Raw genomic sequence first — 72089 nt, forward strand, 5'->3', positions numbered from 1 at the left:
TTCATTATTCTCAAGAGGCTTTGTTGTACTAACTTTGGCATTGGAGATGTTGTGACAGGCATCACACCGGTGTCCACCTTGAGGGAGCCATCTTCCTACACTTGCAAAACACAGACAAGGACATAGCTCCATCTGTAGGCACTCACGAATACTAATGATTTTCACTTCATCAAAATCAATTAAGCAAATGAATTGCACTTAATGCTACTTGTTAATATCCTTCCAATTCTGATAGTTTTGAGCATGACAAAAATTATTTATAATTATAAATTCATGATGGAAAAAGTCTTCAATGTTAATAGTTCACTATCAAAATGCATATAATTACAAGTTTACATTTTCAAAAAGAGACAGATCTTAAAACAAACAAAACAAGTAAGCCAGCAAAGTAGCAAGTTATCGGTGTTCAATAGTGCACATGTTCCTATTGCATTTAAAATAATAGTAAAGATAGATTACTTAGAAAGATAAACTAAACAAAAAATAAATAAAATAAACATAACATATTAAGTAAAGAAGAATAAGTAAATATTTTAAAAGAATTACACCTCAATCTCAATTTGTTCAACGTTGGTAGCAGATTTAGCAATACAAATATTCATACTTGCAAATTGTAGCTTAAGTTGGCCAATTTCGTTAGCATCTTTATCTATAATACAATATTTTAATATAACTTAATGTACCATGAAAGCAAATCAATAAAATTAAAATTGTATAATTATGACTATAAAAAAATTAAATTACCTTCAAATCTATATAGCCAACTTTTAATACACGATGTAGCTTCCACATTCTCAGGTAAAAGACGTGATTGATACGAAGTAATAATTTTTTTTCCAGTACTAAAACTTGATTCAGAAACAACAGTTATTATTGGAATGCTCATGAGATTCCATACGCAAGAGAAAGACTGAAAGAGTAGAGAAACTGCAAAAGGAAGCTTTGTGGGTTTCACTAGTTTGGTTTGACTCAACTTTCAACTTTGCCGTTCATGGTTGTGGTCCTTTGGAGTTTGGAGAATGCACTACAACTCAGCTGAATCCTAAATGATATATATATATATATATATATATTTTAATGGTTGTCTTTACTGATGAGTGATGACTCTTGATAGCCTTGGCCCTTATGTAACGTGTTGTAGGTAATTCATAATTGGCATTGGCAAGCACAAAAGCTAGGCTAGCTAGCTCTTATTGGTACTTTTGATGATATTTTTTTTCCCTTGGTGGTACTTTTGATTAATTAAATTGTCATTCTTTATAATATATTAATTATTAATTTTGGTACTTTATACTTTATGCACTTAGTATCAAAATGTAATTAAAATATTTTTTTAGTGAATTTTTATAACAGGTCAAGTCACTGGTTATCCGGATCAGGTCGGATTGACTCGAAAAAAATCGAATCATGTCATAGGCCAACCTATTTTTGTTTCGGATAAAAAAAAAATGGATTCGGGTCGGATCAGGTCAGAAAATTCTGACCCGTATTTGACCGAAGAATTTTCTCTGGCTTATTGCAACAAACCTTCGTTATAATTCTGATCAACAGCGACGAAGTGACCTCACAGGTTCAGGTTGGGCAAATAGCCGAATAGGCACTCACAGGTTTGGGTAGGAGATGGGAGAAATGCCTCTGTGTAGCTCTTTTCAATTTATGTATAATCAGATGTCACGTCAAAAAAAAATCGGCCACCTCATTGCCCCCATTAGCCAAGCACACACAAAAAATGAACAGAGCACAATAGAACGACCAAAAGTGCTCATTTTTTAAACAATAGGGACTAGAAGTGTTCAAAGTGTAAACTGCAGGAAGTAACGGTGTCAGTGCCCGCTGAACAGTGGAGCAAGAAATGCAGCCGCCTAAGGCTCCAAGTAAAAAAAAGGCCCCCAAATTTTAACTAATAAGGTTATTTATAATCAATAAATAAAATAATATATTTTTACCAGATGAAAAACAAATAAAAAATAGAGAAAGATGTAACGTCCACAATATTTTTTATAACACTTTTACAATTATGCTAAGTAGTAGGTTGTTACAACCTATTATTGATGGCAAAAAAATAATTATAGTGATATTTTCAAAGAGAAAAAAAAAAAAATCTAGGATTTGTTGTAAAAAAATATTGTGAATGTTGTACTTCTAAAAAAAATTAGAGTTTAATTAGCAAACTTTTACTAGTTCTCATCTAAGTTCACCATTAACACCATTTTTTTACTTACTATTATTAATCTACCATATCAACAAGTATGAAAAATTTTGTCAAATTTTTTCTGTTTATAAAATTTCTAAAAAGAGAAAAATTTCTATGTAATTTTTGTTAATTAGTAGTAATTTTGCTTATAAAACAAGATAATCAATTTTCGCCTAAAGCCCCCAAATATAATAAGCTGCCCCTGAACGGTGTATTTGGCCTATACAGAACATAGAAAAATGATAGGCCTTCAATCTCTCCGGCATTTTCCTCCCATCCAAGTGATCGTAAAAACGCAGTCTCTTCCTCATCTAGATAAAGAGCCACATCAGGGCTTGAATGTTGCTCTCTATTGCTTAAACATTTCTGAAACACATCAAAGGCACTGCCATTGCGGGTCATCTCACCCCTACTTTCATTCAACGAGTCTGTAACTGGCTCATCTGATGAAATGGCATCCTCTGTATTCTGAAGAGTTATAGACGCGGTAGCGGCAGTTTCTGTGACCAATTTATCAGCATTCTCTGAAACGGGACAAGGAAGCTTGGCAAGGATCGGAAACAGCAGAAGGGAAGTTTGTAGGAGAGTTCTTCCTTGAAAGACTTTTGAAGAAATCATTCCGACTCTGGACTAGAGTTGATGGTTTCTTCTCCATAGTAGTCCGAAAAGCAGTTGGCCTGCGATCAGCAGTGGCAGCACTTAAATTGTTGCTTAACTTCCTCAAGGATGTAGACCCAGTACCTGATGGAGCGACACCAAGTGGACTATTAGCTAGTCTATACTTCCATTAGTAGAACTCAAGCCATCCTTAGCGGCTGAAGAGAAACCATTCAACTCTCGCGACGGACTAAGGACATGGAGATTGTCCACAGATAACTTTGTAACATCAGATTTTGCTAAGACTCGGAGTTAGGGGCGACTCTGCTGCTCCTGTGTGCGGCAACTCCAGCTTTGACTCTACTGTTTAACCGCTGTGAATTTTTGTTTAAAACTTTGTGAAGGGACATGTTGTTTGTTGGGGTAAAATAAGTTAATTGTACTTAATTCTTTTTAGTTTTATCATTGGTAATTTTTGTTGTTAGACTAATATTTTTAGCTTATATGTTTTGTTTTAGATTTAATTTATTAATTTTTTATGGCTTTTAAAATGTAGAAAATGCTAAAATTACAAAATCTTTACAAATTGCAAATGTGATAAATTGCTATTGGTAAGTAAAAAATGATACAAGTATGTAAACCAATAAGAATTCATTACTTTACTAGTTTATAAAAATATTATAAAAAAGTTTATGGTTTTAACACTATTTCTGAAAGAAGCGATGATATTATTAAAGAGGTAAAGTGTAATTTTGTTAAAAAAATGCTAAAATTTGTAATTATTAATATACTAATTTATTTTAAAAAAAATTTGGGGGCGGATGTAGGTCCGTCCATGTTTTGCAGGCCCTCCACGTGGACTGTTAAATTTTTTTTTTTTTTGAAAGGCACGTGAACTGTTATTACCAAAGTGTGAAGATGAGAATGAATGCTGCTGTTGCCCAATTTTGGGTTTTGATTTCTCCGAAGGACTAGGCAACAGAATCAAATATAAATAACAACATTAAATTAATGTATCACATAAATACATGGGATCTCTCACACTTTGAAGCAGTGATTTTTAGGCTTTAGAATATTTAACCCCACAGCAGGTACATTAACCAACTTACGAGCGGTTAACTTTTCATATTGTTTAGATACTGTTTTATATGTGTATAGATAGCAAAGTAACTATTCATTACACATTAACTTTTCATATTGTTTAGAATTTTGGTAATGTGTCATGAATAGTTACTTTGCTATCTATCCGCATATAAAACAGTATCAATATGACCACCCTGTAAGCAAGCCAAGCCTCGTCCAAATAGTATATTAATAAAGTGGTCCAAGAAAACAATACAAGGATTTTCTCATTACCACCAGCATATATTTTCACTTTTCAGCTATGCTATCCTTGCAATGTTTTCACTTCAAATGAGAAACTCCATAGGTAAAAGTTCTCAGACGTTAGCGCTAGGGTTTCTACCTAGCTTGCGTCTGTAGTAGTTCTGTTTCCTTTCTCTGCGAGAAAGACGAGTGAGTTCCCTATAGCAACAAGGTTACCACTAGGGCTTGGGTCCTGCCTTTGGGGGGTGGCGAAACAGTGAGAGTACAGGATGGATGAAATCGCATGAAGGTGCGATAACCTATCCCTGTCTGTAAGGGAGGAGAAAACAGTCGTGTTATCAAAAAAGAGCCAGGTTGTGGAGTTCATATTAGCTGCAAAGTTCTGTACTAAAACGCCGGAAATAACACTGTTATTCAAATTTGAGTTAAAAGTTGATGCGGATAAGGTCATCCTCGGTGAACCATGGTCATATGATAGGCACTTGGTAATCTTCCAACGTTTTGGTGGAAGCAAAGCCTTGAAGGAAATAGAGTTTAAGTCCTGCTCTTTCTAGATACAAATACATGATGTCCCTTTCAAGTTCCTGACACTGGAGATAGCGGTTGAGATTGGGGAGTCAATTGGGACGGTTAGCAAGCAGCGGGAAACCTCTGAAATAGTGGGGGGGGGGGGTGTTCTTGAGGGTGAGGGTAAATGTAGACATTTCAAGGCCTCTCTGCCGGGGAAGGAGAGTAACTTTCGATGAAGGGTTAGATAGGTGGGTATCGTTCCAATATGAACGACTCCCTAACATATGTTTTTGGATAGAATGCTATTGCACGATGAAAAAGAATGTGAAGTTTGGTTAAAGAGTAAGGGCACGCTGATTGGGGAACACAAACAATTTGGGCATTAGATCAGGGCATCTCCATTTGGACCAGGTCGAAGACAAGTGATTGAGATTAAGGGCTTTGATTCTTCGATGACACCACACTCCACTCTTAAGAGTGGTCAAACTAAGGGTGCTACTCAGGGGGACGAAGATACGACCCACCCTCCACGGCTAGGCTATGATGAAGAGATGGGTGGAGAAGGGGGTGAGGACCAACCGACGACGAAATGGGCACAACAAACAGAGCAGACGCAGGAAAGGGGCACGTTGAACCAAGGCGTGACTTATGGACCACCAAAGGAAGGAAAAAACCCTACAAACTTCGAAGCAAGCATCGTGGATATTGACAGAGAGTTAGCGAACACAAAACAAATCCCAAACCCCATAGTAGAGGGTATTATCCAAGAGATTATGGGTAATAGCTCGAAACCCAACAACCACAGGCCTCTAGATGACCTCACTAAGGGCTCAGAAGGTCAAACCGAGGAGCATAAATCACAGAAAGGTGGCGCGTAGGCCTGGAAGAATGGGAAGAAGTGTTTTACGATGGGTTGGGTGGATAGTAGGGAGAAAAAGGAAGGCACAAAAGCTGGGAAAGGAAAGACTACAAAGGTGGCTGTTACCCAAGACAAAAGTGACGAGGAGCTTTCCTTAAATAAATAGAGGAAAACGGGTCAATGGACCCAAGTAACAAATAGGTCCAATAAAGATATGAATGCGGACAACCTAGAGGAGGTGGAAGGCCCAAAATGAAAGAACAGGATGTGCAGTCAGGGAGAAGTGACTGCAGACAAAGCAAAAAAGATGAAGGTAGATAAGGAAACAAATAAATTAAGTGTACTTTTTGCGACACATTTGGGATTGGCGGAGTTGCCTCGTCGGGTCCAATGAGTCTCTTGAGTTGGAATTGTCGAGGGCTTGGGAACCCTCATACAGTAAATGCCTTAAAAAAGGTAATCAGGATAGAAGATTCCATAATTGTCTTTCTGATGGAAACTAAATCCAATGAAGACTGGATGAAAATGGTACGTGATCAATGTGGTTTTAAACAAAGCTTTGTGGTTCCTAATATTGGTCTTAGTGGTGGGTTGGCGTTGTTTGGAAGGACAGAATCAAAATGGAGATAAACAAATCAACCCTGTCTCATATTGATGCAATAGTGAAAGGGGAAGGCAAATTTGGTCAGTGGCACCTAACTGGGTTTTACGGTAACCTAGACACAGCTCAACGGGGCGAATCTTGGGAGTTGTTATTGGGCCTTAGTGGGCTTAACTCCTTACCGTGGCTCATTATAGGAGATTTTAATGAGATTGTATATGCTAGTGAGAAGGAAGGGGGTGTTGTGAAGCCCATTAGACAGATGGCTCGGTTCAAAGAGGCCATTGATTTTTGTTGCCTAAGAGAGGTGGGTTTTTTGGGACCAAAATACACGTGTCTGTACTAGAAACATGATGGATCCCAAATTAGAGAAAGACTTGATAGGGTGCTAGCTACACAAGACTGGCTCACTTTGTTATCAGTGAAGCTATTCCACAAATTCTCCTCTGTCTCTGACCACAGCCCTCTATTTCTATCATTCCTTCACAAGCCGAAGAAGAAAAAGCAAAAGAAGCCCTTTAGATTCGAGTCCATGTGGCTGAAGGATGCTCGGTGTGATCAAGTGGTCTCTGACGCGTGGAATGAAAGGCTAATTTCAGGCGCTGACTTCCTAATAGTGCGATGTTTGGAGGAGTGCAAGGCGAAATTGGAAGATTGGAACCTTAATGTTTTCGGGCATGTGGGGAAAAAAATAGCTCAGTTGCAGAAGGAGCTCGAGTGGTTAGAGAGATAACCATAATCCCCAATCACAAACAAAAATCTCAGGTAGACAAGGGTAGAGCTTAACTGTTGGTTGGATAAATAAAGCGCAATGTGGATATAGCGGGCTAGATCGAATTGGTTCTAGGCTGGAGACCACAACAGTGGGTTTTTCCACACCAAAGCTTCCTCATGGTTTCAAAAAAATTGGATTGAAGGGGTTTGTGACACAAATGAGGTTTGGCAAGAAGAAGGTGAGAACATAGAAAGGGTGTTTGTGGATTATTATGCGGAGCTATTCACATCATCAAACCTATAGAATTTTTTTGAAGTAATGGAGGTAGTTCAACCAAAAGAATCCGAGGCTATAAATGCAAGGCTGATCAGGGAGTTTCAAGTGGAGGAGGTACACATGGCGCTCAAGCAAATGTACCCGTTGAAAGCTCCAGGCCTCAACGGTATGCCACCCCTTTTCTTTCAACATTTCTGGCTGGTGGTGGGTAGGACAATCACTAAAACTGCTTAAGAATTCTTAAACTTAGGGATCATTCCTCCGAAATTTAATGATACTCATATTGTATTGATTCCTAAGACTAAGAATCCTAGGAAAGTGACTGAATACAGGCCAATTAGCTTATGCAATGTGGTTTATAAACTGGCATCTAAAACCTTGGCAAATAGGTTCAAAAAGATTCCGCCTTCCATTATTAGTGAATCCCAGAGTGCTTTTGTTAATGGAAGGCTTATTACAGACAATGTGTTTATGGCTTTCGAGACAATGCACCACATTAACCAGAAAAAAGGAGGGGTCAAAGGTGAGATGGTGTTGAAACTCGACATGAGCAAAGCCTATGACAGGTGGAATGGAGGTGTCTGGATAAGATCATGGAGAAACTAGGCTTTAACCCTAGATGGCAAAGTCTAATGTCATAATGTATATCCACGGTCACCTACTCTATCAGAATTAATGGCAAGCGGTATGGTGAAATTGCCCCGACTCGTGGCATCCGTCAAGATGACCCCCTCTCTTCCTATCTCTTCCTATTGTGTGTTGAAGGTTTATCGGCAATGATTAAAAAAGCTGTGGAGATAGGTAAAATGGAAGGCATTTCCATTTGCCGGGGGGGGGTCCTAGTGTCTCCTACCTTTTTTTCGCAAACGATAACATCATTTTTGGCAAGGTGACCGCTAAGGAATGTGATGCCCTACAATGGATTCTGAATTGGCAAGGTGACCGCTAAGGAATGTGATGCCCTACAATGGATTCTGAATGTGTATGAGAATTCATCAAGTGATAAAACAGAACGAAAAGTACTTGGGGCTCCCCTATTTAATAGGGCGAAACAAAAAGAAGTCATTCAAAGAAATAAAAGAGAAGCTGGAGGGGAAGTTGATGGGATGGAAAGAAAAGCTACTTTCAAAAGCTGGGAAGGAAGCTTTGATTAAAGCAATAGCACAAGCTATTCCCGCATATGCCATGAGTTGTTTCAAGATCCCTGATTCCCTTTGTGACGAGATGACCAGTCTAATAAAAAACTTTTGGTGGGGGCAATGCAAAGAGGAGCGTAAGACTGCTTGGATCAGTTGGGAAAAATTTTGTGTGCCTAAGGCCAGTGGAGGTATGGGATTCAAGCAACTTAAATAATTCAACTTGGCATTGCTGGCCAAGCAAGGATGAAGGCTACAAATAGGCCGAGAATCTCCAATGTACAGGGTATTCAAAGCGAGATACTTCCCAAATTGTGACTTTGTTCATGTGGGCATGGGGTCCACTCCTTCCTTTGCTTGGAGAAGCTTGATGGCTACGTAGAAAGTGGTGAAGAAGGGGGTTAGGTGGCAGGTGGGTAATGGCCAAGACATACGGATTTGGAAAGACAAATGGTTGCCTTGTCAGTCTACTTATAAGGTAGTATCTCCACCCACAAACTTATCTTCAAATGTTACGGTGGATACACTAATTAATTCCGAGGAGGTGACTTGGAATACGGAGCTCATCCAACAATTATTTCTGCCCCATGAAGTGGACATAATTCAAGGAATTGCTTTAAGCACCAAATTGTCAGAAGATAGGTTGGTATGGGCCCTTACAGAAAATGGGATGTTCATAGTGAGGAGCGCATATAAGATTGCTATAGAGATGCATGTGGGGGTTGCCTTAGGAACTGTGTCAGATGATATCAATTTAAGGAAATTCTGGAAGTACATTTGGCAAGTGAACGTTCCACACAAAGTCTATCATTTCACTTGGAGATCATGTAGGAACATTTTGCCCACCAAGGACAACCTGATGAGAAGAAAGATCGTGTCAGATAGTTGTTGTGAGGAATGTCATGAGGATGTGGAGTCATCGAGACACTTGTTTTGGGAATGCCTAAAGGCAAGAGAGATATGGGCATTATCAAACTTATTCCCTGCAACGAAGGACCTCCAGTTTCACTCATTCATGGACTTACTGTGGCATTCAGTGATGGTGGCAAAATGGGATCGGGAGACTGTTGAGAAAATAATTATGATCTCTTGGAAGCTTTGGATGCACAGGAACGAGGTTAGGAATGGTGGAGCGAGGAAAAATGGAAGGGCACTCATCGTAGGATCGCTGGACTACTTGGGGGAATACCAATCATGTGTGGCTATCACGACGAGGCAAGAAGAGAAGAGGCAGGCCATATGGGCTCCACCCCCCCCCCCCCCCAACAAACTTGTATAAAATCAATGTAGATGGGGCGGTCTTTGCTGCGTAGAGAGTAGCTGGTGCGGGGGTTCTCATACGCGATGCAAGTGGTAGCGTGATTGGGGCTTATAGCAAGAAGTTCCTGGCACCTCTTGGAGCAATTGAGGCTGAAGCTAAAACTACTGAGCTGGCTATGCAAATGGCTAAGGACCTTCTTATCCAGGAATTCATTTTGGAATCAAACTCCCTGACCTTGGTAAATGCCCTGAAGGAGAGCTCGCCACCCCTATTGTTGTTGCTGCAGTGGTTTACAACTCTCTTGCTGCATCACATGAATTACACCATGTCAAATTTAACCATGTAGGGAGGCAGGGCAATAGGCCTGCACACTTACTAGCTAAACATGCCTTTGGCATTGAAGATTTTTCTGTACGGATCAAAGAGACTTCTTGCTTTATTGAGCAAGTTCTTCTCCATGATGTATCACTTGCTTTCAATTCGTTATAAAATCTTTCTGCAATTTCCTATCAAAAAAAAAAAAGAAAAAAGAAAAAAGAAAGAAACTCCATAGGTGCTAGATAGCAATCATTGAAAAGGGCCTGTGCCAGCTTAACTCTTCCATACTTTTCTCTGACTTCAAAAGGCTACTAAAATGCTAATATCCTTAAGTAGGTGGTGGAATATACTCCACTTGACAAGGCAGCGTGAAGAATATAATCTCTCAATGAAAATGCCCACCTTGATGTCATGTCCCTCACCATGGGGTCCATGGTGAGAATTATACTAAATATTTCAATTTTTCCAAATTTTTATAGCCTATTAATGCTATCTTATAAGAGCATTAGCAATAGTGGTGCTAAATAGATATATAGCTATTTTTAGGACTACTAAAACTCAAAATATACCATGCAATAATGGAGCCAAAACAACATTTTTTGGCTCCATAGTTATAGTGCACATCTATTTTTGGCTATACACTATAGTTGAAAGATAAATTTTATTTATTTATTTTGCGTTCACACTACTTTTCTTATTTTTTATTCTTTCTTCTCCATTTCATTTTGCATTCACACCATTTTTTCTCTTTGTGCAGTAATTTCTATGCATATCATTTTATGTTCACACTACTTTTCCTCTCGTCGTGTCTCAAAAGTAATATTGCTTTTGACCCTCCTTCATTATTCTTACACTTTCTTCTAAAATAATATGATGGAAAAATCATTTCTTGTTGGTGGTTAGAGGGCATGGTTTTACCCAGCAAACCAAGGTCATTCTCACCTGGGGTTTCCAAACCATGTCCACTATAAAAGGAATACCAAAGCATAGCAGAAGGAGGAGAGAAAGAAAGAATAAAACAAGAGAGTCAAGAAGGAGGACTTCGTCCCATATCCTTGATATCCTTCAAAATATCATTTAGTCTCCAAAGAAACATATATAAAAACATGCATACATCAGATATCACTCTCTCCCACAAAATCCTTCTCACTTGACTGCCTTGGAAGGGAATGTTCAAGTAATGCTACTTGGACTTGAGTTCCAAATCACACAAGTCTTGTGCAAAAGCACTAAGTCTGTGAGAATTGGGGCCAAGGACCTCATAGCTAACTCATTTATATGAAGTTCATTTACATATATGTATATGCTTTAGAATGTATATCCTAACACAAAGAACTAACAATTATTTGAGGATATGTGTATTTTATAGTAGTTCTTATGCGGACCTATAGAGGTAAAGGGAAAAGGAAAAAGGAAAAAAATTATTGCATATTAAGCATGGAGAAAAATCCTATGGTTGAAGGAACCAGCATTTTAGGTTCCTAAATTAAAGGCCCCATGGTTCTAGGATCCACGAACCCATGTCCTGGGCCACTGGTAGAGGAACCACTGCAACATCATTTCCATGTCCTGAGAATCGCTGGTGGAGGAACTACTGCAACATCTTTCCCAAGGAATCATCATGGAGAAACCAAGTGAAGAAACTCTTTTTAAATATTCACACAATAAAAGATAAGCCTTAAATATTCTATTTTAATCTCTTTCTCATTATGAACATTATGAATAATTCTTTTACTCATCTCTTTGTCATCGTGAGCATCATGAATAATTATTCTACTTATTTCGTAAGAGCAAAAGGTCATTTTACGACATTAAAACACTTACAATGATATTTTATTATTTAAGTGAAAATCACATTTTTGTTTTGTGGAGCTCTATGTAACTTGCACACAAACCGGTTCATATAAAGACCCCAATAAACCACGGAGAACTAGACCCAGTCCAACCAAAAATCAATCATCCATCTTTGGAGGCCGAAGATCCTTCGTCATCATTGGGCCTAGGTACCATCCAAGACAAGAACCTACACCAGTACTAGTGACTCAGAGCTCTTTTTTATGATCTTAGGGTATTTGGATGAAAAATGATGGCTGGCAGGCAACATTATGCTCATGTACTTGGTTTGTGCATTGACTTGGGAAAGAAAATGAGATTTCATACTCCTTAATTAAGACTTGGTTAATAAGGCTTGACCCATGGTTATTAGCTTAAGCAATTCAACGAATTTTTATAATCACTCTATAACTTGGAGCAATAAAGTTCCTCATGAATGTGCTAACTGCTAAGTTTATGTCAATTTCTATTTGTACTTTGGCTTAGATTTTTCTGTGGTAAACTTACAAGTTTGTAGCTAGTGGCAAGCAACCTTTTTTTCATTTTTGTTGAGAATCCTAGTGACAAGCAACTTACCTTCATTTCATTTGATGTCTACTGATAATTGGTTGAATAGCTTTGGAATTGTATATAATTGCCAAGGACCAAAGAAGACACTTACAAGTTACAAATATTTATTAAGGCACAACCATTTGTTCAATTAATTTCACATTACATTAACTTGTGTGATTGTAAGTAGTGGACATTTTCTGCTTACTGCTAATTATATGAACCCGCCACTTTTCATTAATTACTCACAAATCAGCATGTTGAGCAACTTAACTTGTTCGAACACTTACAACCGCACACTTTTGGTGTAATAGTCACTTTATAAGTATAAGTGCATGTGAGGTATGAGAGGAAATGACTAGCATTCAAATCTTTAGAGGGAAGTTTCACATACATATACACTTATGTTATACTATAATAGAATTTCTATCTTGTAAAAAAAAAAAAAAAACCTTAGTTTGAACACTTTGGACGGTTTTCATTTTGAAAGATTATGTTCTTGGAGGATCAAAGTGCCTCTCCATCAACCAAAAAAAAAAAAAGTTGTGCCTCTTTCTAAATCATTTGAGCGGCTAGTCATAGAAGTGTGATTATGTCTTCCACAATATCCGTCCACGTGTCTCGGTATATACGCATTTTACTGGAATAGTCAACAATAGTCAACCCATATCTATTATACAACTTTTTGCAACATATTTATAAACTCACAGCACCTAAAATAGAGCAGTAGCAGTGTCTTGAATTTCAAAGTGATATGAGAACAGCACAACTGGAGGCATGAGGAGTCTTTGAGTTTCAAGCTGTTGATAATGGGTTTGCAAATTGCAATGGCATTCAAAAAGTAACTTCGTGGATTTTTTTATTTTATTTTATTTATTTATTTATTTTGGCTCTTCCCACATAATCACCTCGCCTCCCCGTAGCACAACAGCTTTAGGGCAATTTGGTATGGTATTTTAAATAATATATTTTCAGTTTTTAAATAGCATTAAACATATTTTTATATATTTTTCATCCACATATATTTTTAAAAAATAAACAATGTTACTAGAACAACATTACCAAACATGCCCTAATCTTTATGAGATCATTACTCATAGAAGACACATTGATTGAACAAACTGAGCAATTATCAACTGGCCGACGTGTGATGCTATGTATGAAAATTCTTAGGTATTTTTAGACTATGGAGAAATGATATTTTCTCTTCTCATTTATAATAGATTACACAATAAATTTAATGAATATATTTTACTATAAATGCGAGAAAAATAAACACTACTCACCATAGTTTGAGAGTACCTAAAAATTACTATTAGGTATGCAACAAATTTTTGTAACGTTTTCACAGCCATAAAAGTGTGTCAATTGCTGGCAAGTCGAAATAAAATAAAATAATATTAAACAAAAATTTTAATATTAATATTAAACAAAAAAAAATAAATAAATAAACAACTGAGAACAAAAATATTCTGATATTTTGTTATGTTACTTTCTCTTCAGATTACTATACCCAACGGCCAGCCCCTGACAATAAATTAATAAACCATAAGTTTTTTTCCTTTATTTTTTTTTTGTTTGTTTTTTTGGACTGAATGTAATCATATTTGTCAGACTGTCACAATTGGATTATTCGTGGGTACATTATTTGAACCTGTCTGGACTTGATTGTCTAATCTAACAATCCCACACGTTATCTATTCTGTCTCCCATGAATCTGCCAGGTGGCATTGCCTCAGTCTTTGCCTCTTCCCTTCTCGTCCTTTCCCCATTTTCCAACTCGAATAAATACACAAATAATTATATTTCTATTAAAGTTTTATATAGTTATAACTATTAACTATATTTACCAAAAAAAAAAAAAAAAAACTATTAACTATGCTTTTGCTAACTTAACAAATAATTCTTCTCAAAAAGAAAATAAAAATTAGTCCTCAAGTATTTTTGTATAGTTGATTCGGTTCAATTTTATCCTTTCCTCATCACACTAATATAATTTGTTGCAAGAGGTCCGATCAATATAATTTAAGGCCTAAAGCGATAAATTTAAATGGAACATTTTATATTTAAATATTAATTAAATAAATTTTTTAACACTAACCAAATCAAATTCAATTTGATGAATTACTATTAACTAACAAAGGTTAATTTCATATCCATAATAAATTTTCATTTAACAAACATAAATGAAAATTTATTATTATTTAAAAAAATATGTGTGCTTTATCTTAGATACAAGTTTATGCATGATTAAATAAAATTATAATTTAGTTTTATATTTTATATTTTAGTGTTAAGAGATTGAAAGAGATTGTTTGGTGTGCGACAAATGTTGACAATTTACCGTGTAGGATATTGACTTACAAAAATTTAAATCTTAACTTATTAAGGAAGATAATGATCTAGCACATTTCAACAAATCTTTTTTTGCCAAACAATTTAGGGTTTCAATTAGGTTAGGTTTCTCTTAGTGTTCATTTAGGAACAGTTTATTTAGTTGAAATTGAAAACTTTTTACTTAAAGTATTATAGATAAAAGTAAAAGTTAGCTGAATAGTACAGTGAAACCCATGAATAGTACCAAAAAATATAGTGAGACCCATGAATAATAGCAAAAATAAGTTAAAATTGCAAATAGGCTGAAATTTTTAGTTTGTCCTAAACGCACACTTAGTCTAGTATTTTGCAGCCCTTATTAGATATGAAAAACATAAAATGCTAAAGCTACTACAAAATATTTATAAATTAATGTGGTAATAATATATGTTTGTGTATATATATTTAAAGTCAAAACTAAGAGAAACTCCAATTAGATTTTAAATTGGAGTCAAATTTTGTGCCAAGTGAGTTATTTGGTGCAAAAATCAAGTAGTTCAAATTCAATTAGATTTTAAATTGAATTTTAATTTGCTCCAATTTTGGCACATATTCCATCTAATTTTTTAATTTTTGTGGTAAATGAATTTTTGGCCTTTTTAGAATAGAGGTGAGGCCTCTTTTACGAAGGAGTAGAGAAATTTTTTAGTGGGGACCTTAAGCCTAGGCATTAGGGGCTATTTGGTAGTTGATTTCAAGTATTGTTATTCAAAATGATGTGAAAACTGTGGTCTAGAAAGTATTGTAAAAATACATGTTTAAAGTACTCATAATGTAAAAAATTGTTTGGTACCATATTTCAAACAACATGTTTCATTGTGAGTTGTGTGTTTGGTATGTATTTTTTTATTAAAAAAAAAAATGACAAAGTTGTATCATTTTATAATTTTTTTTATTTGAATACACTAAGTAAAGAGAGACTGATGTGGGAGAGAGAGGAGAAAATACATACTGTTTCTGTTGCATGTATCCTCCCCCTTACATGGGGGTGGACTCCACACGGAAACAACATATACAACCTCGTCAGAGAGAGGGATATGTGGTGTTGTTACATCTGTATGGGCTCAACGGATTTGCAATTATTTACGAACATGCCATTGGAGTACATTATTTAAAAGCTAAAAACAATTATGAGGAGCCCTCTCAAATTATATTTTAAACACCAATATTTAAGCAACTTTTTTTCTAACACACTTAAAAAAACCATTCTACCAAACATGATTTTTTTTGGAACAACAATTTTCGGTGTTTAAATATTGAAAACTGTTGTTTAAACTTACAAACCAAAGATCCCTTGGGTCAGCCTTGATTTGTTGACATGCCAAAAGGATTGCTTGTGAGTGTGTGTTTGGGTGTTGATGAAAAATGAAAATTATTTCACTATTTAGCTTATTTTTGTTACTATTTATAGGTCTCACTGTACTTTTTGTCACTGTTCATGACTTCACTGTACTATTTCAACTAACTTTTACCTTTATCTACAGTACTTTTAGTAATAATTTTTCAGTTTCAGCAAAATAAGTAGTATCCTAACACACACTCAATTAAAAAAATGTTAAAATTACTATAAATTTTACTTCAAAAGATGTGATAATAAATGTAATTGGTACCATTTAAACAAGACAATTAATGAGTCTTCAAATTTATATTTTTTTTTTGGTTATTGGTGAACATTAGTTTATAAAACTTATGCAATAAATTGTTTACCACCCTTAATATCACTAAAAAAAAAAAAAAAAAGCCACCTCTGGCATTTATGATTCTATTTTTCTTTTGTTTCTTTTAATTTATCACTTTTTTTTTTCTCTCACCAATGAACCTCCTCTCTCTCTCTCTCTCTCAATGTCGATAACATTAACATCTCCTGTTCTTCTTCTTCTTCTTCCTTCGCAACATTTAACTTTGAATCCTCCACTCAACCATTACACAACCTTTAATTCAGAGAGGTTAGGGGGCTTGGCTGCAGGGCCATATGTCTTCTCAGACGAGTGGTGTTTTTTTTTTTCTTGCCAGATGTCTAAAAAAAGATTCTTCCTTCTAGTGTGATGAAGACATTTCTTTGTACTCGTGCCACGTATGTGTTTTAATACTCGTGCCAAGTATCAATCAACTTTAGTCCAAAAGGCCAAAAGCAAAAAGGTTGTCAAAGAGCTGGAGAGAGAGAGAGAGAGATAGAGCTTACCACAAGTCGTATGAATTCGTCCGCGTAATAGTAGAGCCTTCAGCGCTCGCAAACAAAGACCAATCTTAGTCAAGTCATGCCGACGCTTTTAAAATCTCTATCCCTTTCTCTCCTCTCTCTATCTCCTTCGTCGTAGCAAGTAGCAACTCGCAACTTGCAAGCAAGTTAGCAAATATAGGCAAACCGATTGAAATGGACGCAAAGCAAAAGCGAAACTCGAGGCCGAAGCTCGATCGCCGGAACGCCTTAAAGAACGTCGAATACAACGCTTCGCCCACCACCTCTTCTTCTTTACATCCTTCTTCCTCGTTCCACGTCGCCGCCTCCGCCGACGACGACGACAACGACGACTTGTTGCCTGTAGGCGGCCCTCGAAGTCGCTCGCTCGACCTTCCTCCGTCTTTTCACAACCAAAAGAGCTTCAGAATCAAAGGCACAGACGGCGAATTCGACCTCATTTGTCGCTCTTTGGGCCTTTCCGGGATCGACGACTTCTCCATCCCCACCGCCGATTGGGAAGCCCACCGCTCCAACTCCGACCTCGCCACTCGCCTCCGCAACAATCTCGCTTCTTCTACTTCTGCTCCTGCTCCTTCGCGGCTCAAACCGGCTCAACCGGAAAAGCTCGATGAAGTTAGGGTTAGGGTGGGTTCTGTCACTGCGGGACCTAGTCAAGGAATCAAAGGTACTCGGCCGCCGGTTCTCGCTCCGCCGCCTGTGGCGGGGCGGTCGGTGGCGTATGATTACACCTCTACTTGGGATCTTTTGAAGTCCTTTGCTCCACTTGAAGACGAAGTCGTAGCTCCTAACCCTACGCGTTTGGGAGGATACGCTGAAACGACAAGCTCTTCTTCTCCTTCTTCTGCGGCTTCTTCGGAAGAAGAGGATAAGAAGCAGAACGAAGTTCCTTTGGAATCAACATCGAATCGTAATGAGAATGAGACTGAGAACGAGAACGAGAACGAGGTCGAGAATGATATCGGGATTGTTCGCGCAACGAATGTGATTCCGGTGTATAGTTTTTCGCCGAGAGGGAAATTGAGACGGAGTATTAGTTCGTGGCAAAAGGGTGAGCTTCTTGGAAGTGGCTCTTTCGGAACCGTCTATGAGGGCTACACTGAGTAAGCTATCTTTATATCAATTTTTATATTTTGATGAAAAAATTCACTGCATAAAATTAATTTGAGGTAATGAAAGTTGTTTATATATTTAACCTAACATATGTTGATCAACGTTTAAGGTTTTTTTTTTTTTTTTTTGGATGGGTAATAAGACTTTTATTGAATGAAATGAACACTCTGAACATGAGAGTATGTATATGTTTATTTAAGCAATTTTAAATAGTGTTGTTTAAAGTACTGTTATAGCTTCAAATTTTAAGCATACTATCAGTATCAAGTACTGTCTTGTAGATACGGAAAATATTGGAGGGGACCAAATTTGAATGCTAAAAAGTGTGGAGGCTAGTGGGTATAATATAGTCACTAGTATAAGATACATCATGGTGATCATAGGGTACAGTGACATTGAACTGAGGATAATTGGAGTTGTGATGACTTATGTCTTTATTTGAAAGACCCTAACATGGGACCAACTTTGAATTTGCTAAGTGGAATCAAAGTAAGAAAATGACTGAGATAATGCTATCCAAGAAATAGTTTTAACTGAAATTTAGAAAAAACTTGTTACAGAGTTTATTTATTTATTTATTATATTTTTATTTTTTGCCTATCAAAAAGAAAAGAAAAGTAATCAGTGCTGGAGTTTTGATGTTGTAAGATATGGGATATTAGGTGCTTCCAAGTAGCTACGTCCCATATGGTCAATGAGCTCTAGAAATAGCACCTCCTTCCCTTGTAAGAGCGAGGTTGAGGTTGTGGGTTCAAGCACCCACTAGGGGTGTATGTAACTTACTATGTCTCTTATTATGATTAGTTACTTGAGATTATTTCGCCAACTTCCTGAAAAGAAAATTAGGACCTGTCATCTAAAGAAATCTCCTTGAATAGATAATCCAAAATTGTTGGTGCTCGCCATTTTTTCTTGTTTTTCATTGATTGTTTTGCAAATGAATTTTCTTCTCCTCTGTTTCTAATGTTATTTTTTATTAGATACAACTTGTTACTAACAGAAAAGAATAAACTGCTTACAACTTTTTGAGGTTGCATGGACAACATCAGAAATTTTTAAAAAGATGGGTTATGGAGGGGTTGAAAATAGGTCCAGCTGGAGTATTTCTAATCAACCATTATTCTTCATTTTTATTTTTTGGCAAAAAAACCATTTTGGTCCTCAAGTTTTCATACCTTTCATTTTGACCCATATATTTTTAAACTTGCTGTCAGTTTGGTCCCTGCCATCATCTCACTTACAGAAAACATTATTTTTAAACTAGCAGTGTAGTCCATTAGCCATGTAGGGTTTTCCATTAGTGGGATGATGGCATGGTCCAAAATGATAAGAAGTTTAAAAATATAAGGACCAAAAAATGAAAGCTATGAAAACTTGAGGACCAAATTGAGAATAGGGCCAGGATATCGGGACCAAAAAGGTGTTTTTGCCTTTATTTTTTCTCCTGCTCTCTCTCTCTCTGTCTGTTTGTCTTTAATGTCTTTATTTTTTTCTGCAGGGATGGCTACTTTTTTGCTGTAAAGGAGGTTTCATTGCTGGATCAAGGAAGCCAGGGCAAGCAGAACATTTCCTACCTTGAGCAGGTGAAAAAGAGTCACACTTGTTTATTATTCCTTATTTTGATTTCCACATCAAACAGTCAAACTTAACTCAATTCCATACTTTAATTTGCCAAAGCTATTTGGATAATGAGATTCCTTTTCCTGATACCCTAATTATTTTGTGTAGGAGATTTCACTTTTAAAGCAATTTGAACATGATAATATAGTTCAGTATCTTGGCACAGAAAAGGTATGGATCTTACTTAAGATTTGAGTTTTCTTGTTTGTTCCTAGAAAGTACAATTGTTGAATTAGAATTTTAATTGTGTAGTTATAATACACTTCTTCACTACTGCATTTCTTCTATGCTTACCACAAAAACTTTGCCAACAAAATAGGTCACCAATCACCCTCTTCGGCATCACCCATTGCACTCCAAGCATAGTAGAAATAAAAGCCCATAATCCACGAGCAACTGTACTATGAACTAGAAAATGGTCCACTGTCTCACTATTATACCTGCATGGGCAACAACAAACTTCCAAAATGATAGCACATTTGGTCAAATTATCCAGTGTTAGATTTTTTCCTAAAGCTGCTGTCCCCCCAAAAAAATGCAACTCTTACAAGGAAAACTCATATCGTTAGAACCTCAAAGGACTTGATAGCAGGATTTGACATCAAACTAATAATTACCTTTGGTCTCCACCTCGGATGATTGATTCCAATTCCCAGTCCTTTAAAATTATGTACAAACATGATATTCTATTGTGAAGGCCCTTCTCCAACCAGTTTCACCAAAGAAGAGTAAACAGAAGCATCTCTGTCCCCTGAAGTTGAGTACAAATATGGATATAGCTCCTTCAATGCATAATTGCTACACTGAATTTCATGCCATAATTTTACCCTTGCACTGCCCCCAACCACATAACTGATACGAATCTGTTCCATCCCCATCCTGCTCTTATGCTCTTCCACACACCACCCATGAATAGTTCTATCTTTGCAACACAATATATTGGTCAAAACATTTATATATTCCACTTCTCCCACTGGAATAATTTCACTGTTGCCCAAAATTATTTTTATATCTTCCACTTTGCTGTGTCTAAATCCTTTGGAGTGTTTGAAAATCCTTAAGTGCTACCATTAGTTAATACAGAAAAATGTACAGTAGTAATTCAAAATTGAATCCAACCTCCCCATCTATCACCAGACCCCATTCAATTCAATAAGTTGAGGAAACACTCTTTGTTGACTTGATCACATGCCTTCTTGACACCCAATTTACTTATCAGGAGTTGGAGTCTTTTTCTGCTTTAATGGATTTAATCTATTCCACCTTTGTGAAAGGTGAGGGCCTTGATAAACTTTGTTGGAGGCTATACAAGAGTTGGGGTTTTGAGGTGTGTGGGTACTACCTTTCCCTTTCCTTGTCTATTGGTACGTCATTTCCTTGGAAGTTGGTGTGGTGATCAAAGGTTCCTCCTAGAGTAGCTTTCTTTTCGTGGATTGCTGCCTTAGGGAAGATTTGTCCTTTGATAATTTATATATCAGAGAGGTATTATTGTTGTAGAACGGTGTTATATTTGTAAATGAAGTGGAGAGTCTATGGATCATCTTCTTCTTCATTGTCCCATAGTGTCTGAGTTATGGACAATGTGTGGAGTTTGTTTGGTCTTCATTGGGTTGCGCCACATAGGGTTCTTGATTTGTTAGCATCTTGGCAAGGTACCTTTGGTAGATGCCGAAATATATCTTTTTGAAGGGATGTGCTGCATTGCATTATGTGTTCTCTTTGGCAGGAATGGATGTGAGATGCTTTGAGGGATGTGAATGGTCTATTCTTGAGATTAAATCTCTCTTTTTCCATACCTTGCTGCATTGGAGTGTTGCTTTTAATCTTTTTCTCTGTTCTAATTTTCTAGATATACTTAACATTGTAATTTGAAATATCATTTGCACTGCTCCCCGAGTACACCCTTGGTGTCCACAGGTGCTTCCTTTTTTGATCAATAAAAGTTTTGTTACTTATCATCAAAAAAAAAAAAAAAAAAAAAAATCAATTTACAAATCACACCTTGCTGGCAGCTTTGAGCATTTATATCAAAGAACTCATTGGCAACTAGTACTAAATCCAAGATTGCTCTCTTGGACTGACTACATCCCAACAAAGCCACTAATTCCCCCATGTTAGGCACATCCCCAACTGGTACCAACTCTGACTTACTTAAATTAATCTTCAACCTAGACACTGCTCCAAAATAAGATAGGATATGACTCAATTTGACTATTTAGCTAGGAACAACATCACAAAACATTAAAGTGTCATCTGCAAAAAGCAAATGATACACTGTTAGAGGTGTGTTAGTCGTGGTGCCAATGGAAAAGCCAGACATTTGCCCGGCAGGGGTAACTCCATCTAACAGATGACTCAATGCCTTCATAATAATAGGAAAAAGCAATGGGGAAAGAGGGTCTCCTTGGCGCAGCCCCCTAGAATTCCCAAAGAAATCTCTAGGGCTACCATTGATCAAGATGGAAAACCTCACCATGGATATACTGAACATAATCCACTTTATCCGTTTCTCTGAAAACCCACAACGCTACTGCATATATATAAGGAAATCCCAACAAACATGATCAAAAGCTTTAGTACTAGTTGCCAATGAAAGGTGAGAACTTGAAATCCTTTGTTGGAAGCCAGTCAAGAGCCAGGGTTTTGAAGTGCATGGGTGCTACCTTTCCCTTTCCTCAACTATCGGCATGTCTTTTCCTTGGAAGTTGGTGAGGTGATTGAAGGTCCCTCCTAGATAGCTTTCTTCTCATGGACTGCTGCCTTAGGGAAGATTTTGTCCTCCGACAATTTACAGAAAAGAAGAATTATCATTGTAGATTGGGGAGTCAGTGGACCATCTCCTTCTTCACTGTCCCATAGTCTATGAGCAATGGACAATGGTGTGGAGTTTGTTTGGTCTTTGTTGGGTTATGCCATAAAGGGTTCTTGATCTGCTTATAGCATGGCAAGGTACCTTTGGAAAACTCCGTAATATAGCTTTTTAGAGGGCAGTGCCACATTGCATCTTGTGGTGTCTTTGGAGGGGAACAGAAAGCAAGATGTTTTGAGGGATGTGAATTGTCTATGCCTGAGATCAAATCTCTCTTTTTTCATACTTTGTTGGTTTGGAGTGTAGCTTTTAAATCTAACATACTAGATATGCGTGAGCACTGTTATTTGAAAGATTGATTGTACTGCTCCCTAAGTACACCATTAGTGTTCATAGGTGTTTCCTTTTTCCTCAATAAAATACTGTTACTAATAAAAAAAATCCTAGATCTCTCTCTCTCACCAATAAAGGCATTTTGAGATTCAGATGTTATATTATCCAAATACCATTTTTGACCAGTTGGCAAACACTTTGCCAAAAGCCTTTAAATGCTTTTTACCAAGTTTAGTGGTGTGGACTCGAGATATAGCCATATAGGCCTCCAATTAGACATAATTATGGGCAGAGAAGCAAAAAAGAAGATGGCCCAACTTGTGGCCTTATTGATGGAGCCTGCTAATAATTGGGCTTGAAGACCTACCAAGCCCATTCATTTAATAAATAGGTTATTAGGGTTTCTTTATGCATTTTGTTATTTTCTATTTAAGCACAATTTTCAATTTTGTCTGACAGCTTGGAGATTGAGAATAAAGTTTTTCTTTGGTTTTATTCTTGGTGCTAACTCCAAGCAACCCAAGGTGCTGACTTCTAGGTTTTATCCCTTCTTTTTCCTATAGTTTAATTTTCCGTTCATATTGTTTGGTTGTCCTGCGTCACTTAGAGGCTGAAAGTCTTAACACTTTTAGCATTATCATTCTTAGGGATTAATGCAATAAAGGATGTGTTAGGATACCATTTAAACCTGCAACTATCATGAAACCCCTTGAAGAAAGCGTTGGTGTCACCCTCTACGACCTTCCAGCAATGTTGAAAGAAAGTCATTTTGAGGCCATTTGGACAAGTGATTTATCTTCCTCCTCCTTTAGAGCACCTAACACTTCCTCTCAAAATCTCTCTTAAGATTGGCCTTTATCCGATTCCTTAAGAGGGGCAATTGCATCTCTTCCACATTAGGTCTCCACTTTTGATTCTTTATATATGGTTTAGTAGATCCTTACAATTTGGTCTCCAATCTTTGCTTCTTCATTATAAACCTCCTGTCACAAAACTCTTAATTATTCTATATAATTATTTTGCTTATGTGAATTCACTACGCAATGAAAAATTTATTATTACTAATTTTGGACTACAAGTTCAAGTGAGGGGATCTTTGGGACTTCTTCTTCTTTGTTTTGATTTGTTTTTTAATTTTGGTTTTTTCTATTTAATATTTCGATATATAAGATTTGGCTCATATTGTTTGCATTATTCAGGTTTTTTCTATGGGGTTTTGGGGCTGCATTTTTTCCTCGATTTATTACTATTCATGTTAAATAAAAGTAAATTGCCACTTTTCATTGACCGTTTACACAACTTTATCTTGTTATTGCTTTATTGATCAATGGTCATTATTAAAATTCCTTTGGATAATGAGTAAATGTACTGATAAAAAATAAGAGAGTAAATATATTTTATATGGGTTGTCTTTGTTTCTTTACTTCTTTCGTTTCTCGCTGTAATACAAATAGAAAATTTTATTTAAGTGTATTAAGCTTTTAATTTCTTGCTTATAAAATGATAATTCCAGGATGAAAGTAGAATTTATATCTTCCTTGAGCTCGTAACAAAAGGGTCACTTGCCAGTCTTTATCAAAAGTATCGCTTGAGGGATTCTCAAGTCTCTGCTTACACAAGACAGATTTTGAATGGATTGAAGTATCTTCATGATAAGAAAGTGATCCACAGGTGATACAAAAGATCTTACTACTTAATTTATGTATAAGTATATATGTGTATATGTATACATACGTACATTACACAAATGCTCCTCTTTGTCCAGCATTGTTTATAGAGATTTTGAGTTTTTGGAAAAAGCAACCATATTGTCATCATTAATGTTGATGTTTGAATTAGAACATGGAAGAATCACATGAAAACTTGTTTTCCTCAGTTTGAATAGTACATGGATTGCTTAGCAAAAAAAGAATAGTACACGGATTTGCTTTGTGCTAAAACTTGTCTTTTTTCTATTCCAATTTTCAAGGGACATCAAATGTTCTAATATATTGGTGGATGCAAGTGGATCTGTAAAACTTGCAGATTTTGGGTTAGCAAAGGTAGCTCTGTTCAGCAGAATTACTTTTTTGTTCTCTCTCTCTCTCTCTCTCTCTCTTTCATTTCATAGAACTACTAATTCTAAAACGCTTAATGCAATGCTATGCTTGTTTCTTTTTTCTCAGGTAACCAAATTGAATGATATTAAGTCTTGCAAAGGGACTCCATTCTGGATGGCACCTGAGGTTTGCCTCCTTTCTATTGAAATCTAAATTTCTGTTATGCATATTTATGCAATAGAGGCCTTCTTATCTGTAAACCAAACTGCTCTTGTGAGGATGACTCACTCAATACCTGTTGTGTTGATCCAGTTTGATCAATGGTAATAGATTTAAGGATTTTTTGGGGAAGTGATTAAGCTGTTTATTTACATAAATCTGAGCATTAAATATTAAAAAAAAACCTTAAATACTAGAATTTATTAAATTTTTATTTAGAATGCTTGCAATAGTCTTTTAAAGGTACTAGAGTTGCTTCAAAGAGGACTTTAAATGGAATTCAACTAATTGGGCTTCGCTATTGGGTAATTCATTTCTTGGGTGGAATAGATAAGTTAAAACCATTATTACTGTTGGGGTAAAGTACACTTTTGGTCCTCCCAACTTCCATTAGTGTTTGTATTTCATTGTTGTCTTTCCAATTGCAAGAATATTGCCTTAGACCATCCTTTTAGGTCAGCAGCATGTGGGGGTGATTGTGTCATGCTCATTAGCTTAAAATCAAGTGGATTTGTATGGAGGGACAACACTGAAAGTTTGAGGGCAACATTGTTGCAATTGGAATGACAAGGACAAAATAGAAACATGAATAAAAGTTTGAGGATCAAATGTGTATTTCATTGTTGAATTTGTTTTAAATTGATGATTTGAGGTTGGTACACACTTGACTGTGTCAGGTTCTAGCATTTCACTGCTGATGCCATCAATGTTTTCATGCTTCCATTGCAATACTTTCACATTTATGCTTGTTTAAAATGAACACACAGTATGCTTGTTTGTATCTTTACTATCATATAAACTGTTCATTTGAGATGGTGTGGCCTGTTCTAATGCAGTGACTTGTTAGCATACATAAAATACCCAAATTAATTTTAACTAGCATTTTGTTTTTTCCCATTAATTATGCCTTCTTTATCCATCTCTCAAGTTTGGTCTTTTCTCCTTACTCAATTGGTTGGTGTTAGTGTCATACAACTCAGTCACTTGGCATACATCAAATACTGAAGTTCTTTTTAACTTCTTATTTGGTTTTTATTATTTCTTTATCCATCTCTCAAGTTTGGTCTCTCTTTCTTACCCATCCAGCCATGCAGATAGCCTTTTTTAATTTTCTTTTTATTTATTTGCAAGTGCGTCTCCCACTTTTGGTAACTCTCTCTCTCATCTAGCCATGTGGAGTGCTATTGTATCTATACCTGTTAATGAGTCCTAAATCTTTTATTAGGTAGGTTACAATTATATGCTTTGGCCTAGCATGCTCCAAGCACTCTTGTTTATATTTGATTTTCTGCATTAACTAATTAGCCTTTAAATTGTAGGTTGTTAATTTAAAGAACCGTTTCTACGGGCTTGCAGCTGATATATGGAGCCTTGGATGTACTGTGCTGGAGATGTTAACGCGTCAACATCCATACTCTCACTTGGAAGGCGTATGTATAACCTTTTATACATGTTGAACACTATTTTATTCTTCCCATGTTTTCCTTGTTTCGTCTGCTCATAAATTAGGCCTCTCTTTCGTTGACTTCCTTATCTATCTATTTACGGAAGCCAGTAAGTGGTCAAATTGAGTCCAAACCTGCTAACCTTGACCAATAGGAGTCAAGTTAAAATCTCATCATGAACCTCCTGTTTACCAAGAAGTTCAAATGAAAAAATTCTGCACTTGTTTTTCTTTTTCTTTCATTAAAAAAAAAGTAGAGAAAATAACAGGACTGTCAAGATGTTAATCCTATTTATCTTCTGGTAATCATTGACACATGGGCTTATTTGAATGGATTATTACCCAAAAACAGCATGTTGCATAAAACATCGTCCCAAAACTATTGATTTTTGTGATAAAGTGGCAGTTATTTGTGTGGCATTGTTATTTCATGCAATATTAATGAAACATCATTTCAAAATTTGGTAGTGGAAGAAGAATACTGTGCCATACACCTTTTCCCATTGATTAATGAAGTTAACATTTTAGTGAAAATTTTAGCCATGCTTTGGGATTGTATGTGACTTTAAGGCTATGCTTATTTTGGTGTAATATAATTTTTGGAAAATGTTTTCTGTGTTTTCCAACATTTGGTGTGACCGAAAATTGCTAGTAAATGGAAAATGTGTTTATAGTTGATGGTAAATTTATCCAAAATGACAGAAGTGTAAACTATTTTCTAGGCTTGCCTGTGCCCACTTTACCATTGCACCACAACCACAACCACAACCATGACCACGACCACCTCTGACATAGGATGGATTGGGGAATCTATTTACATTTGCTTATAGTAGGCTCAGAGTTAGGAGAATTTATGGATTTAGAGTTGAGGGTTCAAGAATGACTCGGGTTTTGGTAAGGAAGGAAAAAGATTTATATATTAAAAAAGGGAAAGGAAAATATTTGATATAGTGTTGTAAAAAAAATATTAAAAATAGATCCCACGGTACTATTTACACATTTAAAAATTATTTTGCTACAGTGTTTTCAGTTTTCAGTTTCAGCAACAATAAGTTCAATCCAAACGGACCCTGTGTGTGCCCAGAAATTTAAACCGTGTGAACAATGATGTGAATAGTAAGAAGGTCTGAAAGAGAAGAGAAAGGGAGAAAGAACACATTAAGACCAACATACCTCAGTACTTAGAACACTCAAATTTTTTATTCATAAACTCCAATTCTTTGAGCACATGAGCACAAATTTATAAGGATTCTTCCTTGTACTAGTACCATTTGGAATCCTAATTTGACTAGTAAACTAAAAACTAACAAGGAATAAATAATTAGACTCTAAGGAAATAAATCTATGATATTAATTAGACTCAGAGGAAATAAATCTATAATACTTTTCCTAGATAATTCTATAATTAAACTCAATTACCAACTATCCTCAACTTATAGGAATTGCGGAAATTTTGGTTTGCCCTGATTACAAAACTAATCATAACTTGGAAAATAAAACCCAAATTAAAATCTATTTTAACCCCAAAATACTTATAACTAGACCTACAAAACCATACAACTTTTACTTCAATTTGGCTTTACATTTTGACCCAATAAAATGAATTTTGAATGTACAAAATTTCCGAAGTAATAACAAATTAATCTCTCATGGTAATTTGTTATTAACAAAAAACTACGACACTACCTCTGGCACCACCATGTTCCTCTCATTCATAACCTCCACTCATGCTACCACAACCATCTTTGTCCCACTCAAGGAAAATCATCTTATGAGACAGTCTCATGAGATACCCTCTCCCATCCAAACTCCACCACAGCTACTACTGTCCATTGACTTTTTGTGGGTTTTAATTGCGTTTAACGTAGAGATTTCTGTGCAACTTAATATTAGAAAATTATATTAGGGTCTGAATCAAACAATAGAAAACAAAGTAATTTTCCCTAAAATTCTTTTCTAACTGAAAGAATTATGGTCAATAAATGTTTTATGTCGAAACAAAATGGAGCCTAAGTACTATAGTTATCACGTATGGTGATACTCCTATGCCAAAATGCAACATCTTGTTTAGATCCTTAATCTTTTTATAGTGGGCAATAGAATACCTAGCATTAGAGACTTCTGATTTTTTTAGCATTTGAGGTTGTGCACCAATATTTAGACTGGAATAGTTCCCATGACAAAGAAACTTATAAATGTATAGATAATTGAAAAGGGGGATTTTTTTTTTTTTTAATGGAGTTGCAAAAAAAAAAAAAAACAAGGGCTCTCTCTTGGAATCATAAAAATACTCACTCACAATAGAATCGTTCATTTGTGTTTTGGTTGAAGGAATGAAAGAGTGGAAGGATAGAAAATGAATATATCATTTTCTTTGTTTGGTAGAGGTAAAAGAGAAGGATAGAAATGATATTTTGGTGTGAATTAATATTCTACCCTATTATATGATAAGCTAGTTTTTAAAATTATTTTAATGGTAATGAGGGCGATTTTGACATTTTGCCTTCCTCAAGTTTTCTCTCCCTTTTGGAGAAAAAAGATTTGTGGGCCCGGAGAGAAAAACTCCCCCAAATCTAAATTTTCTTTTGCCCTCTTTCTTCCTTACCAAACAGAGAAGAAAATGGTAATCTCTCCTCTTTTTTTTTTTTTTTTAATAAGTAAAAGTTTATTGATATCAAAAAAGGGGAACACCCTAGTACACAGGAAGTGTACAAGGGGTCAAACAATCAAGAACAAAAATTACAAGCATCTAAGAAATCAAGAAAAGATAAAAATGATTGGTTCCGCAAAGCAGCCAACCAATCCATTAAAGTTCTAAAGAAAAATAGCTTCATGTCTAATATGGATCTCTCCTTATGTTCAAAGCATCGACTATTTCTCTTCCTCCAAAGGCACCATAAAAAGCAATGAGGAACCATCAACCATATGTACCCATTTCGATGACGGCCAAATCTGCCTTGCCAACATGCTAGAAGCCCCACTACAGATTGCGGCATAACCCAGCTCACTCCAAACAAACCAAACACCATAGCCCACATATCCATTGCAACCGGACAATGAAGAAAAAGATGATCAACCGATTCACCATTACACTTGCAGATGTAGCACCAATCCAATATCCAAACCTTCCTTTTTTGTAAATTGTCAATTGTTATGCATTTCCCTAAAGCAGCAGTCCAAACAAAGAAAGCTACTTGAGAAGGAATCTTCTGTTTCCAAATGCTTTTCCAAGGAAAGCAATAGTCATTAGAGCCCACTAAGAGATTGTAATAATCCTTAACCATGAAGCCCTTCTTTCTATCATATTCAACACATCTCTCCTCTTTTTCTTCTCCAATTTTCCATCCTCGTTAAGACACCCCCAACCAGAGGGTTAATTCCATTTGTAGTCCTTAAAATCCTGGTTGAATTTAAAGTTATGTTAATTTTACTAAAAACAACTGCATATTTCAATTGTATCTAAAAATGGATCTTGAAAGTGTTGGTAATAAAATTTTTGTTACATGACAGATGCAAGCATTGTTTATGATTGGCAAGGGTAAACCTCCTCTAGTTCCTGATTCCTTGTCAAGAGATGCCCGAGATTTCATCCTCCAATGCCTACAAGTTAACCCAAATGATCGGCCTACAGCAACTCAGCTATTGGATCATCCATTTGTGACTAGACCTCAAAATTCCTTTGGACCTGCTTCTCCTCACAACAGCATACAGTTATAAAAGCTTATGAACAATCTTTGATGTTTGTATGTATGTTTTGGTAAGCAAGTACCACTGATCCCGCCACTCACTGCAGTTCTTATGTACATAAAGAAATACATGTCACATGGATTTTGTGATTACGGAAATTTCAGAAAAAGTTGTTGAAGATGTTTGTAGAATATTCACTGAGGCTTGGTTCTACACTCTTTAGCTTCTTATATCTCCAATCACTCAAACTAAAGGGATTGGTTTTTAAGGTGTGGTGAATTGTGACCTGAAGCGTATTTTCAAATAGATCAAGGTAGTTTACCAACTCACCTCATTTGCAGTGTTGTGAAAGATTGGAAGAGCTACCTGATGCTGCCATGTGGCTGAGTATTATGGTGACCCATGAACTGGAGACACTAAGGTCAGGGAGGAGATTAACCCTTTTAATATTGATTTTGGACTTAGAATTCTTGTGAATTGCTTTATCTGCATCCTCCAGCACGAACATGTCATAACCAGTTCGTTCATGAACCGGTTGGTTCTCATGCTACTGCCAGTAATTTGCTTTTCAAGAAAGCTTCGATAATGATGTGATTATTCAGTTGCCTTATGGTCTTCGGTAGGATCATTCCCTGGAGTTTTGATGTTTTGTCCTAGTTTTGCACCAAACTAAATGTGGCAAGGCATGTTGATAGTAGCCTGCTAATTACTGAATATTTGTGAGGCACATAGCTGCTGGTTCTATTCACGCCAGGCATGTGGTTGTTACTGTATTTGCCTCTGGACAAAATCTTCATATCAAGGAGCAACTTGGTGAACATCAATTTAGTCAGGTATTTGATAATTTTGAGTGTATGATTGTTTGGTGTGTAATATGCTAGCATCATACAATCACCAATGTCTCTAAAATATTATCATGTTATTTGTATGTTAACTTTTTTACCTTTTTTGTTTATTTTGTTGTGTTTTTTTTTTTTTTTTTGGTTTGTTTGTGAAACACTGAGGGGATTAGGGGATTTTGTCTGTATGATTAGTTGTAAATTTAGTCTGATGTATGTAATTGTTTGGAAAAGAGAATTTTTTCCCAATGAAATGTATATATTCTGGTTTTTTGTTGTGCGTTTGTGGCAAGTTATGAGCTATGGCTAAGTTATACAAATATACATCAGGTAAAAACTCTTGTTCTTCAGAATATTGAGCTAGCCAACAAATTGGTTTGGGATTTTTAGGAGTCTTGAGTATACAAGACTAAAATTCCAGCATGAGATTTGCTACACTTACCTTTCTGTGCAACAACCATAAAATTGTTATGATAGATGATTTGCAGGAGGAGGAATTATTGATCAATTGGCATTGATTTTACAAATTATTGATGCTGTTTCCACCTGTTGCTTTAAATGTTAGGGAAAGCATTCAAGTATTGTTGCTATTTCACTCGTGTCTGTGTATTATCTCCAATATGTTTGTTCAGCATGTGAACACATTCTTAGTCTTGTTAGATGGGCAATACAAACTGTAAAAGCAGCATGTCAAAGCTACCCATTATACTGTTGTAGCAAAAGTAGTGAATCCCGAAGGTAAAATTATACTGTTGTAGCAAAAGTAATGAATACTGTAATAAACAGGATTTATTATTTATTTATTTATTTAATTTGTTCTCCTTACGATAAGTTATGTTACCGATGAGTTAAAAACTTACATCAGGATAACTTTTACTTCATATTTCTCAATAAATAAGTGCTGGTTTCAATCTTCAAATAACGTTTAATTGATGTTACAACTTTATTGGAAAGCAGTTTTATCCTTCAGAAAAAATCTCAAATTATCTCATAGGTTTTACAAACAATTTACAATCATCCCAAAGGTAGGAAGTGTACCTTGTGAACTTGCTTAAGAAGAAGGTTGGGCTTGGACACCAAACAAAATGCGCCGTAGTGTTCCTTGTTTCTCTGCTTAAGAAGTGTTCCTTGTTTCTTTGCTTAAGGAGATTTAGTCCAATTGGAGTTTTCCAAAATCAGTGTCTACAGTTATAAACTTTTTATTTAAACAGTTGGAAGTCTGGAATACAAAACCTTAGTTCCAAAAGTTTGAGGTCAATTATGGATCTTTAACAAACTAGTCAGGCTCCAATAACATGTCCATTTTTTTAACTACTACCAATGGTTTTTTTTTTTTTTTTTTTTTGAGGAATACTACTACCAATGTTAATTGAAGTCTTCTACCTTTATTTTTCCTTTCAACTTGAATCAATTCACTCTTCCTCTACGGTGCATTAGGCCGTTCTCTTTTGCACATGATCAAATTATCACAATCAACTCTCCATATTTTCAGCAATAAAGATTGCTCCAATGTTTAAGTGACTTTCTTGTGTTCCACTTATCCGTATCTTCAAAATGATATACTACTCCACTATCTCACAAGTCTAATAGCTTAGAGATTAGTAAATGCATTTCTAGTTGTAATTTCTGTTGTATTAGTAGAATTTGCAATGCTGCGCTTCCGCAAGCTGGCTGTTAGACTTAGGAATTCCTTCTCTTGTAATAAGCTGGCTGCTACCTCTCATGCTTGTAGGGCTGATTGTTTTGCTGCTGGTATTTTGTTGGTTTAATGAAATGAATTGATGTAGTTTATAAAGAAAAAAAGAAAAAGAAAAGACTAGTCTAATATATTCCCATTCTGTCAAGAGCATTACATTGAGGCTGCTGATCCTCACCATTCTTACTCCATGAAACCACCAATCGGTTATAATGGTTCAGGACAACTTCCAAGTGTAACATTGGAGCCTTCATAAATGTCCTTATTTCTAAATATACAACTGACCATATCGTGTGACGTAAGAGGATTGCGTTTCAGGATCCAAAAAAAAGCTAATTCTTAATCAAGTCCTTGACAGATCGAGTGTGCAATAAATTTGTTCTTAAAGCTTAGCTTGAACCAAACCAAATCACTGTTGAAAGAGGACATGTCAAGAATAGGTGATGCGATGTTTCTTCCTCGTCTAGGCATAAGATACATCTAGCATCATCATGTATGTTTAACTTGGTTAACTTAGTTTTCACAGGCAGATCATCCTTTTTAAGGTCTTTCATAACAAGATAATCATCTTCATTCATACTTTAATTTTCACAGCTTCATCCAGCATCAATTGTTCAAATTATAAGAATCACTTAGAATAGGATCAGAATCTTAACTACGAAATAGCATCCAGAATGCTTTTTTCACATTATACTCCCGTGTCTTGGAGGAAGGCCAAACTAATTTAATTGAGCTCCAAAGAAAGAGATGGGTAAAGACAAAATTTCATTAGCATCTCTAGGACTGTAAAGTTTCCTATCAGAGTCTTATTCCACCCACATTGTAATTATTTCCCATCAGTTAAGTCACTTAGAACACATGCAAAATCATGAATTTAACTCCATATATTCTCAATGGGCTGAAACCAGCAGGGATGGTCTATAGGAATTGAGTTACCACTTCCCAAACACCACTAGCCTGGATAAGAATAGATTTCCTTCCTGCCTTAGTACTCTTCCAAACCCAGAAAGCATTACTCCTCACTGAAGCCAATTGGGGTGACACATTTCTAAGATATTTTGTCTTAGAGCTTCAAATCCCCATGTTTCTTTGGATTACATAGGTTGTCCCAACTAGTCAAATGGAGTTTCTTAAGATTAACATCCTAATCCCATCAGAACCTATATGCCAGGGAGTTAATTTTGTTACAAATGTTCTTTGGAATAAGGAAACAGGATAGGGGACAGATATAGCTAGCCTATGAAACTGATTTAATTAGTGTAAGTCTAACCACTGGGTTAATGGTTTTGCTTTCCATCCTTGTAACTTTCTTCTTCTTCTTCTTCTTCTTCTTTTTTCCCCACTCAAGTGAAGACTCTAGAGAAAAGATTTGATTTCTTTTGCATCAAATCCATCCCCAACCCAAGATAAGTTTCAGGGTTTTCCACCAGTTTTAACTCCTAGCATACCGGAAAGCCTACTTCTTAGCTCTAGAGATGCATTAGGACTACAGATAGCTCAAACTTATCTACATTGATAAATTGCTAGAAAGTGAACAAATACCAATCCAAATTCTCTTTTAACTTCTAGAATACTTGAGGTGTTGTATGAGAAAATAACAATTTGTCATCTACAAACTTGAGATGACTAAGAGACAGCCAGATAGGGTACCCTGAGCAAATTTAATTCTCTTAATTAGTTCTTGAGGGCTTTGAGAAGAGCAGTAGAATGCACATTAGCTTTAACAGGAGCCCCGCTTGTAAGTACATTGTGCGAAACAGCTCTGATGCATTGGGAGATCAAATGAATCCAGTGTGGACTAAAACCTATTGTAGTCAGCACAACAATAATAAAATCCCAGCAAAGCCTATCATAGATCTGCTCATGTCCAATTTCAAGGCACACATTACCTATCCCACCCCCCCCCCCCCCCCCCCCCCCCCTTTTTTTTTCCTTGATAAAAGAAAAAAACCTCACTGCCATATAGCACTTTGAAGTGATGTGATTATCAACTTGAGACTAGGCTTAAGTCGATTCACCAGGACTTTTATAGCAACTTAATAGGTTACATAACAAAAACTAATGGGGTCTAAAGTCTAAATTCCATATGAGAAAACCTAGGACTACAAACTTTTTTTTTACCACAAATTTGCTGTAACTATGATGTGGCAGAATGTAAATGGTAGAGAAAAAATGATGGCTTCATGTGAAAATGATAGGCAACTGTTCACAGTTTGCCATGTTAAAATTGTAGCAAAAAAAGTTGTGATCTTAGAATTACTCAAAATTAGTAGGCCACTCAAGGTGCTTTTTAATTATAAAAATAATGAAAGTAGAGTTGAGTTCATTCAATGGAAAATCAATGCGAGGATTTGAAAGTGTAGCATTGCTTAAGAATTTTCCCATGATGCTTTAGAACTTAGATAAAATAACACTGGAAAGCCATTTGGACCTTTAAAAGGTTGTCTTTTGAAAGAGGGCATGGTGCACTTCTTCTGCTATGAACTTAGCATTTAAGATGTTTTGCTTGTTGATGTCAAGTAAGTGCATATTGATTGCTTAAAGTTGACTCAAGATCTCATTAACAAAAAAGGTATTTGGTACTCCATAGATTCCACTGAAGTGATTCACTTTCACTTGTTCAATCTTGTCCCCAGACACTCCAATGCATTGCCCATATGCTAGCTTGAGTCCTGATATTCTGTTATTTGGGTAAATACTAGTACAAACCGCTTTTTGCACACAACCATACGCACACTTTTTGCACTAAAATCATGATGATTGTGTGCTACAACTGGTGTAAAATAAACATTGTCTATGTTATTTATTCTTCTTTTCTTCACCAGCATATGGAAGTATTTGTTTTATAGGGTTTTGACTTAAATTAACACAATCCTATTTACCATGCATATAGCACAATTCAGATCACTAAGAGCATTCCCATTAAGTCTTGTATATGCTAAAAGATGCTTTTTTTTTTAGCATTTTTAACCCAAAAGCTTGCTCCATCAAGGGTTTTAAATGCTATAATTTTTGGCATTGATGAACAGTGCAATCTCATATTTGAGACCGCACTGTTCACCAATTGTAAAATTTATATTATTTTTTTATTTAGGTGGGGCCCATTTTCTTTTCTTCTTTGTCTTTCTCATTTTCGTTTCTTTCCTGTCTTACCATTTCTTTGCTCTCTCTCTCCCTCTGCTCGACGTCTCTACCTCCCTCTCCGACGAAACCCAGGCCGGAGCATCAAGCCAACTCGATGTGTGTGTGTGTGTGTGTTTTTATTTATTTATTTTTTATAATTCACTTAACGCTCTCTCTCTTCTCTATCTTTCTCTTTCCTCTCTCACTTCTTTCTTCTCTCTTCTCACTTTGTGCTTCGTCGATGTGGTTCGCCGATGAGTGGGCTTCGCCGATGATTGTGCTCCGGCGATTGTGGGATGCCGATGGTTGTGGTTTGGTGATTGTGGTCATGGATCGTGGGTCCAATGGCTATGGTCTGGTGACAGCGATGGAGGTTTTTTTTTTTTTTTTTTTTGGTTCTGCGTGGTTTTTCTTGGGTTCGATTAGGCTCCGATCGTGCGAGGCAAACACAAAACGACATGTTATCAAATCTTTGATTTGATTTTGGGTCTTGATTTGGTTTTGGGATTTTGAGTCTTGATTTGGTTGGGGTGGGTCTTGATTTGATTTACAGGTGCGAAGGAGGACGTCAAGCCGTGCCGTGGAAGAAGATGATGACGGGGAGGGAAGTGGTGTCTGTGTCTTGTGGGTTTTGGTTCGGCGTGATGGGTCTGCTGGTGGAGGTGATGGTGGAGGTTTTTTTTTTTTTTTTTTGTTTTTTTTTGTTTTCTTGCTGTGGTTGGTGGTGGTGAGTGGATGTGGTGGTTGTGGGTGGATGTGAATGTGGATGTGGAGGTTTCTTTCTGCTGTGATTTTTTTTTCTTTTTTTGTTAGTGGTGGTTGTGGTATGGGTGTTGGGTTTTTGGTGGGTGGTTGGTAGTGTGGTGCCGGTGGTGCTGTGAGAAAGAGAGAGACAGAGGAGAGAGAGACAAAGGAGAGAGAGGAAAAATAAAAAATTATTGAAAAATAATAAAGAAACATTATTTAAATGAAATGGTAAAAAAAAAATAGAAGTTTTGATATAGGTTGTATTGTAAAGTGGTGTGTTATATGTTATAAAATTGAGTTTTGAGAAGGTAAATGCTAATTTTTTTAGAATAGTTGATGAGAATGCTCTAACTCTCTATTTGTCATCTATATTAAGGCTACATGGTTCTTTTAATTCAGCCTAGAGTCATGCATGCCAACTTTTTTAAATTGTGACTTGAAGTTACAATTTACAAGGAAATTGTGAGTTGTGTATGCTATATATAAACTTAAGCGTGTAATAGATAGCATTCTTAATAAAATGACACACCATGATACAAAATTACTTATTATTTCATTTCAACTCCAATTTTTTCCCCAATCTAATATGGTTGTTATTTTTTTTGGTCAATAAATGATAAATATATCAAATCGTAGCAGATCAATATGTTTGATAAGGGGAAAAATGAAATGAAGTTAAGTTCGCTAATGGCTAGTCTTGAATGGTTGCCTAGAATCCTAGATAGTCTATTACCAAGAGGTAATAATAATTCAAAGAAAGAAAGAAAGAAAGCCTACTCGTGTAGGCATTTTAACACATGTGGAAGCTTGCATCATATGTGACTCATTGCTTCCCTAAGCAGAAACCCATTTAGAAAAGATAAAAAAAAGAAGAAATGACTCCCTAGTTTTGTGACACAAGGAAAGTACCAAATACCCATCCAAAGTAGAAAAAGCTAAAAAGGCAAAGTAGGAATAAAAATTATAATGCTCATCATCAATATTGGAGAGCTGCAGCAGCAACAGCAGCAATCTTACATTACACTTACAGTGCTCACTGGGCTCCACGGCAACCCTTCCTCTCATCTCTATCCTTTCCTCTTAATAATCCCTGCACGTGGAAAACCTCAACTATGGAGAAAAGTGGGAAGAGAAAATTACTACTCATTTTTCCATGGAACAGAGGTCAACCTACTGACACATGACATCATTTTCCACACTTTTTGTGATCAACATTAATAAGAGTTTCATCCACGAGTTTTTTAGTATTTTTTTTGGAGTAAATATATATTGAAAATGTTAATGGATGTTTAAGGCCAATGGTTTAGTAGCTATTTTAAAAAACTTTTACGGGAAAAGAAGAAAGTAATTAATTATTTTGATGGCTTTTTATATTTTTATAAAAATGATGTTAAAATTTTTTTAAAATAATTTATTAACTATTATGCTAAGTTCTTACCAACCAATTTTTCGAGAGTACAAGAGTTATCAAACTCTATTAAAAAAAAAAAATAATCGACAGAGTTTGATACAGACTTGAGACTTACAGTTGCCGTTTAGCTCAATCACCACCAAATTACAGAGTGCGATAGATAGTAATGGATGCATGGTCATTATTAGCTCATTTGCCCCACAACTATTATTTTTTATATTGACATTATGCATGGTCACTCTCGCTACGAAGGAATTGGTTGAGACGTTTCATTGATCTTACATTACATTGCACCAAATAAGCGAATAATAATTTTTATCGGTTATTATTTCCTAAGAGGTCAGATCAAGTGGGATGGGTTGCCTACGTTACTACTTTGTAACTTAACATCTGAACATAGATAATAGATTTGTGGATGAATGTTAGAATACTAGTCTTTGTAATTCTAATTTCATAAGATAGTAACTAGAAAAATAAACCATGCAAAATTTTCTTTTTTCACAAAAAAGAAATAGAAACCATGCAATTTCAATTTTCTTTAGATTGTTCTCTTTAACACCAAAGTTCTTTAACATTTTTCTTGAAATTGATGTACTATTTTATGGTTAAATTAAATTTCAAGATAATTCTTAGTTTTTCTGGTTTTAAATTAAATTAAGTGGTGACTTAATGCAATTCCTTTAATATAGGAGAAAAAAATATCCGTAATAGTGTCTTCATTAATTATAAAACTCATTATCAAGGGATACTAACTTAGTTTTCACCACCAAAAACTCAAAAAATGTGAAGCCTACCGAAACTCAACTTATTTGGACTAATTTTTGAGTTAAGTTTTCATAACTCAAAACTCAAAAATTTGAGTTTGAGTCATGGAAACTCAAAAATACAATTTGGATGTTTTTGAGTTTTGAGTTATAGGTTTCAATGACCCCATCACTTTATGTAAAAATTTAAGTATAAAGAAGAGATATGCACTAAGATATGAAACCAAACAAGTTATTTCTAGAGTGAAAAAATAGAGTTAAAGAAATGAGTTATGAAAATTGAATTTGAGTTATGAGATTTTGAGTTATAGGTGATGCTCAATCCAAACAGGCTGTATATATTTTGATCCCCACAAGTCGTAGTTCTCACATCACCTGACGACAGTAAGAGGATTACAACAAAGACAATAATGGTGACAAACATTGGACAATGAACAAGGTAACATGTGTGTGCTTAATTTGGAGAAAAAAGAAAAGAAAATATGTAATATTAGTGTTAGTGAGGTCAGAAGAGATGATGTAATGACACGTGGGAAGGGTGTAAAAATGGGTGTGGTATGTGTTGTGGTTGTAGACTTATTGATTGGAGAAAGACACATTTAGGCATGTCTAGGGTTTTGTCAAGCCACTATTAACGACATGATATAAATCATGTAGTTAGGCCTAGGAATGTTTGAAATTCCATGATTTTTGATTCATGAAACCTTTGATCTAATTGTGTAAACCCTATAGCGTGGCTAACAATGGTGGTTAGAATTTAGAAAATAGTGGTGAAGATTACTTGGCTACAAAGATGTGGTTCTAATATCTTGTTAGAATATAAAAAGGATAGATAAAATATAGTTATATTCTCGAGGTTTGGTCTAATGTCAGTAAAGTCCAAGATATTTTAAAACTAACTAATTCAGTCTCTAATTATCATGAAAAAGGAGAAAATGAGTAATGGTTTAGGGATCAAGTTGATTTTAGTGACCAAATTGGCCAATTTTGAAATGTTTTGAACTTGATTGACATTTGCCCAAATATCAAGAATATTAATTGTATTTTACCCAATATAAAAATTTTAGGAAGAAAGAACAGACAATGGGATGATAAAGAAATAACTCAACGAATTGATGTGATTTGACTTTAGTACTCTACGTAGACTTATACGATGTGTGTGAAAATGTTACATAATTATAATAGAGTATAATATAAATTTTATAGGTTAAATCGTGAAATAGTGCGTGTGTTATTTTAAAAAAGTATTTTTGCATTGGGGAAATTACATTCCTCTCCCTTGAGGTTTGGGAGAATGACATTCCACCCCAAGCATGAAGGGATAAAACACTCCCTCTTTTGAGATTTGAAAAAATTAACACTCACCCCCTTCTATTTATATTAGTAACGAAATATTTAAAATTTTTATGAGAATCTCTTTACAAAAGTTTAACCATAGTTAGTAAAAATGCAACTGATGAATTTAGAATAAAAATTTATCAAGCACCAAAACACTTGCAACAACAAATATCTCCATAACCCGTTAAAAAAAAAAAGAAAAAGAAAAAAAAAGGATCAAAGGTCATATTTAATATTTTAAAATATACTTTAATTAAAAATTTAAAAGCAATGGATTTTAATTATTAAAAATTTTGGAATCATTCCCTTAAGCAAAGAGCAAGTTAGTACACAATATTTTTAATATTAGTTTAATAAAATTTGGTCAAACAGATGTCAAAGGGGGAAAATGTTTTTTCCCTTTAAGTTTGGGGTGGAGTGTTATCTCCATAAATCTCAAGGGGGAGAACATACATTCAAGCAAAGACAATGTCTTGAGGGACCAAAAGGATTCATGACACCAAGTGGGTAGAGATTGTCTATGGCCTCGTCATTTACAAATTGTGCAAGCGCTTCTATAACGATGACAATGTTTTGCTGAGAACCTCACGACAAATATCCATGGCTTAAAACTTGATAATTTCGTGGGGGCTTCTTTATGGGAATGATTGGATTCTGCATTGGCATAGGTTAGGCTAGTAGGCTCTTAATCTATGGAGGAAGAGAAAATTGTAGATATATATAGGGAAAATAATTAGTGGGTGTTTTATTTCTAATAGGCAACAATTGAATGTTTTGAAAAACCTCTTGATCAAGAATAGGAAGAATAACCAACAATCAAGACAGAAATTAAAAGATTTGCTCAATTAATGCTAAATTTGTTTTAATGGAAAGGTAAAAATAAGAAAATGTTTTGGTGGAGTAAATGAGAAACATTAATTGAGAGAGAAGAGACAGAGTTGGAAAGTTTCAAGCAAATATAAAGTTTTATTTTATTTTATTTTTTTTAAATTGAAATGGGAAGTTTTATTTTATTTTTGTTATTTTTATACAAGATAGAATTTCTACTCTAGCATAATCTAAGTGTATATGTGTGTGAAGCTCCCTCCTGGAAACTTGAACCCCAACTCTTACCCCCCACACCCAACAAACATTTATACTTATGGAGTGACCACCACACAAAGGGTGCGCGGTGGTGAAATGGGAAGTTGAAAGAACTCAAAGAAGAGCAAAATGTTAATTACAAAAGGAAGGGTATGGGATAAAAAAAAAAAAGGAAAAAAATGAAAAGAAAAGTGTGACCGATGATGTGGCTTAACTAGAGTATAGTAATAATAAATATTATGCTCCAACTTTTAGATATAAATATAGATAGATAATCACACCACAAAATTCTAAACAGTTACATCCTTACAAATTAACTTTATATGTGTATTGTACCCATTAAAGGGTACACAATATGCCTAATATGACTATAACTTAAAATCATCATGGTATATTACAAATTACAATACCGTGGTGGTGGATAGTATTATACAAAATCATGATTCTAGGAACCTACAGTCTTCATATAGTATTCTAACCATGAGTAATTGGTTGTTCCATACTCTCTTAAAAGTTGTTATGGCTTTTGAGTGGAATTTGTAGTGTGTCTTTGTGTTAAAACTTATTTCTCTCTTCCTTGTGTGTGTGTTTGTTTCATTAAAAAAAAAAAAAAAAAAGAGTAATGGGTTGAACTTTAAATTTAAATTTAGTTAATTAATTTTGTACTAAATTTTGAAGGCAATCTTCAGTGAGATCAATTATTTTGGTTTTTCACAATTAAAAATTGAGTTAAGTAGTTTAGTTAAGCTTGAGTCAATAATAATCGTTTTAAGTCGAAAGTTATTTGAATAATCCTTTATCAAACCAATTACTAGAAAAAGAAAGGCTTAGGATTGGAATTTAATCCATTATATATATATATATATATATATATCTTGTAGTCAAACAAATAGAAGACTAAAATACAGTGGTAATGGCTGTGATTCATCAGAACATAATGCCACCTTTTGTTTTTGGTCTTTTTGAGTGACATGTGGACATAGTGCCACTAGAAGTGATAGTGGTAATTTCTACACCATCTTACAGGTTAGCAATAATGGAGTTCTATATACATATTTGGATTGGACAAAGCTTTGTAATGGATCACAATTTGATTGGATCTTAAATTGGCAGGCTAATCTCATCAAGATCATCCAATGATAAGAAAACTTCGTCCAAGCATGACAGCTCTGTCCCGTCGTCATCATCATCTCGTTCGTACACTCGGCATATTACCCAAGTACTATAATCCTGCAAAAATTTTGAAAAATAATAGAATTAGTATTTGTTTTTAATAATTTGAGCGAATGAGATTTGAATTTTGAAAGTTTTCATTAAAAACATAAAGAAGTGTTAAAAAGTGTCACTTGAACTATATGTAATTGGCAGAATTAGCATTATTATACTTCCATTAAAAAAAAAATGCTACATAACTATTTTTGGATGGCCTCTTCTCTTGGATGATCTACTAGTAGAACCAGCTGAATCGGAGAGACGATATTCTTGCATTATCCAATTGGTTTTGATGCCAGAGGGTGCTTCACCGGTGTAAAACACCAAAATTTTCTTCATTCCAACACTCTTGCTAGAGCTATTCATTACAGTTTCCTCATTTCCCATTGCCTTCCAATAACCATTACATGTCACTCTATTTTGTGTCCTCCGGCTATAGAAGTACCACTTGTTTCCCTCAGCCAAAGCTTTTCCTACAAACTCCAAAAATTTATGGACATATTAAACATAAGCGCAAAACTTAGTACACTCACAAACAATATTGATTTTTTTACTAAGTACAGTATCGTATTATTGAATTTAATTGGAAAATCTAAATCACGCACTGGAAAAATTATACTCAACATTTGGTACTAACCAATATGTTTCTGTTTAAGTAATTAAATGCAAGAACCTAGAGAGAACAAAGAATAGAAGTAGAATATGAAGAGCAAAAAAAAAAAAAAAAAATACATATATATATATATATATATATACAGCTTATAAAATATAGTACCATCAAGGTCCCATGGATCATATGGATAAAGATCGAGATCGGGAATGACGTCGGGGTGGCATGGTAAGAGACTGGCCTTACGATGAAGGAAATGAACTACAAGCTCTTCATCCGTAGGGCAAAATCTGAAACCTGGGGGTAGGTTAACATTGTTATCTCCCATTGTCTATAACTAGTAGAAGAAGAAGAAGAAGAAGAAAAAGAAGAAGTTGTACTTGTAAATTGTACTAATAAGAATAGAATGGAGTAGTGGTGGTAGTGTTAAGGTTGGATTTGGCTATCGATGATACTTATATAGCACTTTATATAGCATGAGAGAGAGAGATATGACGTGAGATAGAAGTTGGGTGTGATCAGAAATGACAAATGGGGTTAAAGAGCTCAATTTTCATGAATTGCGTGCAAGGCGGCGGAGTAACGGAATAACGGAGAACGTGTTTAAATACTTTACAAGCAACGGGATTCGTTGGGATAAGAGGGAGCTAAGCTAAAAGCTAATTATAGTGTTTTTTTTTTTTCCTAATTGATTTATATTATATATTAGATAATTACGTGGATCATCATCACACTTCATGCTTATATCATCCAAACGACTCCTGCCATCCACGTGTGCACACATGTATATATGGGTTTGGTCGTGGACCATTTGTATTGAATTCCATGGCCCCCACCTCTTGGAGTGTGCCTATATGCCAATAATGCTTTTAATTATTTTATTTTGTTTTTAAATAAGTTGGACCTTTTCTACTTTTTTTACTTTTATATTCATCTTTCCTGAAGTTGTAATCAATGTTGAATGTGACATCTATCTAGTCTTTTAAAAAAAAAGAAGAAAAAAGAGTAAGACATTTTAGATCCAAACAAACATCCCACATAAAAACAGCAATCATGTAATCAACCATTTCTTAGCATTGAAAGTTCAACTGATTTGCCTGCTCACTTCACTACAGTGGACCTAACAACATAGGCCCCCCATTTTTTAAATAATTAATCAATTATTAGATCTTAGGCTACTTTGCTTAGAACTTTTCTAAGCTCATTTTATTGTTGTTCTAGAGCTATATTGGTATTATATATATATATATATATACATATATTTTTTTTCCCTTTTCTTTTGGGTTCATACATACATGTTTATATATGTATCTCTCTCCTAACATATATATGAGAAACACTAATTTCCATAATAACATAATAATAATGAGTTGAGAAACAAAGAGATACTTTGCTTTCTCTATATATCTTGATATGCTTCTCCATTTTCTCTCTGTTCCTTTCTCATGCCACACCAGCTGCTAATGCTGACTCCATCGCACTATCAGATATATGAAGCCACCAAAATTTTTATGTTTCCTTTTTTATTATTATTATCATTATTACAGCAACCGCTACCTATAATCTTTAAAATGAAGCTATCTTTCGGGGCCTATTAATGTTCTCTATACTGAAAAGGACCTGTGCGGTTAAATGATCAAGTGCATATGATCTGTGTAGTAGATTTGAACGACGTTCAAAGCTTCAGTTCATTGAATGAAACCTAAACTAATAACGAGATATGTCAAGAGTCAAAGTCTTGTAACTCGACTCATATTTTTTAGTATTTTCAATGAAGAGATTCAAGATTTAAATCTTCCCACTCCAACTACTTAATATATAATAATAATAATAATAAAAAAAAACTTAAATGCGATACGTATTCAATTTTAGTGTTCCGTCCAATGAATCGCTAGACAGGACATAGAAGAACAAGTGCACATAGAGAAGGTAAGGGTTTTATCTTGTTATATACATTAAAAAAAAAAAAAAATTGAATTAGTTAACGAAAAAATAAATTACAGTGAGAAAATATTATAGGATATACGTTCATTCTACTAGAGAACCTCGAAGTGCAACATATTTTACTCTTTAAGCTTCGAAAATTGAACAAAACTTGAATACATAACAAGTTTCAGACAGGTCTTTCAAAGCATACTTGATCGGACCGACATCAATCATCCTGACAACTCAGAAGAAGGCCCTTTTAAGTTTGAATAAAATTTAGTTAAAGTATATTAGCCTTATTTGGTTCTACAATTAAATCAGATACATAATTTAATCAAATAAATAGTTAAATTGATTAAATGAAGCAAAAACAATGTTATTTCTTTTAAGGAAAATAAAAAATTCAATACAATTGCATATTTGAATTTAATTAAGAAACTTATATATTATATCTAAGAAATTGTACTAACTTTTACTCTTTAAGTTACAACTATGTATGTAGGGATCTAATCTTTTTTTTAAGAGAACTAATCCACAAATGGCTACAACTCCTATTTAAAAAATAATAATAAAACTATATATTTTAAAAATCTAACTGTTGGGTTGCTAGTTCTTTATATCTTAACACTGTAACACACATGTTAAATTTCGTGCCAACTTGATTTTATTTACTATTTGATTTATAAACTTATTTTTTAAGCATAATTTTAGAATATAATAACTTGAGATTTAAATATTTAATTGATGATATAAATTTTGATTTTTGATCTTATGAAATTTTTGTACGCATGAAAGATATAAGAAAAAATGTAATTCAATGGTGTATTTTTTCAACTGGTTGTAGCCATTGGCTAAAAACTAGTCTACCTTTAAAACCACATCTTAAATTTTAATTGCCTCCACACATTGTCATTATTAGTACTAGAGAAGAGTTATGTCTACAACATTTTCACAACAAATCATAGATAATTAGTTGTTATTAGTTCGGATTTGAACTTACCACTGAAATTACTTAATTGCCTCCACACATTGTCATTATTAGTACTAGAGAAGAGTTATGTCCACAATATTTTCACAACAAATTATAGATAATTAGTTATTATTAGTTTGGATTTGAATTTACCGCTGAAATTACTTTTTTGCCCTAACAATAACAACAAGTAACAACTTACCACTTAGGATTTGTTGTGAAAATATTGTGGATAACTGGACATAGTATTTCTATATATATATATATATATATATTGCAAATTTATTAGTACAATATTCATTTGCTATTTGCTACTTAAGTACTTCTACGTTCTTCAAATGTTGTACTTAATTTCCTTTTCATTTTTCTTTTGTACTTTAATTTCCCCGGGGGGGGGGGGGGGGGGGTTGGTATTATATTTTCTGTTAGATAGCTAGATTTGAATCACCATGTGTGATTTTTTTATGATAACGATGATTTGTATTTTTCTGAACTTCTGATGATAATGATTTTACTATTAGATCAAATCAACCATAACCAGCGGCGGAAGTAGTTAAAATGTCATTTGTTGCTGTCGGAATAAGGACAAATCCAACAACTCCTATAAGCATAGGAATAAAAACTCCAACAAAAGTTAACCTATTTTGCGTGCATTCAAAAATAAATAAATATTATTGTACACTATTAACAAGATGGTCATTCTACAAATGTAAGTGTTTGTGGGGCGTGGAAGAGGCAAAGACTAGAGTTTAAATCTCCAAGAGTGAGCCAGGCATAATAGGACTTCTATTTTCAATAGAAATAGAAGAATACGAGACACTTCTTTTTGTTTTTTAAATAAAGCCGTGTGTATGCATCATTCTAATTCATGAGTAGGGTTTAAGTGGGCTAGAGGTAGTGAATACACCCTCTGATTCATTTCTTTTTTATTATAAAAAAAAACTACTATGAAAACAAAATAATAATAATAATAATAAGATCAGACTAGAGTATGCCGTAGCTAGGAAATAAAAAAGAAAAAGAAAAGAGAGAAAAGATAAAGTACGTGCATTGTGTGTGTGAGAGCAAATAATTATATCTTTACCCGTGAGACATATATAAGGAATATAAACTGGGAATTTTATTAAGGGAAAGGTTTTGGGTACTGCAACTACAAAGAATTGTTGTATCTAAAGTGAGTGAAGATCTTAGGTGAGTTAATTTTAATTCTTAGAGAGAAGATATAATTGTATTTGGTGTGAATCTTAAATTGGGTATAAACTTGCAAAAATATTACAATTGATTTATAATAATGGATTTATTGGGAGTTTGTTTCATGCATTTCCCCTTTAAGGAGAAAGTGTTTTCCATGTAAATCTCTATCTTCTTGTGTGTCAGTGTGATTGATATATTGGTTTTGTAATTTTAGTGATAATATTTTTAGGAGATTAGCTAATTTTCTTAATTAAAATAAAGCTAAGTTGTGGCCTAGCAATTGGTACTAGGGCTTGGTTGATTTAGTGGGTGTTGTTTTTTTTTTTTTTTTTTGGGTGAATCAATGATAGATGAGAAGTATGGGACTATGATTTAATTGAAGGGTCCAAATTATCTTATCTGGAAACCTAGGATGGAGGATTTTCTTTGTTGGAAGGATTTGTATGATTAGATTGAAGTTGATATGTTCAAGTAGGGGTGTGCAGACAACCCACCGATGCACCAAAATCGAGTCAACCCAACCCAACCTGCTTGGTATGGTTGCCAATTTTTTTTTTCTACGGGCTAGGTCGGATTCTGGTAAGGAGATTCACAAATTTGCCTAAAACAATCCAACCCACCTATATTTAATATATATTTAAAATAAATATAATTTATTTTCATTGATTATTCATTTACCCCTTTTTGTAATATAAAATGGAAACCCAAACCTATTTCCTCATTTCAACTCTTTTTAGTCTCTCACTTCACTCTCTCCCTAGTCAGAATTTGTGTATGGTGGTGCTACTACATAAAATTTTAAGAAAATGGGAGGGGGTAGCAAACAATTGTAATATTGTTGCTATTATATTTTTTTCTCAACTGAGTTATCAATCCAAACTGATACATGGTTAACAAGTTAGGGCCATTCTCCTCCTCCTTAGTGAGGATAATGTATTTTTGAGCCCACTCTTGTTATAACAAGAGTGGTAACAAGAGTGGGCTCAAAAGTACATTGTTGCAAATCCATCAGAGGTGGAATTTCATTTAGACAACCATCGATTCTACTTCATCCAAGCTCTTATTGCACCAAACGGTAATCGACAAGTCAAATCCTCTGAATAAGGAGACGTGGTGACTTTTTCAATTACATGTTTCACAAATTAGTTATCATAATTTTATATACTCTGTTTGTAGTGGGAAGAATTGTATAATTCAATTTCGAAACTAGATTCTGTCCGAAAATACCTCTACAACATCGCTAATAATTTTTTAAGCTATTAATCGAAACTAATACGTGATTTACAAGTTAGGGTCATTCTCCTACTCCCTAGTGAAAATAATGTATTTTTTGAGCCCACTCTTTTAGACAAAATCAAAATGAAGCATATCCACTAGAGGTGGAATTTCATTTAGAAGACGACTGAATCTACTTCATCCAAACTCTTATTGCATCCAACAGCATTCAACAAGTTGAGTCCTTGGAACAAGGAGAAGTGGTGACTTTTCCAAGACACGTTTCACAAATTAGTTCTCTTAACTACATATACTTTTTTTGTTGGGGGGGGGGGGGGGGGTGGGGGAATTGATATAATTCAATTTTGAACCTAGATTTGGTCTCAAAATGCCTGTGTGAGATCATGTGATAAATATTTTATTTAACTTATCAATCAAAACAAATACGTGGTTAACAAGTTAGGGCTATTCTTCTACTCTCATGTGACAATAATATATTTTTGAGCTCAGTCATGTTGGACACAATCAAAATGAAGTATATCTATCAAAGGTAGAGTGTCAGTTAGATGACAATTGATTCTACTTAATCCAACTCTTATTGCACCCAAGGGCAATCACGCGACAAGTCAAATTCTCAAAATTAAGAGACTTCAAGACTTTTCGATTGGAAAGCACCTAGACCTAATGGGATTCTAGCCTTGTTCTTCTAGGAATTCTAGTATATTTTCAAGGACTCAATCATGCAAAATGTTTTCACATAAATCTTTATCTTCTTATGTGTAATAGATATCTAGACTTGGTAATTTTGGTGAAAATATTTTTTTCTTCTAAGATTGGTTAAAATTCTTAATTAATTTTTTTAATTCATACAAGACTAGATTGTAGCCCAACCGCGTGCATGTGACATGTTTTCTATTCCTAGCTCAAATAATCCCACTAAGAACATTAATGGAAAACCGAGAAACTATGATGAATTTGATTTGATTTTGAGAATTAAAAAATAAAATTGACACGATCAATAATTAATGTACCAAATTCAATTTTGCTAATAGTGGGATGAACAACATAGTATTTTAATTTAAATATAATTGTGTCTGATTCACCTAATTGTTTTTCTTTTTAAGGAATCAAATAATAAAGAAACATTAAAATGTGTAAAATTTAGTACTACTAATAACGTTTATTTCTCCACTAAGCATAAGTAGATTTTTTTTTTTTTTTTTTTTAAGTTTATCTATTATTTTGGTTTTAATTATTTAAAAAAAAAATTATTTTAGATGGTGTGTACAAATTAGACATAATATAGTGGGGGTAATAATGAGTAAGGACAGTAAAGTCGAAATAAGGACAAAGACCCCATAGCATCATCTTACTCCTAGAGGCCCATTTCTAAGAAAATTACTGGTTATTTGCAGCACACAGAGAAAGAAGATCTTCGCCTATATATTCGTGGTAGCTCCAAATCTATTCGGATTTCGGATATGTCCTACCACCAATGGCCGCAAAATGACACATCTCTTCATCCTTATTGGTAACTATATATATATATATATTTATATATATTGCTTGCCCTTACCTATATTTATCCGAAAATATTCAACTATATTGATCATCATGTTATTTGCGAGATTTACGTTTTTTCTATTTTATAATAGTAAAGTTATTAAGCCGCTCCCTCCTATTTGAGGGATTTAAATATTGCAAATGGAATCAACGTGTAAGTTATATCAGTTGACAAGGGATAATCATTTTATGAAACTAAGTGGTAGGTACTAGGTAGTATATAGAATAGGGTTGGCAAGTTTGGTATATGTTTTGATGAAGGTCTCTCCCACCATCTTCATCTCCATCCAAAGAAAACAACATTTTGTTTTCCCTTGTGTCAACATCTTTGGCAATTATCAAGAACAAAAAAAGCCAAAATATTACTGTTCACCTCTAAATGTTAGAGCTTTTTACTTCTTGATGTTCTTTTAAATAAGACTTTTTATTTATTTAAATTTTAAAATCAACCCTATTGGTCCATTCGTCTAATTCCATTAGTTTTCTTGTCTATTTGCTTAATGGAACTACAAATATGTGCTAAGGGGAAAAAAAACGTTTACATGGAAAATATGCAAAAATGGGTATAAAATGTAAATCTTGTAACTCAACTTATCGATACATTCTGAAAAATTTTAATTATAATTCGACTACAATCGTAGACCACGAACTGTCCCTTCGGCATATATATAATAGAGTCAACAATGACATATTCAGTCTGAACAAGTATTATAGCCTACTGGAAAAGTTCAAGTGTAATTCAACTACAATCGTAGACCACAAACTGTCCCCTTGGCATATGATAGAGTCAACAATGACATTTTCACTCTGATTGAATTGACACCAACTTTCTCTCACACATGGTCTACAAGTTTTATCAGTAAGTCACAAACACCCTCTTTCCTCTCTGGTGTGTGCGCCTCCAAGTGATGTGATGAATGACACCCTATACAAGGAAATATTATTTTATCCATAGGGTATATATAACGTCTTCTCATGTAGGCGTAGATCCTACAAGTATGAGACCTATCTTTATGTGAGAGTTGTGTTATATATGCTTGATGTATCAAATACCTTCTCATACATGAAAGAGTGAAAATTTCACTAAATTTTAAGGTCTCTACTTTTATAACAAAACTCTTGAATTTTTCATGAGATTATAAAAGAAGAAAACGGATAATGATTGTTCTTTTTATCATCAGGCTAAAATATCAATCAATTTTTTGTATAAGCGGAAGATTGAACTTCAGATTTCTTATTCAACTTTTAGAAATTTTATTAGTTGAGCTAGTTAAAACTTACAAGTCAGTGGACGAAATTGATTGCATAAAGTTTGTCATCTCTAATTTCCTTAGCTCTACTTGCGGAGTGGGGGTCTCATTTTTTCATTTTTATGGATTATTTTTTCATTTTCTTTTTGATGTCTGATTTATGTGATTTGACCAAAGAAATAGATCTCTATCGTGAAAGAGTGAAAATTTCACTAAATTTTAAGGTCTCTAGTTTTATAACAAAACTCTTGAATTTTTCACGAGATTATAAAAGAAGAAAATGAATAATGATTGTCCTTTTTATCATCAGGCTAAAATATCAATAAATTTTTTGTATAAGCGGAGGACTGAACTTCAGATCTCTTATTCAACTTTTAGAAATTTTATTAGTTGAGCTAGTTAAAACTTACAAGTCAGTGGACGGAATTGATTGCATAAATTTTGTCATCTCTAATTTCCTTGGCTCTACTTGCGGAGTGGGGGTCTCATTTTTTCATTTTTATGGATTATTTTTTCTTTTTCTTTTTGATGTCTGATTTATGTGATTTGACCAAAGAAATTGATCTCTATCATGAAAGAGTGAAAATTTCACTAAATTTTAAGGTCTCTAGTTTTATAACAAAACTCTTGAATTTTTCATGAGATTATAAAAGAAGAAAACGGATAATGATTGTCCTTTTTATCATCAGTCTAAAATATCAATCAATTTTTTGTATAAGCGGGGGATTAAATTTCAGATCTCTTATTCAACTTTTATAAATTTTATTAGTTGAGCTAGTTAAAACTTACAAGTTAGTGGACGGAATTGATTGCATAAAGTTTGTCATCTCTAATTTCCTTGGCTCTACTTGCGGAGTGGGGGTCTCATTTTTTCATTTTTATGGATTATTTTTTCTTTTTCTTTTTGATGTCTGATTTATGTGATTTGACCAAAGAAATTGATCTCTATCGTGAAAGAGTGAAAATTTCACTAAATTTTAAGGTCTCTAGTTTTATAACAAAACTCTTGAATTTTTCACGAGATTATAAAAGAAGAAAACGGATAATGATTGTCCTTTTTATCATCAGGCTAAAATATCAATCAATTTTTTGTATAAGAGGGGGATTGAATTTCAAATATCTTATTCAACTTTTAGAAATTTTATTAGTTGAGCAAGTTAAAACTTACAAGTCAGTAGATGAAATTGATTGCATAAAGTTTGTCATCTCTAATTTCCTTGGCTCTACTTGCGGAGTGGGGGTCTCATTTTTTCATTTTTATGGATTATTTTTTCATTTTCTTTTTGATGTCTGGTTTATGTGATTTGACCAAAGAAATTGATCTCTATCGTGAAAGAGTGAAAATTTCACTACATTTTAAGGTCTCTAGTTTTATAACAAAACTCTTGAATTTTTCACGAGATTATAAAAGAAGAAAATGAATAATGATTGTCCTTTTTATCATCAGGTTAAAATATCAATCAATTTTTTGTATAAGTGGAGGACTGAACTTCAGATCTCTTATTCAACTCTTAGAAATTTTATTAGTTGAGCTAGTTAAAACTTACAAGTCAGTGGATGGAATTGATTGCATAAATTTTGTCATCTCTAATTTCCTTGGCTCTACTTGCGGAGTGGGGGTCTCATTTTTTCATTTTTATGGATTATTTTTTCATTTTCTTTTTGATGTCTGATTTATGTGATTTGACCAAAGAAATTGATCTCTATCGTGAAAGAGTGAAAATTTCACTAAATTTTAAGGTCTCTACTTTTATAACAAAACTCTTGAATTTTTCATGAGATTATAAAAGAAGAAAACGGATAATGATTGTCCTTTTTATCATTAGGCTAAAATATCAATCAATTTTTTGTATAAGCGGGGGATTGAACTTCAGATCTCTTATTCAACTTTTAGAAATTTTATTAGTTGAGCTAGTTAAAACTTACAAGTCAGTGGACGGAATTGATTGCATAAAGTTTGTCATCTCTAATTTCCATGGCTCTACTTGCGGAGTGGGGGTCTCATTTTTTCATTTTTATGGATTATTTTTTCTTTTTCTTTTTGATGTCTGATTTATGTGAGTTCACCAAAGAAATTGATCTTTATCGTGAAAGAGTGAAAATTTCACTAAATTTTAAGGTCTCTAGTTTTATAACAAAACTCTTGAATATTTCACGAGATTATAAAAGAATAAAACGGATAATGATTGTCTTTTTTATCATCAGGCTAAAATATCAATCAATTTTTTGTATAGGCGGGAGATTGAACTTCAGATCTTTTATTCAACTTTAGAAATTTTATTAGTTGAGCTAGTTAAAACTTACAAGTCGGTGGACAGAATTGATTGCATAAAGTTTGTCATCTCTAATTTCCTTGGCTCTACTTGCGGAGTGGGGGTCTCATTTTTTCATTTTTATGGATTATTTTTTCTTTTTCTTTTTGATGTCTGATTTATGTGATTTGTCCAAAGAAACTGATCTCTATCGTGCCTACTTATTTCACAGAAAAGAGGTTATCATTTTTATCCGCTAATCCAAAGCTAATTCTTGATGAGTGACAGGGAGGAAGAGATGCTTATCTATTATAGACTCAATAATAGAAATGAGAGCACGTTTCTCTTTTTACGATGAAAGCAATTGAACAGACATGGTCTTGCGGCTTTCGATTTCAGGTGTGCGAGCATGTCCAATCTTTTGATTGATACGTACCAGCCAGACTCTTCACTCTTGTAGTATCGGGGATACAGTGTTCCTTAATAATTTATTTTTTGCCTTGTCGGCATGATAAGATGGAGTCTTGGTAAATATTAACGAACATGGTTCAAAAATAGGACAAACAAACAACTGTTCAAAAAAAAAGAAAAAAAAAGAATAGGACAAACAAGGATATAGAGTTTGACTACTTAACATAGGTTAGTTACTTACAAAGGTTAGGTCCTTTTGTAAGTCTTAGTGTTATAAGTTTTTTCTTTTCACTCCCTCTTTCCTCATCCCCTATGTCTTTTGTCTATATTAAAAAAAATAAAAAAAATAAAAGAAAAAAAAGAAAGAAAAAAGAAGAAGAAGAAGATAAGTGGTCTAAAGTACCACATCGGTTAGTTAGTGAGTGAGTTTTTGGTTTATAAGCCTCGTTAGTATTTATAAAGGTTAAGCCATTTTGTGAGTGCTAGTGTTGTAAGTCTTGTCTTCCCACTCCCTCTTTCCCCATCCCCTACGTCTTTTGTCTATATTATCTCAAAAAAAAAAAAAAAAAAAAAAAAACAAAAAACAACAACAACAACAACAACAACACATAGGTTAGTGATGCTAGATATTTGTATTAAAGATGTAATAAAAAAAAAGGTATTATAGACAAAGAAACCCAATGATTAGTGTTAGGGTTTTAAGGGGAAGAAACAAAATATGTTTAAAGAAGAATTAATCAAAGAAGAAAAGTGGAATTTAGACCAAAAATAAAATAGAATTTTGATAAAATGTGGAATGAAATGACCAATTCCATTAAATGAATGACTAAACACATATATACTTGAAAAATCTAAAAAAAATGTGGGCAATCGACTAAGGAAAGTTGGTGGTGGAATAAGAAGGTTCTAGTAGCAATCTATATAGATGCCAAAAGTTTTATAGTTTAATTGACACCTCTCAATGTACAAAATGTTTGGAGTTCTAGTGCAGAAATGGTTTGAATTGTGGAGTTAGCAACATATTGTTATTATTTAGAATGATATGGGCAAATAGCGCCACATGGCAAGTAGCGATTTGTCCAAACTTGCTATAAAAACACATCATGTCTTCTTAAAATTATATATATATATATATTAATATATATATATATATATATATAATTTACTAATTTCATATATATTTTTTGGTATTTGCTGTTCACACTTGGCTATTTGATAATGAGCAATATAATTATATAAATGAATATAATAATAACAATCATTTCCCCATAAAGTTTGCATAAAACCTTTTAAAAAAAAAGTTTTATATAATTAATTAAAGGAATTCCACCTAAATCCAAGCAAGCTTTTATTGAACAATTTGATCCTTGATTCTACATCTAAGATCAAACTTGTGCGCACATCTACCTTTAACCAATGTCAAAGGTGTACTAGCTTAGACATATTCTTCTCTTGGACTTTACCAAGATCCAACTTGGCTTTGATACCAATTGTTGCGCAATACCAAAAGCTCTAACACACAAATAAGAAAATAAAACATTCATAAGAGACAACAATATTTAACATGATTTGGCCAATTCCATGCTTATGTCCATGGGCAACACCAACCAAAATATCCACTATCAACAAAATGGATTATAACGATATTAATAAATACTTATAACTCACACAAACCTCACCAACTTAAACTCACATCTTGTGTTTCCGAAAAGTTAAATAACTTTATTATTATCTCATTGAAATAAAATGAAATTTGGTATACTTTTGACTTTCTTCCTCCAACTTAAAAAGTAACATTAAAAAAGTCAAGATTTTTCAACTTTGTCTAGTTAAAATTGATAATCTCAACGTTTTAACTTTTTACATACTACATAGCACTCTATATATTATATCATATAAAGGTGGAGTTTGGATCCACGTTCTACATCCACATTTTCAGCAATTGCGCATTTTCTCCTTTTTTTTTTTTTTTTTAAGATCAATGCCTGGTGCATTGTTCATGGGACATGAACAGTACACCAAGGCATATGAACAGTAAAAAAGGGTGAACAGTAATTTTTACAAATTTAAAAATTATTTTGCTACAGTGTTTTCAGTTTTCAGCAAAATAAGTTGTATCCAAACGGACTCAAAGTTTAACTTTAAACATGTTTAGACCTATCTTTTTTGATCCATTATGTGACGATTTATAAAAAAATTCATATGTATTATTTAAATAAACTAAGTCATGTGACTAAAATTACACATAAATAGTTTTTTCAATAATCATATAATGAATGGAAAAAATATGGTTCTAGAATAAATTTGGAGCCCAACTTTTTTCTATTATGTATAACGTTATTTTAATAGCTGATAGATGGCATAAAGAACTTAATATTTTCAACAATTTTGAAGTATGAAATTGTAATACTTTTTAATCCATGTGAAAAATTATATTCTCTCGTTTGACGTAACCAGAGGGTTTGGGTCAAGAATCAGTTGTTTGGGGAGATATTGGGCTACGAAGAGTACTCTTCGTAGTAATGAGTCAGGCCAGCTAGGTTACTGCCTAGGCTAGGACATTACCATGATCTAACATTTCTACCCGAACTCGGCCTAGCCTACCATTAACATGAAATTGGCAGTCCAAGACTCCAAGCCCAATTCCACGTTACACTATGTATATTTGGTGCAGTACTGTATGTGATTAATTTGCTAAACAATTTGAAGTTTCTCTTTACTTATGTTTTTCAATGGGAAGCCTCGGAAAATTATTAAGTACTTTCGAAACACGAAAAATGATACTCTGAAAGTACCTAAAAATTACTCAAAAGTCTTTTGGATATGAAAAAACAAGAGCTGGCCAAATGGTATTTTTGTCATAGGCAAGATTTAGGTATAATATTTAGGTGTTGTTCCTTAAGTTCCCATTTTAAGGTTCTGCTATGTGAATTTTTTCTCATGGGATGAAAGTGTATTTTATAATTACGTAGTCACATAGCTGAATTTTAAGAGGGGTATAAGAAACAATACCTAAGGTACTATACTTAAGTTTTGTCTTTTTACTATATAACAATTTAGCTTTCTTTGTTTAACATGGCCGACATTTTATAAGCACATGATTAATAATGGCTTTCATGTTAAACTTATGGATATGGTGCAGTTACTCGAACATGACTGATGCTATGAAAGAATCCAAGGAGGCATGTTCATATTTCTTCCTTAATTTATTCACTTTCTCCTTTTTATTCCTTAATTTATTTGGTTTCTGTTTATTTATTAATTAACAACAATGTGCAACGTAGCTGGCTATGATTATTGTGGAACGTTAGCACTTAGCACTATATTCTTGAACACTTGGTTTCATGCAGTTTTTCAAGCAAAAATTGTAAAGTTGCCAATTGCTCCTTACTTTTTGCAGGTATCAGAGCAGGACAATTAATTCTACATATTTTGAAAGATATTTAGTGATTCTCATTCTAACTATACCTGAATTTACCACTAGATCATATAAACATAAGCCTAGTTAAACTCAGTCATACATTTTTTATTTTTTTTTTATAATCAAACTCAGTCATACTTGATGGAAACTTCTTTATGATCATTCATGTTTCAACCCAAACAGTCTAGTTCTTTGTTTTTTTAGTTAAACTTGGTCATACTTCTTTTTTTTTTTTTTTTTTTTTTTTTTTTTTTTTTTTTTTTTAACACACAAACATACAACAACACGTCAACTCCAAAATTGCTAGTGGCACTTAGAGTTATGGAGCTGTTAATATACTCACTACTCACGCACACCAAGCAAACTAGGCGATGTGGGACAAAACCAAACTTGGTCATACTTGATGAAACTTCTTTTTGATCATTCAAGTTTCAACCCAAACACCCTCTTCTTTGTTTGTTTCTTTTTTTCTTTTTTTTTACCAAGTATTTCAAATTACATATTTATTTAATTTTTAAAAATAATTTGGCATTTTATAGATCTTTTTCAAATAAGTTGTCAAAATTTGGTTATCATGAAAAGTTATTGAAAATTGAAACGTAACCCCAATTTTTGGAAAATAGTAAAATTTTCATTAAGATTTATACTTGAGTTAATTATAAATTCCGTTAAGAGAATTTGGATTGATTTCAAATGTATTGGAAATAATTTTAAATAGGTTTGAGAAGTCATTCCCAATATGGATTTTTGTTAATGAATTCCTTTAATGATTTATTAAATAATTTTTGTACATTTTTTCAAAATAAAGCCAAATTTCACTAAGAATTTTAGTCTTTAGCCACGACCAAAAAGTCGTCAAACTTAAGCACACATTTGCGACAATAATTTATGGTTGTAACTAATAAGCACACACAAGGCCGGCCCTAGACATTTTGAGTGCTTAGGCGAGAACAAAAATGGAGCCTTTTTTTTTTAATATTTATGAATTAATTAAATTAATATTTATTTAATATTTTTATATTATAATATATTTCATTTAAAATCAATTTTTCTTGCCTTTTGAGCTACAAATTGACTAATTAAATTTTTGTATTCAAATTCTTCCAACATCTCATTTTCAATCGATAATATAGCTAATCCACTTAATCTTTCTTGAGACATTGTCGATCTTAAATATGATTTTATTAATTTTAATTTTGAAAAACTTCTTTCTGCAGAAGCAACTGTAACACGTATTGTTAGTAAAATTCTATAAGCAATGTATGCATTTGGAAATGAATCTAACATTTTTATATACTTTAGTATGTCAATTGGAGTATACTCTTTATTTGTAAAATTTCTTTTAAAACTTTTAACTCTGAAAATAAATCTAAACCATCAATATCATAATAAACATCATGTTTGAGAAAAGATTCAAGTTTAAAATAGTATTTTTGTAAACTATCATCATCTAGCTAAGAGAGAGAGGCGGAGAACAAGAGCTGAGAGAGAGATGCGGAGAGCAAGACTAAGAAAGAGAAAAGGTATGAACAAATTTTAGGGATTTGAGATTTTTGATTTGTATTGATTTGAGATTGTTTTGTGGGTAATTTTTTTGACCGGATTTGCATTTTATCCAGTTGATTTTTGATTTGTCTATAGGTTAAGGATGATATTTTTGGGATAATTGATTTTGTTTATACCAAAGAATGTTTTTGGATATCAATGATTACAAGGATGTTCCAGATTTTTTGTTCTTTGGTCACAAGAATGTATCAGATTTTTTGGAGTTTCATTTGAAACTATATATATATATATATATATATATTTTTTTTTTCTACTACCCCTTCTTTTTCAAAATTTTGGAGCCCTCTTCCACTTGGCCTTAGGCAATGGCCTAATTGGCCTAGTGGAAGGGCCGGCCTTGGGCACACATTAGTGATCACATGAGTGGCATTGCTAATAGGTTGTTGCTAATGAGATGGGGGTAATTTTTTTCCACTGTTAAAAAGTGGTAGGAAATTAACTTTTAGCGACGACAAATTGGTGTAGTAAAATTAAATACAAAATTAAAAAAGTACATAGGAACTTTAGTTACTACACTATGATGTGGTCAATCACATTCATTGTTATGTTGTAAGTTTTTATTTTTGAAATTGATAGTATCTTGAGTTTATTTTTACCTTTTTAATACTTATAAAATAACGGGTGCATGTGGACTAGCAACAATTTTGTCAAAGCGTTTGAAACTGCTGCTCAATGATGAGGTCATGCCATAACTAGAAAGATCAGAATCATTGGAGAATTCCATCATCCTATACTCTTCGAGGTGAATGGCAGGTGGTAGCGGTGGAAGGCTAGCATCTCCCAGTAGGATTTGAAGAATTCTTCTCATACTAGGCCTATGGTCAGGATGTGGAAGAGAGGAGAGCAAACCAAGAACAAGCACGAGCTCAACTTCATCTGGGTCACAAGCATCCAGTATTGGATCAACTGCTCTTATGATCTCTCCTTGAGAATGTAGTTCTCTTACCCAATCCACCAACAGTAGTTCCTCAGGGTTCTTTTTTGGCTCGATCGGTCTCCTTCCACATGCTACTTCTAGCAGAAGTATGCCATAACCATACTCATCTGTGCTTCTTGTGGCTTTCCCAGTCCTTGTAAATTCAGGGGCTATGTACCCTAGTGTTCCCACAATGTGAGTTGTTTGCGGATTGATACCATGTTTATAAGTTCTAGGCAGGCCAAAATCCCCAAGCCTTGCATTGAGGTTTGCATCTTTAAGTACATTACTTGGCTTAACATCTCTATGAACCACCCTTTGTTCAGATTCTTCATGGAGGTAGAGCAATGCTTGTGCAACACCGATGAGGATCTTGTGTATTTGCTTCCAAGATAGAATTTTCCTCTGCTCCTCACTATCAAACAAAATCTTGTCGAGGCCTCCATTTGGTACATAGTCATAAACAAGAAGGAGCTTGTCTTGTCTACGGCACCACCCATGTAATTAGACAAGATTTCGATGCCTAAGGCATCCCATGCTTGTTATTTCTGCAACAAATTCTTTCATTCCCTGGCATTAATAATTAGCAACCCTCTTTATTGCCACTGATCTATTCCAATGCTAGGGACTAGCCCCCTGTAAACTCTCCCAAATCCTCCTGACCCAATAATATTTTTCTCTCCAAATCCGTGTGTGGCAGAGAAGAGTTCAGAATACTTGAATCTACGAGCTCCATATTCAACTTCCCAGTCTTCCAAAATCTCATCTTGGCTTCTAATTCTGTGGAGGACAAGAGCAACACCAGAGATCACAAAAATACTAATAGTTCAAGTGATGGCTAACATAAGTCCCTTTCTGTGCACTACCTCTTCAGAACCTGTCACAAGAGATGGGGGCTCCTTTGGATGTAAGTCTTGTGCCCTCTCCCCAATTCTAAAGCTCCAACCATGCACATTATGTGTGGCTGCAAGCACACCAGTGGAAGCAGAGAACCCCAAGTACATGTAATCATCAATCACTGTAGAGAGGTCAATGGGGAATGAAATCAAAGGCCAACAAGGCCTTGGCAAGCCAAGAGGAGAAATTGATACATTGATCAACATCTCTTAGCTTTTATAATCAACCCACACTTGAATTGGGTTTCCACTCTGGAGTATGATGGAATTGTTGTAGTAATCCTCTTTTCTTGTGGAGTTGTAGTATGCTGCTGGCTCAGATATGTTTGAGATTAGGCTTGATATATCAATTCTAACATGGTTATCATTGATATCTTGGAAATCAGGATTTTGGACAATGTCAAACTCCACGGCTAAAATCCAAGAAGAAGATTCCGTCTTGCCTGTAACATTTGGAAGACCCAAATATTGGTTTGCACGACAATCCTTTGGTTCTTTGGTGGAAGTGAGAATGAAAGCAAGACCATGTCCTCCGAGATCAGGGTACTTGGAAATGATGGAAAGAACAAAGTTAGTGCTAAAGGTCACAACTGTGGATAAGTTGTTTGCGTTATTTTTCTTGAATTGTAGAGGAGATGGATAGAAGGCATGCCCAAGAAGCCTCAATGAATCGTTTGTTATGGAAAGCATGCCATTGGAACTCACAAAATAAGCTCCATCTAAACTCAAGTTGGCTTGGTGAAATTGTAAACAAAACTGGTTTCTGAGCATGCGAAGCCGAAGAGAAGGAGATGCAAAAAGAAGCCAAATGCTTCCATTGCCAGATTTGTGAAGTTGGTTTCGGTGAAAGCTAGGTTCCCCTTGCCCTTGGAAATTATAGTTTTGGTTGGTCACTGCTGTGATGACTTGCCAAAGGTACTATAAAATAATATAGTTGGAGGGAAACTTTAAAACATGATGGGAATGTTAAGAAAATCGATATTGGAGAACAACTTTTGCTGTGAATGAAAAAACTATTAATCGCTTTTACCTGGGGAGGGGCTCAACCTTTGAACTGCAAAATAAATATCAAAATTTATGTTTTCTTGTAGTCTACGGAACAGTATTGTTCTTGAATTATTTTTCCTAAAATATACATATAAATTATTTTGATGACACATTATCTCTTTGTTATCATTTTTTTAAGCTTTTTGAAAATAGAATGTTTGAAAATAAATGTAAAAAGAAAAAAAAAAAATTAAGGTATGCTTTAAAGAAGCTTGCGGCTGCCTGTATATGCTTTTTTTTTTTTGTTTTGTTTTGGTTGAATTCTGTTATGTGCTGTCCAAAAATTGGTAAGTGAATGTTTAATGTTTTACTACAGTATTATTTAAATGATTTTTTTAGATAAAATGAGTAGTTATAAAATTATTTATTTATTTTTATAATTTTATAATTATTTATTATTTATTATTTATTTATGACATCATCGGTTTGACCATCGGTTCAACCATAAAACCGAGAACCACTCCCTATTTTGATTCTTTAATTGTACTAGTTTTTAAAATTAGGAAGAAGCTACACTTGCAAAAAGTTTGTTTCCGAAACCATATGCCAAACTAGCACTTATTACACCACTAAACTATAAAGACAAATAAAATAACTTATTTCATTATAGAAAATGTTAAAATATTAAAATATTAAAACATCAAAAGAATTTTATTATGTTAATTTTTTTTTTTAATGATATTTAAAAGATGACATATAAGTTTGTAAGATGTATCGATTAAAATTTGTAATATCTGAATACTACTCTTTCTTTATATTTTTAACTATCATTGTCACATCGTCGTTAAAATAGAAATTACAACAATATTTAAGCATTAAAGTAGGGTTTTTTTTATTTTTTATTTTATTTTTTTTTGGGTTGATAAAATTGCATTTCAAACCCTATAATTTACGAGATGTAACAAATTAAATACTAAGGTTTTAAAAAATAATTAATTAAACCCTATAGTCTCAAAAGTAACAAATTAAACCATGAGGTTTCAAAAAGTAACATTAAATCTCAACTCAATTAAGTTGAATGACATGTTTGAGGTTTTATATAGGTTGAATGTTCAATATGTTACTTTAAAATTGGAGGGTTAAAATTGCCACTTTTTGAAATTTTAGAGCTTAATTTATTACTCTTAAATATGTGGGTTTCAATTTAATTAACCCTACGTGCAACAGTTCTTAATATACCTTCTAATTGATTTACAATTGAAAATCCGAAACCCTTTACTACCTTTATTCAGAGTTAAAGAAAAAACCCTTTATCATAAAAATTCCATTTGACTACACCTGGCATATATGTAAGTGTGGGTACCTGCCCCCTATTAATCGGTGTTTGTCCGCTTTGGGGAGCCAGACCCTCACGGTTTTGTCACGAAGGGATGGGAGCTAAGGATTTTTGCCATGAAGTGATTGACACCTAGGCTCACCCGAGTCCCACATCGCCTAAGTAACCCACCCCGATTCTAAAAATTGACATCAACAGTGACATGATTAGTAGAGAAAATTAATTGCAGAAACTAGCTACATTTCACATGTTCTTAACTTTTAATATAGCCATTGAGAGTCACATCGCAACAAATAAATCATGTTTTATTCTGTTTTCTTTACCAATCAAAAGCACAAACATATCCTCTCCATATGCACTATACAAAAGCCTACATTATATACACGTGTGAGATGTATACTCTTTCTTTAGCATATGAAGGCATGTGCAGACATGCAACGGCAATACTCTTTTCTTTAGCATTTGAAGGCACAAATATATCCTTTCCATGTGCACTATACAAAAACCTTAAATTAAACAAACACATACATATACATAAACATATAAACTTAAAAAAAAAAAAAATCAAAATATATAATATAAAATAAACAAGCAAACAAAATTACTACATCACTGAAGTGACTAAAAAGAAACAAGTTACTCATGCTTATGTAAAATCCAAGAAATTGTTATATACTAAGCATAGGCTAATATCAAAAGGAAAGCAAAACCATTTGAAATGCAGCACAGCACAAGGGGGGTTGGATTGGCTATTTTCATGGGCATTTGAATGCCTCGTAAATAAACGATATTAACCTTATTGTGGAGGGACCAAGTGATGTAACGGGTGGTGCTTATTAAATCCTCCATACATCTGCAGCAAAACATTTTGAACAATGAGAGAAGATATCAGGGGCAAACACAACAGATGATTTTTAATAAGCATCATGCACACGCAATATCCTAAAACATCTTATGAACACCTGAGCATATGGGAAACGTGGAAAAGACAGAACCTAGGATATTCTTTGATAAAAAAAAAACTTTCATATGTACTCTAGCGGAAATAGGAGGAACTTGCTTGATCAAAGAAAATAGGCAACCTATATTATAATCACTACTGCTCATAGACGACATTAAAATTCCATATTTTCTGTTTATTTCAGAGAAAGAATGATGGATTAAAAATGATATTGATTTAATGATTCCATTCATCTCCAACAATCAAATGAGACCCAACAAAAGGGTAAATTTTTAAGTATGAGTACTCAAGAAAACATAACAAAAACAAGTCACTCCAGTGTCACTCTCAATAATTACAAGTCAGTGGTAATCTCAATCAAAATTCCCCAAACCCCAATTCTTCAAAACTGTCCTGTACACTAAAAACTTAGGCTTTTCTTTCATATCTCTTCCTCTCTGTACACTATATATACTGTGACAATGAAATGATAACAAAATAGAAGTTGGTCAAGAAAAACTTGAATTAACAATCCCAATTAATCAAATACTACATAATAAATCTATATATACCTATGAAGCACGGGTGTGTTTCGGGACTCGGGTGCGGGTGTGGGTACGGGTGCGGGACTTGGCAATTTTTGAAAAATGTGAGTGCGGGTGCGGCGGGACTTGGCGGGACTCGGCGATTAAAAAATTATTAAAAATATTTTTAATATATTACTAAGCATGCTTTTTTTATATAATAATAATAGAAAACTCATATTATAATAATAATAATATTAATAATAATAGTATAGAAATAATAATAATAAGTAAAACAAAAAAAAACAAAAAAAGTAGGAGGCTCTCACGTGTAGCTTCCCATTAAAAAAGAAAAAAGAAAAAGAAAAAGAAAGGAAGATGTGGCTCTCACGTTTGGTCAGAGAGGCACAAAAAACAAAGAAGGAGTTTTTGTACTTACCAAAAAAAGAGAAACAGAAGCTACAGAACACTTCAAAAAAAAAAAAAAAAAAAAAACACAGAGAACAACTCAGTAGAACACGAAGATGCAAAGATCCAGTCTAGTCCAGAAGGTTTTTTTTTTTTCCCTTACCGGCCGATTTCCTTTTTCCGGCCGAAACACGTCGATATTCTGCCGATATGATCCGATTCGGCGCAAATCTGTCCGGTTCGGCGCGAATCGGCATGCGTCGGAGCCGAATCGACTAGAGTTGGCGTCGATTTGAGCCGCGTCTGCGCGAGTCGGGAAATCCACGTGGCACGGACGCGCGGTCTACGGCGTCCCTCCTGCGTCCCGCCGCGTCGGACGCGGGTGCGCTGGGTCCGGAGCCACGTCCGTGCATCCCAGGTATATACTCTACAAGAACATTTTGTGGAGAAGAACGAGCTAACTCATTGCAAAAAATTTGTGGCTCTAAGCAATTGCCTATCTTGCCTAAAGGAAGGGCCAGCCCCGCACAATAGCAAGCTCAAAATGAGCTTAATTCAAGCTTCTTTGGAGGACAACAAAGAAATATACCTTTCTTAAGCCAAATATTCTTCCAATTAATATTTGCTTGTCAATCAAGTTTAACCACTACATATATACTGTGCAGCCAGGTAATTTAGTAACTACCATCCAAAATTTACAACTATAACTAGTTTCCAAAATTAGAACTGCTTTCCTCAAATTTATATTTCGAAAATAAATTAAAAGACTTAAGATTTAAGTTGCTGCTGTAGGAGTTGCTCACACACCGGCTTAGAGGGTCGGGCCATCCCAAATTCGTTTAGCAATGACTCATTGCAACTATTAAGCAACATTATTGCAACACCTTGAATAAAACAATAATATACCTAATGCAACATAGTTTCCTCGGACGAGAACTTTCTTTACTGCAGCGAGCTTCGAATCGCCAGAGTTGTTTAACATGAGTATTTTGTTGACGGAGGAAACTATGCCCCTTTAGGTATTTTGCAATAATGTTGCTTAACAGGTACAATGAGTCATTGCTAAACGAATTTGGGATGGCCCGACCCTCTAAGGTGGTGTGTGAGCAACTACTACAGCAGCAACTTAAATCTTGAGTGTTTTAATTTATTTTCAAAATACAAACTTGGGAAAACAGTTCTAATTTTGGAAACTAGTTATAGTTGTAAATTTTGGATGGTAGCTACTAAATTACCTGGCTGCAGTACAGAAAGTTCTTGTCGGAAGTTTCAAGACAGCAAACGGAGATTGATTGATTCTGTCTCTCGAGGAAGAAGATGATGGTGTAGAACGGATCTCCGGAGCCAAAATACTAAACCATGACATCGTAATCTTGCAATAACCATCATCTTTTTGAAAACACGATACATTCACCACGCATATGCCCGAAGAAACTAGGGCTGTCCATGGGTCGGACGGATCGAGTTTGGGATCAAACCGTCACTTGACCCGCTTAGGTCGGGTGAATAGATTTCTCATCCATTGTTGACCGAATGGTCAGATGAAACCGTTTGTCTCGATTCTTCGGTTGGGCGGGTCGGATTCGTCGGGTGATCGGTTTGAAGGAAAAGAACAAAAAGAGAGGAAAAATCAACCAAAGAAAAAGCTTGAAATGGCAAAAACTGAGCTTGGAACGGAGATAAGGAGAGAAACGAGAGAAGATAAAAAGAAAAATGAGATTTTGAAATCATACTTGAGAGATAGGACACCCAACACATGTTAACAAACAGGAAGCGAAACTCATCGGCAAACAGGAAGAGAAACTCGTCGGCAATGGCCATGGATGGTAGGGAAGAGTCAAGCTACGGTTTGAACTTTAAAGAGAAATTATGAATATGGAGCCATTAATATTATTGTTTTCATTTGGTTATTAAGATGAAATTGCATTGAGCCCAGCAACTGCTATAGGACAAAGCTATTAATGCTCACGTGAATAGTTACTGCCTAACATTGATTCAAAGTTCAAAGTGACGTGAATAGTTACTGCCTACTAACATTGATTCAAACCATTTTTTTTATAGTTAATTTTGTGGTGAAAAGCTATTGATATTGAATAGCTACTGACATAACAAAACTTTTTTATGGTTAATTTGTGGTGAATAGCTACTGTCTACTGACCTGACAAAACACAGAAGTCTATTTCATCATGAAGAAACTGGATTGTGATCTGTGCAACCTTAGGGTATTACATGGGGCAATATCTGCGATATCAGCCATAGGTTAAGTGTGTGTTTGGATTCCACTTAAGCTGCGTTGCGTTTCAAAGGTGCATTTTTTTTTTTTTCACGCGTTTTGGAGAAATGTGGTTACTGTTCATTAAACAGTAACTGAAAATGTTGACTTTTTATAGTGAATAGTGTATATGTGTACTGTTTACGGACCCACAAATTACACTTTTCAGCAACCTTTTCATTAAAAATGGGTCCCATGGTACTATTCACACATTTAAAAATTATTTTGCTACAATGTTTTAAGTTTTCAGTTTTCAGTTTTAGCAAAATAAGTTCTATCTAAACAGACCCTAAATTTAGTGCTTAGAAAATTGACATGTCATATGTCCAAGTTGGCAATCCTCGTGCTTCAAATTTCTCCCATTTCTCTCCTCTTTTCAGTTTTCACTTCAGCAGCTGTTTACACCCCAAATTTGAATTTCAGAAATTCTTTTTCCCTTTCTTCCATCAGGTTTTTTCTCTCTGCCTCCCTCTCCCTGACGCTCTTCTCTGCTCTTTTCTCAACCCCGACTGTGTCTCTAGAACAGCCATTACTCCGCCTCGCCGGTTTGACAAGAGTGGGCTCGGTCTCGTCGGATTACCCCAAAATCCACTAATCTCTTTCCACCTCTACCACCCACACTCTGCTTTGAGCTCTTCTAAAAGCAGCAGAGGGTGTCAATTTCAACGGCTTGTTGTTTGTCTCCGTTGAAGTCCGATCATTAGGTTTTGGTTTGGATCGATTCTTGGAGCACACTACTTCGGTTGTTCCAGTCATTTCTAAAATTCATTTTCAAAAAATCTATTTAGCAGCTTTTTGGGTTAACGGAAAATGTAATGGTTGCAGAATTATGCTTATAGTTCTAAGTTTGGAATTTTATGAGTTTTAATTAAAATCTAGTTCTTATATTGCCTGCACCTAATAAGATGATTGGAGCATATATATGGGAAAGGCCCAGTCTTCTTGGACAGACGAGGCTTACTTTTTCTGCAAACCATTGTAATTTCGTGTAACTTTTGCCAGATAGTCTACAGCCCCTCTGATTTTCATAGTTCACTGGGTTTTATTTTGTAAGATGCTAGAGGACATTTACATGATAGTATGATAATGATAGAAGCTCTTAAATTTTGAACTGTACGGACTTAGATGTCTCATTCCTTTTGCAATTTTTGGTGAAAACATTTCAAACATGCATGAACTATGTCACATTTTCAACCTCAATAAATTCCAACCAACCCCATATGTAGATGAAAGGTCCCATATATAAACTGTTTATGAACTTTGCCACTATTTCAATTCAAGCATTGACATGATGTTCATATTGCATGTTTAATCATTTATTAGCTTTTTTGTGAATATCATTATCAAGTGAAAGAGAGAGCTGTTAATGCATTGGTGTTGTTCTTTCAAATCATAGAATAGATGAGATGATCCAGATGTTTGAAGCCTACATATAACATCTGAAGGGTAATTTTATTGTTGAATTTCGAAGGGTTATTATTAGGTTCCTAATGATGAAAGTTCGAACCTTGTGGAGCTGTTTGTTTGAGTGTTTAACCAAAAAATGAATGTTCAACACATTGAAAAATGCTTTTGAGGAAAAATTTTGACAGCATGTATTTCATCTTAGGTTGTTAAAAAAAGCATGCTTTAGATAGTTAGCAGCTACATCCAACATGAAAAAAGAAGAAACTAAATAGAGTTTTTAACTTGCATTTGGAGGTAATTATGCAAATTTGACTTTAAAGACTTCTTGTAGACAGGTTATTAAAAAAAAAAATGCTTTTATTGTCTTGAATGATCCATATTGAGTGTCACTTGGTTGTACAGATTTTCAAGTTCAAAATTATACAAAATGGACTTTTTAAAATTTTCACTTGTCCTGGCATCCCTAGAAATTGCTATAGATGTAGACTACTGGCCATGAAGTTTGTTTTTGTAATGTCTAAATGAAATTGATTCTTTAATCTTAGTCTTTATTTATTTAATTTTTAGGTACTTTGGTTACATGTTTTTTATAACTTACAGTACTTTCACAACTCGACTAACAACCATCACAAATCATTATTGTGCTTTGAAACTAATTTTCTCATGTTCATGATGGTTAGGACTTAGGAAATTGGGAGTTAATCGTTACCATACTTTAAAGACTTCGCTTTTACCAGTTACCAACTTACCAACAATAATACATAATTTTTAGTTTTCATGACTATGAAGCTTTTAACTTGCATTCCTTATTCTCTTGTCCTTCAGAGATAGACAAGTTCTACACAGGCAAGTTTTAGAAATGTACCTATGGGGGCCAATTCATTAGGAAGTATTATTAAAAGCAGTATTAACTGGGCCCCTGGCCCTGTCCGAGGACATTAGACCATCCGAGGAGGCCCAAATAAGGCTATAAGGGGAATAAAGTTGAGAAAGGAATAGAGGTAATGTGAGATGGGTCTAATAAGCGTCCGAGGATAAAAATCCCCTTGGTAACGTGTGTTCGAGGTAAATCTGAGTGTCATACCATCACAAACTTACTTCAGAGTTACACCATAACTAAGGGTTGGGCATTGGACCAGAGATAAGAAAAGAAAGGTAGACAAATATCTTCAAAAACTGCTACATCCACATTAAATGCCTTTCAACCAACTCTCTGGCCGCATTAATGAGGAAATGATTCCTGATCAGTGATCAAGCAGCCTTACAGCCACTGGTTGATGGTTCTAGGAGATGTTGGATGGGACAAGAAGGAGTCCCCCAAATCTAACCTACACGTGTGTGGTAAGGATGATACGAAGGTTGCAATATATAACCTGGAAGAACGCACTGAGAGGGAGATTGGATCTTCTATACAATTAAGGTCTTGAAGAAAATCATATAAAACAAAGAGCTTAGTTTGTTCCGAGGATAAAATTTGATAATCATATTCGTATCAAACCATCTTGAATCGTTAAGTCTGATCGTCTTTCTTCTGGGATAAATCTAGTTCTTCTATCCACGCTCTATAAATTTATTGTTTGGGCCGTTAGAGTTTGAGTCCAATCCAATTTTGGGATCAATACAATTTCAGTCCCTACAGTACCCTTCTTGCGCGCAGAGTTGAAGTTTCCAACAAGTTGATCTTCAAGCACGCAAGACTTTTTTTTTCCCTCTTTTCTAATGGAAATATGTATCATGATGGTCGAAAAAGTTATTTATTATCATCTATAATATTATTATAACCTTGTAATCAAAGTGTATACTTCAATAAAATTCTTATTATTATGGCTGAGCGAAGTGTACAATTCAATATAATTTTATTTTTGTTTTCTTTTGAATCATCGGATGGTAGGGATGACTTTAAAATTTGACCATTTTCTTCATCCATTAAGGATTAATTCTTCTTTTGGTTTACATAAGTGTAGTAAAAAAAAGAATAAATATGAGAACACAATTGAAAAGTGCTGGCAGCATCTATTTTAGGCAAATCTTTGCTGATGGATGGGTATATTTTATTAGAACTCTTATTATTATTATGTTCTTGTAATCAAAGTTTACATTTCAATAGCATATCATTCATTCTTGGATCAAATCCTTTTCTTGTTTATCTTTCCTCTCATGTATCAATTTGTGACTGTAATGCAACATCAAAATTGTTCTACTAGTTCAACTTGAAGCATTAGAAAGTAAAAATTAAATCACACAATCAATTGCATTTGCTAAATAATATCGTTAAAGGATAAAAACATGTTAGTACATTCTCTTGGTTTGAATTCTACATTCTTGAAAGATTGTTGTATAAATAAATAAGGAAACTTTTATGTGTTAAAATTAGAGAATACATTCAATGTTTCACTAAAACTGAAAATTAGCCTAGGCTGACTTCAAGATATACGGCGCTTCAATTGATCATGGAATGCTTCAAAACCTTTTCTCACAAGATACATTAAACTTTTAGCCAGCTAAAGCTAAATTTTTTTCCTATTAACAAGAATCAAACCACAACACTTTCTCTAATTTTATTACTGTAGCCCCAAGAGAGAAAGCCTCTTATACAAAATAAATTTGCTGTAACACTGCTTATTCAGGAGTTGATATGCCAAAGTTGGTTTCCAAATTGTTTTGAGGAGTCTTCTTTTACACGCACACCTCACCAAGCAAAACACAATAGTTAGCTAGATCTTATAGAGATACACGTAGCTTTAAACCAATGGACTTTCATGCTTCCAAATCATCAGGATTAGCATTCACAAAAACTGCCCTCCCAAGTATGGAATGAGATCCAATGAACGGTATCTACAAGGAAAAAAACGTTAGAGAGAAAAAATTAAGATATTCATGCCAACAATTTAGGTAAACTAACAAGTAATAACACCCATAGTGACACCAAGGAATTGTAAAAGGTAATAAAAACTTAAAAGCAACTTAAAATAAATAAAATTAATTCCATTTTATTGTGAAGACTTGTTATACAGAGTCTGATACTAACTGCCCTCCCAATTTATTGTGTGACATATCTAATTTGTGCCTCAAATTAAAATGCAATAAAAAGAAGAGAAAAGATAAATTTAGTATAGATTTGGCAGCCAAAGCATGATACTATAAGTCTATAATTGACATAAATGGATTACTTGGTTGTCCTTAATAGAAAAATCAGCTACTCCATAAGTGTGAATCGAAGATATACATGACACCGCAATTAATTTCCCGTATAATAGCAAATGAAATCACATTCTGCTATAACGTTACCTAAATCACCAGCGCGATTCAGTTTATCATTAGAGCTCCATGATCCTTCTTTAGTGGATTGAAAAGGGGCCTAACATAAAAATTCTTTAAGTCATCAATAACATTCTCCAAAGCTACTATACATTACTAAGCAATACATGTTTTCAAAGCACCCAACTATAGGTATTTCATGTCTTGCATCTTGACTATATGTGTACATTCCATCTGAAACTTGCAATTTTCAATCTACCCTACAGATATAATTATAGTTAAGTTATACATAAAATATAAAACACTTTCTCAATGATATCATTTAACATCATTGCAGATTTATGAAAGATATCATTAATTTTTTTCAACCAATCAAATAATAACAATAAGAATAAGAAAAAGAAGAATATCTCCCTGTTTGGAGCATCTTAAAAATCAAATTATTATTGGAAATCCATCAACAACAAATAGAATGCATCTTGAAGTTAAGCACTAGCAGCTAAGGATTCTTTGAAAATTTATTTAAATACAAAACAAGA

General features: G+C 34.3%; 4 protein-coding genes and 2 long non-coding RNA genes across 6 annotated transcripts in view; 1 reads left to right on the forward strand and 5 right to left on the reverse strand.

Annotated features, from left to right (window-relative positions):
• Positions 1 to 16740: 16740 nt before the first annotated feature.
• Positions 16741 to 31130, forward strand: LOC126707510 (mitogen-activated protein kinase kinase kinase 1-like). Its single transcript, XM_050407199.1, has 8 exons — positions 16741 to 17854; positions 19363 to 19447; positions 19593 to 19655; positions 24140 to 24297; positions 24596 to 24668; positions 24792 to 24851; positions 26204 to 26314; positions 29839 to 31130. Exons 1-8 carry the CDS (start codon positions 16926 to 16928, stop codon positions 30043 to 30045), a joined length of 1686 nt encoding a protein of 561 aa, XP_050263156.1. The 5' UTR covers positions 16741 to 16925; the 3' UTR covers positions 30046 to 31130.
• Positions 31131 to 41919: 10789 nt separating this feature from the next.
• On the reverse strand, positions 41920 to 43401 carry LOC126706784 (NAC domain-containing protein 104-like). The gene is made up of 3 exons (XM_050406333.1): positions 43004 to 43401; positions 42430 to 42701; positions 41920 to 42246 (listed from the first exon to the last, which is right to left on the reverse strand). The coding sequence occupies exons 1-3, from the start codon at positions 43164 to 43166 to the stop codon at positions 42118 to 42120; spliced, it is 564 nt and encodes a 187-aa protein (XP_050262290.1). The 5' UTR covers positions 43167 to 43401; the 3' UTR covers positions 41920 to 42117.
• A 15812-nt stretch (positions 43402 to 59213) lies between these two features.
• On the reverse strand, positions 59214 to 60625 carry LOC126704814 (L-type lectin-domain containing receptor kinase S.4-like). The gene is made up of 3 exons (XM_050403814.1): positions 60366 to 60625; positions 60240 to 60302; positions 59214 to 60006 (listed from the first exon to the last, which is right to left on the reverse strand). The coding sequence occupies exons 1-3, from the start codon at positions 60623 to 60625 to the stop codon at positions 59214 to 59216; spliced, it is 1116 nt and encodes a 371-aa protein (XP_050259771.1).
• Positions 60626 to 60628: 3 nt separating this feature from the next.
• Positions 60629 to 61108, reverse strand: LOC126704815 (L-type lectin-domain containing receptor kinase S.4-like). The gene has a single exon (XM_050403815.1). It carries the CDS (start codon positions 61106 to 61108, stop codon positions 60629 to 60631), a length of 480 nt encoding a protein of 159 aa, XP_050259772.1.
• Positions 61109 to 63461: 2353 nt separating this feature from the next.
• Positions 63462 to 66566, reverse strand: LOC126707561 (uncharacterized). Its single transcript, XR_007648984.1, has 3 exons — positions 65849 to 66566; positions 65203 to 65726; positions 63462 to 63594 (listed from the first exon to the last, which is right to left on the reverse strand). It is a non-coding gene; the product is annotated as an uncharacterized LOC126707561 (long non-coding RNA).
• Positions 66567 to 70565: 3999 nt separating this feature from the next.
• Positions 70566 to 72089, reverse strand: part of LOC126707560 (uncharacterized) — a 1679-nt gene continuing 155 nt past the window's right edge. Inside the window, exon 2 of the long non-coding RNA XR_007648983.1 lies at positions 70566 to 71127. This is a non-coding gene — a long non-coding RNA (uncharacterized LOC126707560). The remainder of the gene's footprint in view (positions 71128 to 72089) is intronic.

The sequence above is a fragment of the Quercus robur genome, chromosome 11, assembly GCF_932294415.1.
Source record: "Quercus robur chromosome 11, dhQueRobu3.1, whole genome shotgun sequence".
Lineage (NCBI taxonomy): Eukaryota > Viridiplantae > Streptophyta > Magnoliopsida > Fagales > Fagaceae > Quercus > Quercus robur.

What these genes read in the sequence shown, in the direction of transcription:
- LOC126704814 (XM_050403814.1), bottom strand. Translation starts at nt 60,625, where the DNA reads ATGTTGATCAATGTATCAATTTCTCCTCTTGGCTTGCCAAGGCCTTGT. An exon ending in GTGCACAGAAAGGGACTTAT is followed by an intron (nt 60,303 to 60,365) that starts GTTAGCCATCAC and finishes TGTCCTCCACAG; the next exon opens with AATTAGAAGCCAAGATGAGA. An exon ending in TATGGAGCTCGTAGATTCAA is followed by an intron (nt 60,007 to 60,239) that starts GTATTCTGAACT and finishes GTGGTGCCGTAG; the next exon opens with ACAAGACAAGCTCCTTCTTG.
- LOC126706784 (XM_050406333.1), bottom strand. Translation starts at nt 43,166, where the DNA reads ATGGGAGATAACAATGTTAACCTACCCCCAGGTTTCAGATTTTGCCCT. An exon ending in TGATCCATGGGACCTTGATG is followed by an intron (nt 42,702 to 43,003) that starts GTACTATATTTT and finishes TGGAGTTTGTAG; the next exon opens with GAAAAGCTTTGGCTGAGGGA. An exon ending in GAAGAGGCCATCCAAAAATA is followed by an intron (nt 42,247 to 42,429) that starts GTTATGTAGCAT and finishes AAATTTTTGCAG; the next exon opens with GATTATAGTACTTGGGTAAT.
- LOC126704815 (XM_050403815.1), bottom strand. Translation starts at nt 61,108, where the DNA reads ATGCTTTCCATAACAAACGATTCATTGAGGCTTCTTGGGCATGCCTTC.
- LOC126707510 (XM_050407199.1), top strand. Translation starts at nt 16,926, where the DNA reads ATGGACGCAAAGCAAAAGCGAAACTCGAGGCCGAAGCTCGATCGCCGG. An exon ending in GTCTATGAGGGCTACACTGA is followed by an intron (nt 17,855 to 19,362) that starts GTAAGCTATCTT and finishes TTTTTTCTGCAG; the next exon opens with GGATGGCTACTTTTTTGCTG. An exon ending in GATAAGAAAGTGATCCACAG is followed by an intron (nt 24,298 to 24,595) that starts GTGATACAAAAG and finishes CCAATTTTCAAG; the next exon opens with GGACATCAAATGTTCTAATA.